The following is a 72,089-nucleotide window of genomic DNA, read 5'->3' as shown; positions in this document are numbered from 1 at the left end:
ATTGTTGATCCCCTTTTCCCCTGAAAAGTTTACTCTAAAATTAATGAAGTGGATGAAATTACCTTGTTGAGTTGTGAATTTCCCTTCTCTTTATAATCATTACTTTTTTTGTATTGAATTTCTTTTTTTTCTTTAAAATTTTAGATTTATGCTTTTAATTCTTTTGATTTCTGGGGGAAAAAAGACAGATATTGCATCCCAAGATCACTCTTTTATAATAGGTAGAAGGGCTCCAAGGGACTGGGTAAGCTGGACATTGGGAGGGGCTAGGAAGGAATGGATGACAAATGGCAGAATGCAGGGTGGGATGGTAGGGGGATAAGTTTAGAATAGTTTACACTTTTCCTCTAGCCAGTTTGTGTCAGCCAAGTGACATACCATTCCACTTAGGGAAGCTTCTACAACTATTGTTTCTTTTTCAAAGTATTAAGATTGTGTTTATTATGGTGGTAGTGATTTTAATGGAAAGCTGGAAATATTTGGAAAAAGGTTGATTTGTATCAGATTTTCTTTAAAAATACATATGTTTTTCAAATGCCTGTCAAGAAGAATATATAGAATTATAGTAAAATTTGAGTCTGTAAAATGTGATGATATTTTATTGTTTCAATTTAGAAATTATTATTTAATAGGCTTAAGTAAATTCTTGGAAATTCATTAATCTTTGTGAATGAAAGTTGACAAAATATGTAGTGAGGAAAGCACATTTTCACTTATGCAAAATTACAGAGTTTACAGAGCTTTTTTTGGATTGAGAATTTTGATTTGATTAACATTGAGACATGCCTTAGAATGGGGCAGGAGATAATATGACTATCATTAGAACAGCTTGCTTTGGGGTTAACTATAGCCTGTAACTGTGATTTTTAATCTTTCAGTCCTGCCAAAGTCAAGGGATATGATACCATTGAAAATGGTAGCTAAAGATGCTTTTTATGCTTTATATCATGTATTCCTCACTACCATTCTCCATAATAGGTTTTATTATCTTCATTTTGCAATGAGGCAACAGAGTAAGAAAGGGTAAGTGCCTCTTCCAAGGTTATGTAACTAGATTGTGCAGAGCTAAATTAAGATTTTATGAGTAGGTAGCTAATGAACTCCCCCATTAGGTTCAAAATCTGGTCACATTAAAGTCCAACATTTTTTTTCCTCTACCGTTTTAGTCTGTATTTGTGAAATACCAAATTGTATTCTTTAATTAAAAAATTCAAGATGTCTTGCTTTGCTGGTATCCTGAAGACATACATAGTCTGCCTTTTGACGAATCCATTTTCACATATTGCCAAAGAACTTAACAGAGCAAGGTACATGGTAGGTTAACAGGACATATTTCCTATTTCCAATGACTATTAGAAATTATTTTCTTAAAATTATTCATAAAACCACAACTTGGATCATTCCTCCCTGACTTCCATTCTCCTTTAGGGATTTCATCAGATTCAGGACATTTAATTAACTGATGGGTAATAGAATTTCTAATCAAAATATCTGCTTCCTATAGTTATCTTTCAATGTTTGTAATTCCATTTGGTAATATGTTTCCAAATATGACTCCGCATGGCCAGCTTTCTGCTGTCACAGTTTCTAAGTGTAACTTTGTGCATAGGTCCAATGTGTAGGCAAAGGTTTTAAGCCTGTAGCCTGCTGTGTTTGTTGATCTATTTCTTAATAATTCTATATCAGTCAAACACATGATTCAAGAATGGCCTGTGAGGGAAGAAAACACACATTACATCAGCAGGAGATTGAAGTAGCCATGCATTTAAAGGCTCTGCTAAGAATTTTAGCCTTATCTGTGTTACGTAGAATGATTGTGAAGCACCGCAGTGAGACTTTTAAGCAAACAAAATTACTGCTTTCTTGTTCTAAAATATAAATGTTTTCTTTAAGGAATCATTTTGGTATTTGCCTAAGGTTGTTTTTCCCTTCAGTTTGAATAGGATGTGAAATTTTCTAAGTCCAAATTAGGTGATTAGCCAAACAGTATATTCAGCAATGTTCAGTCTTTGCTCTCAAACGTGCTTTTTCCATTTCATGGCTCTCCCAAGTGTCTGGACTTCTGGTATGTCTTCTGGGCCAGGCAATATTCAGCTATTCTGATGTCACCTCTGTTCCATCTACTGGAATAATGATTTTTCCTGTGTACACTCTTAAGCAAAATCATTATTTTTATAATGGCTTTTAAAGAAAGTTTGTCAAAAGCATGGTGTCAGGGAACATTAAAGTTATTTAGTTAAATTGAGAAAACTCAGAGCAGAATTAAAATGAAACAATTAAATTAAACCTATTCAATTGTACACAAATATATGCAGCCAGCACAGTCTTCTGGAGAAAGAGAGAGAACTGCTTTACACTGAGGGAGATACTGGTGTGTGAGGGCAGAAAAATAGGTGAATTTTTAAATAAAGCTTTTGGTAGATAGAGCTGAAGTATTCTATTTTCTATGATTCCTGATCTGACAACCCGAGTGAGCTACTTATTTTCATGTATGTGCTGACCTCTCAAGTCTCCTTACTGTTGCACCTTGCTTCTCTGGAAAATTCCTGTCTAGTCAAGATTCCTGACATTTCCTTGCATGAGTTTTCTGTCACACCTAGGCAGAAAAAAAGAGTTCCTTTCTCAGTGACTCTAGAATAGAATACCTTCTACCTACTTCTGTTTCAGCATTCAGCACAAAGTGATTGTCTGATTTCTTACAAGGTGTGAAAGGACTAGATTTCTTCTTGATCATTACTTTACTTCTGAATTAAGTTAACCATCATTTCTCCATGCATCCTGGTTCAATAAGATTTTTCTGTTTAAACCCAAGGCTCTAGTTTGTTAAAAATTTAAACTTAACCTAATAAAAATAGTGATTGTGTGCATGTGTGTCTTTCTGCATTAGACTCTGAATTCCTTGAAGGCAACAAAATTTTGTGGTTGAAATTGTTATTGTTACTTAAGATCAACTACTTTTGCCAAGGTGAGGAAGTCCCAGTACTTGGATATCCCTTTGAGTGCAAAGTGCTTGAATTTAAGTATTCATGTTCACAGAAGTTAAAGCAAAGCACCTTTGTTCTTCATAAAAGTAGGTGAAAGATTTGGAGGTGGTGGTGGCTGTAAGACCAAGTGAAGGATGTTATGGCTGAAACAGCCAACGAGCAAGGCTGCAGCAGAATTAAGAAGAGGTCATGGTAAAGATGTACACTGGTTAGATGCTTAGCTAGTGAGACCTTGGCAAATAGACATGACTCAGGAGCATTTTGGAGGTGGGAGATTATGGCATGTGAGATGTTCACTTTCTCTTCTGACTTTTCTACAAAATGTTGAGCTTGTATTGTTCATCAATGGTTTGTCTGCCAGTGGATATTTTATGGGGGACACAAAGGGATGCCATGATCTTCATTAAGGTTGGTCTGGAGCAAAAGAAGATATACAATGTCTGGGGATATCCAGATTTCTAGCTTAGAATGAAAATCTTGGGATTAGCAGAATACCTGGGACATGATGGTACTCAATGAATGAGTGAATAAAGGAATGAATGATGGATTCTTAGCAAAATGCTGGAGGGGCCAGTGAAGCCAATTCAATTGATTTTAAGTTGTTTTTTTTTTTTTAGGAGTTTAAAGTTCTTTAAAATTAGGAGGGAGGGGGCAGGACACCTAGGAGACCGAAGAGTTATTACCAATATTGCTTATAGCTGCAGGGAGTAGAGTCTCCAGGTCCTGGGGGGCAACCTCTTGTGTCAGATTCCTGAACAATACACAGCAGTAACCAGCAAGGAGACCCATCTTGGCTCCTTTCAGTCCTCTTAACAGAGACAACCACATTGTTTCAGTTCCACATTTTAGAATCTTTTATTTTTCTCTTGATGAAACACAAATCTCTCTGGAATATAATGTATTTTGTCTTTTCAAGGAGGCAGCAAGATTTAGTGAAAGGCACTGGAGGTCATATGTTTGCATTCCTGTACTGACACTTTCTAATCTTCATTAATTACCTTCCGAGTAATTAATGGAATAATAACATATGAAACTAGAATAGAACAAGGGACATAGTGGATGTTTAATGACCTCTTTTTTCTCCTGCCTACCTGTCATTCAGACAAAAAGTCATTAGCAGTATTCCAAAGAGTAAATTTTGAGAGGTTAGGTGAAGCATGTGTACCAAGAGCACTTGAGGGTAGCATCCTGAACACAGGATGGGTCCCTAAAAAAAGAGGAGCTCAGGTTGAGAAGACAGACATTACCCTCTCTCCCAGTTTTGCCTTAGGCTCACTGTAGGGCCAGCCTTTTGTTTTTTGTAAGCAGCTGGTTGGCACCAGGAGGAAGCCCACCCAGGAAGGGAGCTTCATGCTTTCCCATTCCCTTCTTGAACTGAGGAGATCTTTCCAGATTGTTGAATGGATTAACAGTTTTGTAATATGGATAAATGTTCAGTCGCTGAAGGATGGGGCTAACAACTTATTTTCATTTGGATCATGAAAAAGCAGATAAATTTTGTTTTCTACTTCCATATCATTTAGTTTTGAAAAAAGTTAAACAACACTTTGCACTGAGATTAGTGCTTGTTTTCTACTGGGCTTTATCCAGACTGTTTTCTTTCATCTGTAAAATGCCTTTGTCTAATAAAAGATATAACAGTTTTGAGAAAAATATGTGTATACAAATAATTATGTCAGCAAACCTCCTCTAATGATTGAAGTATTTCATCCTCATATTTTTTTTCTTTTGCTAGTAGAGAACATAAGATTTGTTTCTCCAGAAATTTAGAATTAACTAGAAAACTGTTTTGCATTTATGCTACCAAAATTATTTGTGTATTTTGGTGGTTGGGATTAGTCTATTTGTAGTATGTAATAATGGCTGCACTTTTTGCCGTGTTGTTAATTTGCATTCAGACTGTTTATCTGAAATGATTCAGATGTTTTAAATGAATTTGCTTTTAGATCAGAAAAAAGATCATGTATCCTTTAGACAATGTACATGAAAGATTTCCAGATGCAAATTTATTTGCCTATGCAAACTCTTCCCATGCCTTTTAAGAGGAAAAATTCTCATTTCCCACCCAGATTGATTTGAGCATGGTGTGTTGCCTTGTTAATTGGTAAAGTGCAGTTTTAAAGATGCTCATGTTTCCCTCTTAAAGTGTATTTTTTTCTTAGTTATTGGAAGAGCATACAAAAGGTAGAAGCCAGGATTATGTGTATTTTACAGTTTGATGGCTTAGAGTTCAAAGATTAGTTTTCAATTAAAATATTGTTATTGTCACTAAATCGATCTGGCAGTGCCGGAAGTGATGACAGACCACATCTTGTAAGATGTTTCTTCTCCTATGCTTTAAAAGACAATGATAATAACTTTTCTTTGACCAATACTTTGCTATCAACAAAACATTTCTTGTGCATTTTATTTAAACCTCTCGTCCTCCTGTAAAGTAGATGGAGCAGGCAGTAATTTTCTTCCCATTTTACATGCAAGGAAGCTGAGTCTCTAGTGGAGAACTAGTGGAGAATAAGTGGAAGAGTTGCAATCATTACTCACTGGCCTTCTCATTCTGATATCTCATGTGCTTCTCCAAGTTAGAAAAGTCTATGAGTGGCATCATGCTGCTGGTTGTTTTTCTTCTTCATTGTAAAGTAGCCTTCCCACCCAAGAATTGCAAAGTGATTCTGTAGTGAAATGTGAAAAGACAGTTGAACTTTCCAACCTAATGGTAAATTTCCCAGGGCCACCAATATCAATATCAAGTGTATTGGCTGGACTCATTCATACAGAGAAATTATTCATTCATTGAATAAAACACTGTGCTGGGGTCTGTGGAAAATACAGATAATTGAGCCCCAGATTTAGTGTGATTCTTTGATTTATTTTTTGATTTATTTGTTGTGGAGCATTTAATTAATCATTGGAATGTAGCATTGCTAAGAAGAGTCAGCATGACTGTCCCTGAGGCAGCTACATGGCTAACTTGTGGATGGGCACTGGATCACCTCTTCCAGGCTCTTCCTGTCATTGTTGCTGCGTTCTAAGTGTATAGGTTAAGTTTATAATGCAGGTATTTATTATGGATTTTATGCTTCTACTTGGCATTGGGAATGTTATGAACATTAGCACTCATTCCTATTTGAGAATAAATTTTCCCTTGTCCTAACCAGTTAAACCATGTGTTCTGGTTTGCTAAAGCTGCTGCTATGCAAAGGACCAGGAATGGATTGGCTTTTACAAAGGGGATTTATTAGGTTAGAAATTTACAGCTCTAAAGCCATAAAAGTGTCCAAATGAAGGCATCATCAAGAGGATATCTTCACTGAAGAAAGTCCGATGGCATCTAGAACACCTCTGTCAGCTGGGAAGGCACGTGGCTGGAGTCTGCTTGTCCTTTGCTTCTGAGATGTGTTTCAAAATGGCTTTCTCCAAAATGTCTCTGGGTTTCTGTCTTGCTTACTTCTCTCAGCTCCCTGCTTGGTTCTCCTGGTGCATTTCTCTCTAAGTGTCTGGGAGTTCTCTCAACTTCTCCAGGGCGAACTCTGGGTTTTATCTCTTAGCTTAGCATCTCCAAATATCTCTCTGACTGCATCTTCAAGTGTCTAGGTCTGTGTCAGCTCTTGGCTTCTCCCAAGGTCAAACTCTGGATTATGTATCTTAGCTTCTCTCCAAACTGTCTCTCAGCTTCTCTTGGGGTGTTTTGTCTTCTCTGCTCTCCGTGTGAACTCTCTTTAAAGGACTCCAGTGATCTAATTAAGACCCACCCAGAATGGGCAGGGTCACACCTCCATGGAAATGATCTAATCAAATGCTTTCACCTACGTTGGGTGGGTCACATCTCCATGGAAACAACCTAATCAAATATCCTACCCTAATCAAAAGACTAATAAGTCTGCCCCCACAAGATTGCATAATAGATTCAAGCCATCATACCAGGCTTACATGTTTTGAATTCTGTTCAATTGTCTTTTTTTTTTTTTTAACTTAATCCAAACTTTTTTTCTTTGTTCTAGTCTAGTTAATGGAAGGCAAAGAGGAAAAGAGGAAAGTTTTTTGTTTTTTGGACAAACCTAGTATATGATCTTTTAATTCTTAATGATCCCGATAAAGCTAATGCAATACCCAAGGGTTTTTCATATAAAAGTTTTTAAATATAACTTTTCCTTTCCGATCTCAGATCCTAAATCCTTTCCACAGTAGTGCATGCTGCAGTCTATCACCTTGTTTCCATGTCATATTGTCTTATATCTCTCGCTACTTCTAAAGAAAATAATTGTTCCAGGGAATGATGCTATACCGGAATCCATTTTCAAGGGTCAGCAGTATTCACCTTATAACAATAATTGGCTTTGATTATTCTGACTTGGAAATTTTCATGGGATCCCTTTTTGTGAGTTATCTTGAGCTTTTTTATATTTTCCACATTGATGATATTTAGTTGGAAAAACTAACAATTGTAAGTTTTAATAGTAACTAGATAACAGTAAGCTCTTATTTTAAGAGAAAGCCCCAAATATAAAATAAAAGATATTTTTAATGTTTAATAGTAAGAAAATAAGCAAATTAAAACTTAACTACATGACACGTAAAATGCAACATTCACAATGTACTAGAAGAACATTTCAGGAGCATCAGCTGCTTAGATTATTGTGTATACATGGTCATATTTATTATGGTTTGTCTGATGGAGAAAATATAAAGGATCATTTTACATTTTAATTCTCTGTTTAGTGTTGCTTTTTGCAATTAAATATTATGTTTACTATTTTAGGATGTTTCACATTCCTAAGCTTATATGTTCAATATTGTGTTTTCCAAATCTATAACATGTATCATAATTTTTCAGAACCCTATTGTATTTTTCTATTTTTAATGAAAGAAAATAATTTATCTGGGATAAATTACCTTTCTCTACAAATATCTTCTAATTTATTTGTGACCTCTTCATACATGCATGTTGAAAGTTTTAAAAGGACCTCATGGTCCCTTTTCACGTGAAAAGCATTTTGCATTGAATAGTCTCTTGACATTTAACATGTAGTAATTAAGAAACATATTCTGCAATGATATTGAGGAAGAAAAACTACTGGGGCATATTTCTGAAAAAAGAAATTATGAATGACTGTATTCTAAAAACACATCCCCATACTTTTCCCTAACCTCCTATTTTGTGAGAGGTGGTAAATGAAGGAGAGAGTGATAAATTGGCAAGAGAAAGGGAAAAAAGCCATATGGTTGAAACAGTTCTTAAGTTCACCATTGCAACTTTTTTGAAATGAATGTCCTGCTTGAAAAGATTAGGAATTAAGTCATCCTCCCACCCCTTTTTTGTTTTGTTTTTTCATTTAACCAGTATTTAAAGAGGCAGATCATTTTTATGTAACTAGTAATATTGCCAAGTTACAAAGTCATTTTTTCATTCAAATATTGAAATGAGTATTCAGGCTTCTGTAATTTCATGGAAAGATCACTGCCACTTCTCTTTGCTGGCTAGATGATGTGACAAAGTTCAGCTCAAGCTTTGGATATTTATGAAAATGTATAATTTGTTTTGTTTTTTTTTCACTAATGCCTAGAAAATGCTAAGAAGAAAGTAGACAACTTGAAGACATTTTGGGATCTTTATATTAGTGCAAACAAGTGCATCAATAAATAAATATTTTTTTAATAATAAAAATTATTTATTATTTATATATATATAAATAGAAAACTTGAAGACATTTTGGGATCTTTATATTAGTGCAAATAAGTGCATCAATAAATAATTTTTTTAATAATAAAAATTATTTATTATTTATATACTTATAAATTATGCTATATTTATTTATGGTTTTTAAACAAGACATCATATGACTTTGATTCAGTTTGTCTTCCTGAACTTTTCAGCCAAATTTCTAAAGCTTGCATGTGCAAATCAGGTAATTGCTCATACAGCTACCTACAAATTAGTCACTTACTGATGCAATTAACTGAATGTAAAGTTAATTTGGGGTGAAGAAAAAAAGTGTCAGTTTAAAATGAGGATAGCCTGAAATCTGACTTAGTGATTGGTAACATCTGGAATAAGGAAACCTCACCCTTAGGCACATTTAAGAGTTTGAAACGAACATAATTTGGGGTTCTGAGGATCGTACCTAAACATATAGTCTTTTGCTCTTGTTCCATCATAGTTTGGCATTGTTGAGTTGGACTGCGGAAGGAATGGTTGCTTGAGGAAATGTGGGTCCTTTATATTCTGCCTCTTAAGTGTTAAAAGATCACATAAACTTGCTCAACCTTAATTTTCTTGCCTTTTATCTGGAGGCAATGTGCCTTCCTTACAGGGTGATTGTTAGAATTAAATAACTTATTAAATAATTAAATAAGTTAAAGCACAAGTAATCACCTTAGCTGTCATTTATTAACTTATTGGGTGTTAAATATTCCTCTAAGTAATTCACACGTGCTATCTCATTTTTCATCCTCTCTACAACTCTATGAAGAGGTACTCTTTTGTTTCCATTTTCCAGAATAGAAGACTGAGGTTTGGATTTTACATATTGTAGCCAAGTTCACACAGTGGTAGACGTCACATTCTAAAGTTTGCCCAACTCCAGAGCCAGCGTCCTTAAAAAATGCTGCCTAAACTCGACACTGGATGATTATTCAGTTAAATTAGCTCCTGTCCCTTTCCTCTGGGCTAAAGCAGCTCAATCCTGGTTATTTGGGGAAAGAAAGGAATAGAAAGAAACTTATTAAAATACTTTGAATTTCAGAGTGTTCTAAGTTAGAATGGGGGATCCCAAGGTAGCTGAACATAATCCAGGGTGTTAATGTATAGCTTTAGAGTCATCTTGAGGCAATTTTGTAGCCTCAGTTCCTACCACACTGAAAACTCAATACTTAGAAAATTAGATTGATGAGTAGTGATCATTGGCTATTTTCATATTTGGAATAACATTTCCATTGATGGATAAAGTGCATCATACTGGAAGTTTTAAAATTTAAAGCCATCAAACAATTTTTAAAAGGTATTTTCAATACTATTTAGATATATCATTATAATGTGTCATTTAAACTATAATATATAACATTTACAACTGAAGCATAGTGATATGAGGGAGGTTCCAAATAATGACTGTGAATAAAGAAGACAGCCACAATTTCAGGAGGAATTAACCATTAGGCAGTTACTTTGTCTCTAGTTATGTTTTTAATTTTTAAAGTACCATGCTTGATCCTATTATGAACAAATTCACTAAAACACTGGTTTGACCTCATTTTTTTAAAAATTAAATGCTCAGCATTGACCTGTACCTTTAAGTATACCTTGAAAATATAAATGAATTTAAATTTCCAAATCTATTCAGAAGGATATATGAAGATAATAATTAATACAATGAAATCTTAGGACTTGATGCAATGAAGCAGATTATTAAGAGAGAAAAATGTTGAAGTAGCATTTATCACAAACTCATTCTTTGGCTACAGCAGAGAAAGTTCAATGAGTTTGCAATGTATCTAGTGTTAATGGGGTAGAAAATGAAAAATAACTATGAAAATGGTCAAGTAGATGAAAATTGTAGAGTGAAAATAATTTGAAGTTGGACTTTTTAATGGTCTATACATCACTTTTCTTGCTTTCCATTCTTGTTGGAAAATTCAAGAAGAAATTAAAAACTCAAACAGTTTTAGAGCCATAAGATTTTAGAGATGGTTGGGCCCCAAAGTTAACTCCCTATCTCATCCCCCGATTTTACATGAGGAAACTGTGGTTGAGAAAGAGAAATTTTTAACATTGGTGGAGAGGTCTTCTCAGGAACATAGGGGTAATTACCACCAGAGCCAGGACTTTTAGCCACATTCTTTCTACTGTCTGTTTTTATCCAGGTTAAGATACAGTATTATCCCCTCACTTGCCGGATCCTAAACAGAATTACTGAATGCTAATTACTGTATTCATATGTACCACAGATTGTTATCTTATTTTTTAATTCACATTTTTAATCTAGGCAACTTTGTGTACGATATGTACAATTTCCTTTCTTGAGACTTAGAAATGAAAAGCAAACAAACAAAAACACATATCATATCTGCCATTAGAAGATGAAAGTTGACACTTACTTAATTCATAACAATAAATTTCTGGAAACTTTGATCATTAATCATATCAGTCACCAGTTTGTAACTTTTGGGTTAGTTGAAGGTAAGGATCTGTATTCTGGTACTAGTTAGGGGAACAGCAAGTAGAGAAGAAATAAGATCAGTGATTACAAAGATGGAAGTTTGAGTCTTACAAATTGCTAACAACCAGAGGAAACTTATTTGTATGCTGAAAGGTAATGAGTAGCAAATGGAGACAAAATTTGTTAGGGAGAACTGGGAAGTTTGTACAGGTACAAATTACTTTCTATCCTGTCTTTGTTTCCTTTCATTTCTGTGACAGCAAGAAAATAACACCCAGAGGCATTGACTGGCCAGGAAAACAAAAGCCAACTGAGTGATTTAATTTGGACTGGAATAAAACACACACACGCGCACACACACACACACACACACACACACATGCACACACAGCTTGACCATTCACAAACTCATTACCGGAACCCACTTACAGATGTCAAATATTTTCTACATGGAAAAAGTTAATTAAATAGATGCAAAAAGAAATATGCATATTTTTTAAACACTTGGACTTATACTGTCATCTCAAGTCTATTAAGAACAAGTTTCTTACCAGCACATGTTAAAATGTTGAGATGTATCTTTCAGTGTTCTAAATAAGTAAAGAATAGTTCATTTTGCTTCCTATCCCATACTACTCTCATTTTATCCTCACTTTCCTGCACTTGGCCTTATATGAGAAGGTGCGCAATTTCCTGTGGTTTTGAAACATTGGGAAACTTGCCATCTTTTTTATATGAACTGAAGGGTAGGGTAAAAATGAACACCAGTTGTAAATGATTCTTTTCTAGGTGAGTTGACAATGATGTTGCTCAGATTCAAGATCCTTAAGGTAGAATCTTTGTTATTTATTTTTGAATACAGGATTTAGGGAAACTGCAGATTACACAAAGTTTTATTTTATGCAGTAGAATCCCATTTGTTGGCAAAATGTTAACATGAGAAATTGTTTGTATTATTTTCTATCACTTGAATTTTCACACCATGTAACACCTGCCTGCAAAAATGAATGTGATAGTCTCACCTTGCAGTGTGACTATGAAAGAAGTAATCAGAGGAGAGAGAAAGCCTCCCCCCCGCCCCACACCGGCACTGTGCATAAACTCTATGAGTAAATTCCTGTTGCCAGTTTGAATGATACTCATATGTAAAACTCTGGGAGAAATTAGAGCTTGGGTAAGTAAAGCAACCATATGCATACTGCTGAGTTTACCTCAAGACAGTTTCACGTAAGCATACCTCAACAATTTTAAAGGTTTGGGAATTTTGTCCATAAGTTTTTGTTCTATTAATGTGTTTCAGAGTCATCTTTAAAGGAGACACTTTTGCTTTCTCTGGGAAATGCCTGTTTAAATGACCCCCTTTTTTTCTTATCCTATTTGAATATCATTAAGCAATGTTTTGCTCTCGCTGTCATTACCATGTTACATCCCTGGGTCAGTTTTGCTTTTCAGAAGTCAGTTACCATCCATTCCTTTCATGGCTCTCGGCCCATGAAGGCAACCATTTTAACGTGTCCTCGCAACCACTGGTTTTTAAAGAAGAGTGCCACAGGCATTGCTGCTCCTCAGCTCATCTCTCACTGGATCTTTGAGAGTCATCGCTTTCTTCTATTTATCCCTTAGGCTCTCTTGAGGTGTGAGTCAGAAATGAAATAAAGGTAAGGGATGGGTGAATATATCTGGTGTACACATGGTATGTTAATAAAGAAAGCTATGAACTTAATGGTATATTTGCCAGGCCACATCAAAGGGCATGTTCTGCAAAAGAGCCCTAACAACTATCTGTATCACTTAGGCCACTATTATGGCTTCTTGGATTGTCATGCCTTCTTTTTAGCATTCTTACTTGCTCTCTGGATTTAGGATCATCCTTATGGCTAATTCATTCAATAAACATTTCTTGAGCATCTGCTTTACAGTAGACACTGTTCTAGTTACTTAGAATATATCTGGGAACCAAAAAGACAAAAATATATCATCCCTCTGGGAGGTTACATTCTAACAGGCATTAGATAACATAATATATTAAGCACTGACCAGGATGAAATTTCTCCACTACCTGTGGGTCTTGGGCAGGACCAAGCCTGTACATATGTCACACATATTGTTATCCATGTGAATGGTGCTGCCTGAAATTGGTAGTACACAACCTGGGCAGCCCTGGGTGGTAGCCCTGTTGTTGGGCCAAGTCGAGGTAGAGGCAAGAACTTTTGGTTGATTTCTGTATGGCCTTTTGAGAGGTGATAGGCCTGGATTTCCTGAAGACTGAATTAAAAGCTTGGTATTTTAGTTTCCTAGGCTGCCCAAGCAAATACCATGAAATGGGTTGGATTAAACAATGGGAATTTATTCACTCGTGGTTTGACACTGGGAAAAATTCCAAATCATGGCATCATCAAGGTGATGCTTTCTTCCTGAAGACCCTGGCATTCTGGAGCTGGCTGCCAGAGATTCTCGGCCTTTTGCTTTGTCGCATGCCAAGGCACGTGGTGGCATCTCCTTGCTGTCTCCCTTGTCTTCTGGGTTCTGTTGATATTCAGCTTCTTGCTTCCTGTGGCTTTTCCTCTCTGTCTGAAATTTTACTCCGCTTACATAGGACTCCAGAAATAGGATTAAGACCCATCCTGACTGGACTTGGCCACACCTTAAGTGAAGTAATCTCATCAAAAGGTTCTACTTACAATGGATTCACACCAACAGGAAAGAATTAGATTTAAGAAGATGTTTTTCTGCGATATATACAGCTTCAAACCACATACTTGGTGAAAATAAGCATGAATGAGCACCTTGATGGTTGCATCTTAAAGAAGCTAGAGTTGACAGCAATTAAGCGAAAAAAATTAATTTAATAGCAAATGATATCAGAGGACCTCAGACTTTTCAAATCTCCCTGTTTCCTTGTGGGAGAAATGGTTAAGTTGGTAGCAAGGTTAATTTTCTGTATCAGTGTGAGGTCCCTTACTAAACCCCCTTTACCACCAAACACATCACTTGAAAGTTTAGCAAAATTACCTTATAATTGCAAAAACTGCCTTTCCCAGGCCATGTCATCTGGATCTAGCTTTTATGTCCTGAGTAGAACTTCTTATTGCTCATCAAGCACCATCATGCTCCATTACCTGAAATTAAATGGTGTTGACTAAATAGACTCTTGCCAGCCACTGTACCTCTGTTATGATGCTCAGTGGAAGGCTGAACACACCTGGCATAAGGGGTGAGCAAACCTGGCCAGGGTTTACCCCATAATCCATAAGAGACATTTTCTGACTCTGGGACACAGCCACATGAATATGCAGGGATCAGCTTTCTCCTGGAACTTTTATTTTCTGATTGCCTTTCCTCAATCCTCCAAAAATAGATTATCAGGAGAATCTATGCTCATTTAAAATAATTCCCCTGAGGTGGGGCAAGATGGTGGAGTGGTGAGGAGCAGAATTTCGTCTCTCCCATAGAGCAGCTGGCAGTTACCCAAGAACTATATGAAACAGTGTTTTCGGGATCTCCAGTAACCAGTCACACATTGGACACAAGTCTGGAATTGGAGGAAAAGCGGAGATCGCAGCGAACATTGTAAGTTTCCTGGACCAGGGGTCTGGTGCCCCTCCCCACCCAGACCTCACAGACTGTCTTGCTGCCGGCTCCCTGAAAGGGGGGGAAAAAAAACCAAAAAACAGCAATCTGCTGAGGGCAAGAAGGGAGGCTCAACCCAGCCTCAACTGCAGAATTAATTAACAAATTAATTAACTAACTTTGGGAGCTGGGGTGCTAAAGAAGGGCTGGGCTTCAAGAAGTGGGGGCACGTAAAAGGGGGCACCCATTCCCAGACTCCAAAAAAGCCATTTTTTTCCCCTTACATTTTGTCCCTTCTGGCTTCTCACTGATCCCTTATCTTTTTGTATTTCAATAGCCCCCCCCCCCCCCCCCCCCCCCCGGCAGGGGTGGAACTGAAGCGGTTGGAGAGTAATTATCAGACAATAGCCCAAAGCATATCTTTAAATGCTCTATTCTGACACTGACAAAACTTCCAGGCTGGGGAAAAACATTTAAAAGAGACTCTTTTTTTTTTTTTTTTTCCTTTTTTCTTTTTCTTGATTTCTTTTCTACTTTTTTTTTTTTTTTTTTTTTTTTTAATGTAAAAGTAATATATGTGGTTATTTTCTATCGGAAAGCCCAGGTTGAGGGACTAGGCTGGGCTTGAGGGGAGACAGAGTACCTACAGTGTCTTTGAATTCCATATTCACTACTGAAGGCCTCCACCCCCGTCTTTAATTGGCAACTCAGGCTGACCAAGGAATCTACCTGGAGAGGCCCCAAAGAGGAGAGAGGAGAAGGGAATAGTGCCCCTGAGGGACAACTGGAATTCTGAGGATTGGGAGAGTGGAGGGAGGCCCAGCTCAACTGGCAGTCCTCCTTCTGGGAATTCAGACCACAGGGGCTGGAATTCTGATTCCAGCTTCAGTCAGCCATGCCCCTGACAGGATCAGAGTCACCAGGAGAACTAAAGGCTCCATACCTCCTTACACTGGTGTGGGAGCTGCGGGCTGGCCAGCGCCACCTGCTGGACAGGAGAGGAAAAGCACCAATTCTAAAGGCCTCATAGGAGGGTCTCATTCTCAGGAAAACTCCATACCCTCCCAATGAGACCTGGGCCTCACTAGACTGGGAAAATCTGACTAGGGTCGACCACATCTGAGGAGACCCACTCACAAAAAGGTTATATAGAGGCAGAGCAAGAAACAGAAAAAACAAGAGGGGAAAAATTCCGATCAACTAAATAGAACCTAAGTTAGAGGTCTAGAATAAGTTGAACTGAATAACAGAGGCCAGAAAACAAAGCCAACCAACAAGAAAACCACTAAGTAAAAGACAGAAAACAAGCTCCAAAATAAACTAATCAAGAGAATCAGATGCCTAGACAACTTAAGATAACAAGCCATACCAGGAAACACGAAAACATGGACCAGCCAAAGGAACAAACTAATAGCTCATCTGAGACACAGGAGTGGAGGCAACTAATGCTAAATAAATTTGATGAAATGAAGGAAGATATAGCAAAAGAGCTGAAGGATATAAAGAAGACACTGGCTGACCATAAAGAAGAATTCATAAACTTAAAAAAACAAATGGCAGAACTCATGGAAATGAAGGCCACAATGGAGGAGATGAAAAACACAATGGAGGGACACAACAGTAGATTTGAACAGGCAGAAGAAAGGATCAGTGAACTGGAAGACAGGTCATTCAAATTCATACACGCAAAAGAACAGATGGTGAAAAAAATGGAAAAATATGAGCAGGGTCTTAGGGAGCTGAGTGACAACATGAAACGCACAAATATACGTGTTATGGGTATCCCAGAAGGAGAAGAGAGGGGAAAGGGGCAGAAAGAGTAATAGAAGACATATTCACTGAAAATTTCCCAACTCTTATAAAAGACAGAAAATTAGAGATTCAAGAAGTACAACATACCCCAAATAGAATAGATCCCAGTAGACCTACTCCAAAACACTTACTGGTCAGATTGTCCAATGTCAAAGACAAAGAAAGGATTCTGAAAGCAGCAAGAGAAAAGCAATCCATCACATACAAGGGAAAGTCAATAAGACTATGTACAGATTTCTCTGCAGAAACCATGGAGGCAAGAAGACAGTGGCATGATATATTTAAGATACTGAAAGAGAAAAACTGCCAACCAAGAATTCTATATCCAGCAAAACTTTCCTTCAAAAATGAGGGAGAGATTAAAACATTTTCAGACAAACAGATACTGAGAGAGTTTGTGAATAAGAGACCGGCACTACAAGAAATACTAAAGGGAGCTCTACAGGCTGATAGGAAAAGACAGGAGAGAGAGAGTTGGAGAAGAGTGCAGAAATGAAGATTATCAGGAAAGGTAAAAGGAGAGGAAAAAATAAAATATGACATATAAATTCCAAAAAACAAAATGGTAGTAGAAAATACTGCCCTTACAGTAATAACACTAAGTGTAAATGGATTAAACTCCCCAATAAAAAGACACAGACTGGCAGAATGGATTAAAAAACAGGACCCATCTATATGCTGTCTACAAGAAACTCACTTTAGACACAAGGACAAACATAGACTGAAAGTGAAAGGTTGGAAAAAGATATTTCATGCAAACAACAACCAGAAAAAAGTGGGAGTAGCTATATTAATATCAGACAAGTTAGACTTCAAAAGTAAAATAATTCCCCTATTCTTTCTCATAGTTTGGTTTCCTTGTGAAGTTTCTGATACAGAGCTGAGTGGATGAGCCAAGAATGCAAAAATCATTGTTTCATTGGGAATGAAGTGCAAAGATTTTGCCTTTGATCAAAATGGAAAAGTCCATGGTTGCAGTCTGGGCCAGCAAATAAAGTAGCAGCCAATAGGCAGAAATATGGAAATAAAGAGACCTATTAGAAACTATGACCTCAATTCTGGTCTGGGATATTTTGAAATAAGTTAAGTAACAGTTCCAGAAGAAGCAAGTCACCCAAGCAAGTTGATGGATTGGGAGAAGAGATAAGTCTTCTCCCAGGACACATAGAACACACTTCTGGCAAGTTACTATTTATTTACTTTAGCTTTAGAAATTTCATTTTGGCTTCTTAGTCAGAAGACGATAAATTGGTTTAGAAGGACGGTGTTTTCCCTGGCTTTCTCTTCATTCAGTGAAGAAAGCATACCATGAATTCTTTTATAAGTGAGCATAATTAGGTAATATATTAAGTGTATTTTAGCCTGGAGGTAGTACAATTTAGTGATTGAGAAAATGAACTTTTGAGGGAGCATGAACTGGGTTTATGTTTTGGCTCTGCTAGTTATTGCTAATGACCTTGGAATGTAACAGTCACTCTTGTAAACACATAGCATTGTTGTGTGGATTAAGTTAGGTAATGGAAAACACCTACTCCTGTGCTTGACTCAAATCAAGTCTGTAATCAGTTGTTGCTATGGCCATTATTATTTATTTGGAGATATATTACATCATTTAAAAAATATATAAGCCTATTTTTCTCATAGAATAAATTAGGCCAATTACAACATTTTTTTTTCTGTAACATAAGCACATTATAGAATATGCCTGAAAGTCTGAAAAAATTGCTAATCAAAGCACCAGGTCTTGGTTTCTTTGATACAAAGAGTTATTTAATAACTCTCTCAATTATGGGATTCTGTTACTCTCAAAAATCGTACATTTGATTGAAATTTTCTAGTTTTTCATCATATAGTTAAACTTTTAAAAATCTTTGGCTATTTTATCCTGGTATTTTAATTTTTTTTGGTATTTTTTTAAAAAAATTTGTTTTCATAGATTAATGCTACTGTATTTTTAATAAATTAACATATTTTACCATTAATTTTATTGATTTATTCCCATGGGTTGTTTACATGTTTTTGTTTTTTTTTAATTGGCAGTTAATGACTAAAATTATTTTATTATAGTGTTTAAAATAAAAGTACCCAAAGCTATGAAGTAACTTCTAACAACTGCTTTGGCTCCTTGGATAAGTTTTGGACAATAGTGTTTTAATTTTCATTTTTGTCTAAATGTTATATATTATTTCCTTAATGATATTTTTATTTTCATTGTTTTGATGCTATTGGCATTGATGTTTGTTTCTTAAGTACATTATTAAATTGTAGTATTATACTGCTTTCAGAAAATGTGGCCTCTAACATTAGTGTTCTATTATAACTTTGTTTGTTTAATCATTTATATGTGGTGATAAAAGCTAAATATTCAAAATTTTTTATCATCTTGTTGAAAAATTTGCTACCACACATCCTGAATGAGGCCAAATTCAAGTACATAAATAACCTGCCTTTTATAAAATATGTATTTAAGTATATTGTTGATAAATCTATTAATCTATTTTCCTGAATGTTACTAATATTTTAAAGTGGGTGAAATTCTAGATGTATGAAGAACCAAAGGTAGAATGTTAGAATATTACATATTAATTATTTTCTTATTATTCTTATTATTTCTTCTTATCCTTATTTTATTTTATTATATCTCTCATTTTTATATTTTATAATATGATTTGCTCTCCACTGGGAATATAGAGAAAAAAATAAAAGACAGACAACATTTAGTTTTTCCTTCTAAGGATCCTTAATTTCACCTGTTTTAAACAATTATAATTTTCTTTTAATTTCTTATATCATTTCTTCTTTGATTTTTGTTTCATTTCTATCCTTTAAAAATGATTTGTAAAAATAGCTGATAGTCTTTATACCAGATCCAAACTCTGTTGTATATGGTCTCTTCTTATTGAAGTTAAAAATCTTTGTTTTTTCAATTAAAAAAAAATTAGGTGATCCTAGCCTCCATTTTTTATTTTTACTAAAAACAAATTATTTATGGTTTTCTATAAATGTTACTATATAAAATAATTTGTGTCCATGTTTAGAAATTATTTATTAATGATAAAATTTTCTGTGACTTCATATTTAAAAGAGATTAATCTGCATTATAGATAATCTATATCCACCTGAACACTCATTTAGCAAAATCAGAAATCACACACATGTGCAAATACATGCATTGATGTGCATGGAGAATGCACAAATAATACACAAGTTTGTCTCTGAGGAATGCTAACATGTGAGTTAAATAAAGGAATTAGAAACTTGATATTGGATTTCATCTATACTCACAGTGCCTGCCAATTTGAAATAGAGTCCAGTAGATGACAAAAGAGTGATGTGTACTCATTAATTCTGATAAGCGTCAACAAACACTAAGATGTTAAGTTTGGGAGAACAGCTCTTCATTAGAAGTCTGTAGGCCTGGAATTTAATTCTTTGTGAACTCAGGTGATTCCTTCTCTAATCTGTGTATAGGTAAGATTGATTATGTATTACAGGTAAGTCGCATGTATAAGTGAAAAAGTAATTTAAAATGCTAGGTAATAAAATTTAGTAGTTTATTTGTATTAAGGATAATATAAACTGTATTAAGGAATAAATAAGTTTCATTTCAATTGTTTATAGGTACTTAAGATAAGCTTAAGTAATTTTAATATCCCCTTTGCCATCTTTCTCCAAGGTACATTTTGTAATCACATCTTTTATTCTATAATAACAAACTTCATAAACTTCTGTCCAGGATTTGTCAAACCAGAATTAGTTTAGAAATCATATAGCTTGAATTATTGACTTTCTTTTGTTGTTCAACTATCTGGGTATCTATTTCTAACACTTTGATTATCCATTCATTGTGCTTTTTAAGATTCAATATGTTCTTCAAATTCAGCATTCTGCTGGGTGTCAGGGATATAGATGAGAGGCAACCCTAATCTAAGATGAGGTATAGGTGTAAGTAAATAATTGAAATACCCAAAAATTAGAGTTAAAATCAGAGTGTAATAAGAACACCTCTACCTCTGTTTGAGGAGATTGGGTAAGGCTTTAAGATGGAAGTGATGCCACAGGTGTGTACTGATATAAAATAAGGGTTTGCTGTTGAGTACAATATAAAGTTCTACCCAGCACCCAATGCAGGGCCAGGGACATGGTTGTTACTAAATGAAAAAAGATGGGGGAGGATCTTATGTGGAAATACAAATGCATACAAGAGCATGGATTGTTTAGAGGGTGGTGTGACACTAGATGTTTGTCATTTTGTAGGATGCTTAAGATTTGGAGAGTGAATGCCCAGAAATGAACATAAAGAAGTAGATTGGAGCCAGATTACAAGGCTTTCTGTATTTTACTAGGAGGTTTAGACTGCATCCTACACACAAACTGGAGCTAGTGGAGTTCTGGAAGTAGGAGAGTGACAACTTTGACCTGTTTTTTAGAGATCTGTAGTGATGGTACATTGTCTGTAATGATGGTACAAGGTGGAAAGCTGTTGGAAAGATCACTGCAAGAATGTGAGAGGACAAAGCTCTGATAGAAATTTAGAGGGATTTATAAGAGAAGTGGAAAATTCCAGAGACGTTTCTGAGGTAGAACAAAAACATTTAGTGACTGATGTAGAGGTAAAGATTTTTTCACTTCATGTACACATCCAGGCATTCATCTACACTCTTACTAAATACACATGGACAGACATTCCTCTAGATGTAGGAGACACAGAGAAAATAGTACATGATTGCTGAGATGCTACATTCTGTCTCTAATTAAATAACTTAGAGAAAGGTTTTTCAAGAATAATTTATTACTGCATTAGGGAGAAATATAAACATATTACCCACCAGATTTTCCTTGCAGTTTCCTTTTGAATATTGGTAAATTCAAATTGAGCAGAGAGGATGTTAATTAGTGTGCAGTTTTTTAAATTGTCTGTATTAGGAAACTAATTGGTGTTTTGCTTAAAGAATGAGTTTAAGGAAATGTGATTTGAAAAGTGTAGTGTTGTTTATCGTGCTGATCCAAATAGCAGACACTATTGATTGAGTAAAATAAGCAGTTTTGATTGTTTAACTACAGGCTCCATTCTGGGAAACCAGAATTAGTTGGTGGTAATAATTGCAAGACTTAATGCATGATAATTCTGACCCATCTTTGGGTGTACTGTTATAAATATTAACTCATTCATTTATGTGACCTGAGTTCTGCATTCAGGCATTGTTAGGTACTGTTAGTTACAAAATTGTATATTAGGTTACAGTTAAGGTGGTGTTCTGGTTTGCTAATGCTGCTGTTATGCAAAATACCAGAAATGAATTGGCTTTTATAAAGGGGATTTATTTGGTTACAAAATGACAGTCTGAAGGCCAAGAAAATGTCCAAATGAAGGCATCAACATGAGTATACCTTCACCGAAGGAAGGCCAATGGCATCGGAAAACCTCTGTTAGCTGGGAAGGCACGTGGCTGGTGTCTGCTGATCAAAGGTTGTGTTCCAGCTCCTCTCTCAGCTGCACTCCAAAGTGTCAGCAAAAGTCTGCTTTCAGTGACCATCTCCAAAATGTCTCTCTAAGCTGCTGCTGCTCTGAGGTCCTTGTGTTTGTGAGCTCTTTTATAGGACTCCATTGATTAACTCAAGACCCACCCTGAATGGGCAGGTCCATATTTCCATGGAAACAAACGAATCAAATATTCGCTCACAGTTGATTGTGTCACGTCTCCATGGAAACACTCAATGAAAGGATTCCAACCTAATCAACACTAATATATCTTCCCCCACAAGATTGCATTAAAGAACATGGCACTTGGGTGGACATAATACATGCAAACTGGCACAGGTGGGAACACAAGAGATAAATGCATAAAATATAATGAAAATACATTCTTTGTATCAGAATCATTGCTGGTATAAAGTGCTAAAGCGTGGTATGACAGAGGACTGGACCGAATCAAGAATTATGCTATTGTGCACTTCAAGGAATATCCTAAAAGGAGTAAAAGGAGTTTAAGAATAAGGGGATGGTATCAGCACAGATCTGAAGGGTGGCTAATATATGTATTACTGGGAAAATATGGAAGGTGGAACAGCCATAAAGGCTGGGAATAATGTAGCCCAGCATAAGGCAGAGGCACTGGTGGCGTGTGGCAGCCACATTTGTAAACTAATGTAACTACTGTGGTGCAGAAAGCTAGAGACGTGTAGGGGAGAGACACTGAATGGAAAAAGGATCTGCCCTTGGAGGTCTGTTGGGGATGAATACAGGCCCCTGGAGAGACCAAAAGTGACTCGGGCTAAAGTATAGAGTCAAAGAGGGAGAAGATAGTCTCAGTAAAGATGGTATCCTACAAAGTAAAGAAAGTTTCTCTCTTTTCTTTTGCTAGATAATTGTGATGTATGACGTATAAATTCAACATCACACTGGGAGCGGGAGCAAGATGCACAGCTGGGGCTGGAGACAGACAATGGAACCATCTCTCTATGAATTCTGAATGGGCAGGGTTTGAGTTTGCCATGTGAGGCCCTGGGGAAGATCCCCCAGAAGTCGGCCACCCACCTCTTTAGCTGAGGTGTGAGGTGGACTTCATGGCAGTGGTGAGACTTCCAAAGAACTGATAGTTGGAGCATAAATGTGAACATATCTATTCAACGTTTGTTATGCATTGCTTCCAAATATTACTTAAATTCCTATTTAGATAATTCTGTGGGAATATCTTAGTTATTCTCAGGAGTTTCAAGTGGGAGAAATTAGGTGTGGTGACAAAGCTATCTAGTTACACTTACGTAGATTTTTACAGTGTCAAATGTTTTAAATCATGCACAGTATTTTTAAAGTTCTTTTATTAGATAGCCTTACATTAGGTAAGAGTATTCATTTTGAATTATCCAACAATGACCATTTAATGTCAGAAAAAGAATTACCTAGGAATTGTTTGCAGACTATTTTGATGTGCATGTGTAGTGTGTGTGTGTGTGTGTGTGTGAGAGAGAGAGAGAGAGAGAGAGAGAGAGAGAGAGAGAGGGAGACCGACCAGAAAAGACAGAGACAAAGAATGAGGAAAAGAGCTCCCGGGTGTTGAAGAGTCTCCACTTGAAGGTATACAAATAAAATGGATTTATTTTTTACACTCATTGATCTATTTAGCTGTTCTACTTTCCAAACACTTAAAAACTTCTTGGGCAGATTACTTAACTTCCTTGTCCCTTTGATGACAGTCCATGCCAATTTTAAATTTCAACCTTGTTTTCTATTTAAAACTCTCCGATTCCCCCAGTGCAGGCTAGCATTGTGTAGCTTGTAGAGCTGGTTGATAGGGGAAGGGTGGGGGAACTAGAAGTCCAGGGCCTGTCTGCTCTTTTTATTTACTCATCCCTTTATTCCTTCCCCTCTCTAGGAATGATGGAGACTAAGAGGAGGGATGGAATGGGTAAAAGGCAAATGTCCCTTAATGGGGTGAATTTGACATTCTCTCTTCATTGGGTAGCTCTCGCTATGACTGACTTGCTATGATTCCTTTATGAGGCAGGTTTCTGAAGTCATACTTCTTTCATTGGGTGCAGTATGAGTTCTTCATGAGTCCCTCTGACATCACCTCACTCCATCCTTTCCACTGTCCATACCAATCTACCCTGCTCCCAATACTGTTCATCTAGCCCACAGCTTCTTGCTATTGGAATCCCTCTGCCCTATAAGTGCCCTTCTTATGTGGAATTACAACAAAAGTACAACCCTAGCTAGTTTCTTTGGCTTCCATGTGGTCCACCAAAAGCTCATCTGTCCTCACCATGCCAAATGGTGGGGATATATTTTGATCCACTATCATCCCCTGTTGTAGCTCTACCATCTCTCCAATCCTCTTCACCTACTACTAAGCAGGACCATAGGCATATCAGCTTCCCAAACAGACATAGGGAATGAAATACCTAAAATCCATTTTTTGAAGGCATCCTCCAATGAGTCTCTCAGTAATAGCTCCCCATCCAACTCTTTGCATCATGGAGAAACAAAATCTTCTCATCATGCACGTGGACTTCCCACAAGACAGAGGACTTGATGGCATCCCCTTTCCTTCTGCAGATTCTATGAGAGAAGTTGAGTGATGGTGGTAGTTTTGCCTCCTCTTCATAAGGCAGTTTTATCACCTCTAAGAGCACCTACTTTAGGTGGCTCATAAACATATCTCTTTTATTTCATCTTAGACGATTCTGCACCAAAAGGGGAGGTCTCACATAAAATTGTGTTGCAGGTCTGTACTTACATACACATCTACATAGACAACAGACTCTGAACACCCTGAACCATCCTTATCACAAAAGTAATGGGGAAATAAATTTCTAAGCAGAGAGAGAACAGTCTCTCAGAGAACCTTCTTGGCCTTTCACTTTGTTCAATCTCAGATTCAAACTTCATAATTTTATGTAAATTTACCTTCATGATTTTCCAAATTTGGGTGTTTGGTTTTCACTTCAGTTCTCCCAAATGGAAGAGTTAGGGTGCTCTGTGCTCATACACAGTAAAGGATGAGCGCATGCCTTCCCATAGCCCCCTAATGCCACTCTTATGAGAATAATCTATTTAAGAAAACAAGAATGTATATAAATAAATAAATGTCTTAATAGCTTTGTTGAGATAATTTACATTCCACAAAATTCACCCATTCAAAATGTTCAGTGTGGTAGTTTTTAATATATTCACAAAGTTGTACAACTATTGATAGCTGGATAAGTAGAAAATATTCAATATAATTCTTTAGCTGGAAAATGGTTATTATAGTCTTCAATAGCCAATAGAGGAAAAAACTGTTTATTAAGATCACCTCACTCAAGCAGCTTTAACTTATTCTGACCATGGAAAGCCCTTGTTAAAATAACTTGCTATTGCTCTAATCTCAACAACAAAAACTTATTCTCTGTTCCCAGGAACTTTCCCAGCATTGCCTGTAGTAAGATATGAGGGATGTAACCATATGGTCTCATAATCAGTACCTTGAAAAACAAGCCTGAGTGAAGGGAGGACCTAAAGATAACAAGGAGATGCTGACCAAACAGCTTTCTCTCTTGTATTTTTATTTATTTATTTATTTTCCTTTCTGCTTTCTTCTGGCTTCTGGCCATTTCTTTGTCTGTTTGGGGTTATAAAAGCCCGACCAATTCTTCTTACTTTGAACTGGGCTTGAAAGTCTCTTCTTTCCTCCAGTTCCTTGTTGATGCATCTTCAGTAAACTCACCTTCTCATCAAAGAAAGAAACTTGTTTCTCTGTTTGATGCGGGATCAGGTGGGCCTGACTACCTGGAACCAGGTTTTCTACTGGTAATACTATCACCACAAACTAATTTTAGAAGATTTTTCTCATCCTTCCAAAGAACCCAATACCCATTAGTAGTCACTCCCCATCCCCCATCCTCCCCTCACCCCAGCTCCTGAAAACCACTAAACAACTTTCTGTTTCTACAGATTTGCCTGTGTTGGGTATTTAATATAAATGGAATCATACAGTATGTAGTCTTTTGTGACTGGCTTCTTTCACTTAGCATAATGTTTTCAAGGTTCATCCATATTGTAGCATGTATCAGTATTTCATTCATATTTATTGTGAAATAATATTATAACATTTTAAAAGCTCTCTATTGCAAACTGGATTTTCCAAGGAGCAAACTTAGAAATGGAGTTAGGCATGCAAAAAATTTATTGGTGAATAACACCTGTGAAAGGAAAAGAGAGGAAGCAGGGTTGGAAAAGAGGAAGCTGTCAGACCTTCCAAGATGCAAATCTCCTGACAGGGACTCCAGAGCAAAGATTGCCCATTGAAAGAGTCCTCTATTGAGAGGAAATGGCCAGGCTCTTATATGTATCACTGTCTTGGTCAGTCATTAGCCAGGGATGGCCCTGAGAATAGCTGAGCTCAGGAAGGCTGAGGCAAAACCAGATAAAGCTAATAGCTGGAGGCAATCTTTACCTAACCATACTCCTTGCCCTTTCCTAAAGGGCAACCTGAGCATCACACCTCAGTTGCTAAAATGGCTAAAATAAGTATCTATTAAGAAGAAGAACTTCAGTTATCTGAAAGTGATCCAAGGATGTTGTATTAAAAATATTCCAGCATTGAATATTTGTTTGTTATTCGTTTGTTGAATTCTTTCCCTCAGTAGTTCTATGAGGGCAGAGGCTCTCACCTTCCCTTTTGAGTCAACTTTCTTCAAGTAAGATAATTTACACATACAGTGGGAGCTCAATAAATGCTGATGATGGACAGATCTAGCCAAGAAAAACAAATATTTCTTATTTCAACTTGAAGTCATCTTTGGCACTCAGTACAAGAGTCCCTTATCTCCCGCACTTGCAACTATACACAACGAAGTTCTGCAGGACAACAAAGAGCACATGAAAATGGGCCAGAGGTTGTTGGGTAAACTAAAGGGTATGCCATGAAGGTAATTATACCAGAAATAGAATTCATGCTTTCGTACAGTATCTACAGTTTACAGCACACTGACAGACCTTATTCAGCAGTGATGGCCATGTTTAGGTAATAAGCTTTAAAGATTTACACCTTTGTTTAGGCAGCAGCTCCATGGTTTCCAAATCCACTACTTATTGAAATCTTCTTATGAATAATATTGAGCCATATGCTCCATCCAGTCCCCAGGTGCCTCAAATCTTCCCAAATTCCACATACCTCATTGTGAACTGAGAAAATAGTCTGTACTCCCTCAGCCATGAAATTTGCTACTCAGAAAACTACATATTCATAATTTGAGAACGTGTAATGATGCATTGTAAGTGACAGATGATCTAATCTCCAGGCACATATTGCTTTGGGTTTTACTTATTGAAGATGGAAGAGATTTCTTTCATTTCTATGATGGATTTTTATATACTTTTTATCAATCGTGGTAGCAGGGTATTAAAATTAAGAAATTTTGTTGATTCAGTTTTGAATGACTTCATTGCTCACCATGCACAATAAACCAGCATCATTGTTTGCATATACTGTACATATTTAAAGACATAATTCATTTTCCACACAGTACACTTACTCTGTGATCATACAAAAATTCTTCTTTTCCCCTCCCCCTTAAATTCCTTTGGGGCAAAAGCAATGGAATCAGCTTTGGAAAATAGTGGAAGATTATACATAATGAGGAATAGAGATAAGATTATTGCTTCATACACTTTATTGTCAATCACAATAATAAACTAAATATTAAATAACAAAATAATACAAGTGATTATGTGCATTTGTCAACTGCAATAATCTTTCCAAGGAGCAGAATACATGGACACCAGCCCAGAAACCACTGTCCTACATGGTTGTAGGGGACCTCTTTGTCTGAAGTCTACATTAAATTAGCAAAATATTTTCCCAAAATATACACTTATTTCATAGTTTATTTTAATGAAAATTTAGCTAGGGTATTAAAAAAATCATGAGACAACCCTTTGCCACCATGCCCTCATTTCTCTCTATTCTGACATAAGGAAATGGTGGAAATTAATAAGTACAACTGGATTTCAATCTTCAAAAATGATACAATAGCTTGAAAATATGAAAAAACATATTTAGTTGGGACCTAATTGTAATTGGTTTTATTTAAAATACTTTTGAACTAGTTATAAATCATTAAGTTTTCTGGACTTTACAGGGGGTTGTGCTTCAATCTTTGATTAAAGGAAAATCAATTGTATGAGGTAGTGTTCTAGTTTGCTAATGCTGCAAGAATTCAAAACACCAGAAATGGATTGGCTTTTATAAAAGGGGGTTTATTTGGTTACAAAATTACAGTCTTAAGGCCATAAAGTGTCCATCAACAAAAGGTACCTTCACTGGAGGATGGCCAATGGTGTCCGGAAAACCTCTGTTAGCTGGGAAGTCACCTGGCTGGCTTCTGCTCCAAAGTTCTGATTTCAAAATGACTTTCTCCCAGGACATTCCTCTCTAGGCTGCAATTCCTCAAAACTGTCACTCTTCATAGCTCTTGGTGTTTGTCCTCTCTTAGCTTCTCTGGAGCAAGAGTCTGCTTTCAACAGCTGTCTTCAAAATGTCTCTATAAACTGCAGCAGTTCCTCCCTCAGCTCCTGTGCATTCTTCCAAGCGTCCCTCTTGGCTGTAGCAAGCTCACTTCTGTCTGAGCTTACATAATGCTCTAGTAAACTAATCAAGGCCCATGCTGAATGGGCGGGACCACACCTCCATGGAAACTAGTCAGTCAGAGTTATCACCCACAATTGGGTGGGGCACATTTCCATGGAAACAACCTAATTCAAACGTTCCAACTTAATTCACACTAATATGTCTGCCACCACAAGATTGCATCAAAGAACATGGCTTTTTCTGGGGGACATAGTATACACAAACTGGTACAGGTGATAAGACAAAAGTACATTTCATGAAGTGAGACAAATCAAACATATCTAATAATATCTAATGTAGACCTTAGCAATGCTATGTATCTCTATTGGGAAAATAATAATAATTCTTTCTGTCTTGATGATAGGTTTGATTTCTTAAATGACTGTAAGTTAAAGGAATGAAGAGTCTATCAAATGAAGTCTCAAATTTGAACCTGTTCTGTTCATCATAGAGCTTGGTCCATCTACTGTGTCTTCAATTTGAACCTCTTCTTTCCACATGTACTTGCATATGCATGCCATCCTCCATCTTCCCTTCGTGGTTCACTTTCGGTTTTTTTGTGATAAGTTGGCAGAGGACAATAAGGAAAATCAAGCTTGTTTTTTGAATGCCAGAAAATAGTCTCAAAATGCACATAATAATTGTAGTATTAGAATGATATGGTACTGACATTCCAATGCTATGCCAATCACACAGACACAATTTCAACTCCTATTGAGAGAATACTTCCTATATGCATATTGGTAATGTATTCCTATTATATTGTCCCCCAAAATGAGAGACATTCCATGCTGTCTAGTTCAAAGGAGTGTTAAACCCTGTTTTCAGTGACATAGTTTAGGGTGGACTCTGACAAATTTTAATAGTCACTGAAAAGAGAAGGCCCGGAAGTTATCTTAGATGACTAAACAAGATATCCAGCACGATCAAGATAAAATTCCTCATCATGAAAGCTGCCTTGAAGCATGTGATGTTTATCATATAGAAACAGGCTGATCCCTTGAGTAAATATTAAGAGCTAAAATGACAGACAGACACATTTCAACTACGGTTGAGGAAGAACAAGTACAGTGTAAGCATTATTCAGCTTTAAAATAAAGTACATTTTTTCAACAGATGTTCACTGGGGATTACTCTCTATACCAGTTTCTGTTCTTTATGCACAGATGTGCACTTCCCATTCTTGGAAGAGGAGGGAGGAGAGAGGGGTGATAAGCAAACCAAGATGAATATCTGTTAGTGGTGTGGAGAAATGCCTTCCTGCATTGGATAGACATTTGGATCAGATGTCCCCTGTGCTGTCTCACCATTTTGAATTCCAGTGGCCACGTGTTAGATACACACTGATTAGCAAGACAGTGCATGGTAAGTGCCATATATGAGGTCATAGTTTGCTAGGCTGTTATAACAAATACCAAACAATGAGTCAGCTTGAGCAACAGGAATTCATTGGCTCATTGCTTCTGAAGCTAGATTTTCCAAATCAATGCTTTCTTCTGGAGTCAATAGTGTTCTGGTGATGGCTTGCCGCAGTTCTTGGGGTTATTGGCTTGCATCTCTGCCTTTTGTCCTGTGGTGATCTCTCTCTTTCCTTGTGTCTGTTTTTCTGATTTCCACTGACTCTTGCCTGTGGCTTTGTCTTTATAAGGCTTCCAGTAATATGGATTAAGACCCATCCTGATTCATCTCCAAAAGGTTCTATTTATAATGGGTTCACACCCACAGGGATGTGGATTAAAATTAAGAGCATGTCTTTCCTTACAGTACGTAATTCAACCTACCACAGTGAAGTATAAGAATAAATTCTATAGATGTTGGCTGAGAGTAAATACTTCCTTTTTGGAGTGATCTTAGAAGTCTGTATAGAGAAAAGGAGCGTAATTGAAGTGGGCCTTAAAAGGTAGATAGGATTTAATTAGTATAGAAGGAAATAAACTGTCTGTGGAGGAGGAACAAAATGAGTGAGAGAGTTGAAGAGACTAGTGACAGATGTGTTCGGGAGGGGTAATACTAAACATCCTGGCTACAGTCAAGATCTATGTAGAGGAATAATGGGGACTTGGGCTGGGGAAATACTAGGGTCTGTGCTGTGGAGGGCTGTGAGTGACAGGCTGTGGCATCAATAACTTTGCAGTTCTTTGCGTAGTGGAGAGGGAAAACTTCTCTCCTTTACTGATGGAAGTACAAAGGAATACCCCTTGTGTTTGCTTATTACTTAAAAAAAGATTTGTTTGCCTTTGGAGACAGATCAGGGTCACTATTTCCTTTTTCCAGCATCATTAAAACATTCAATACCCTATTAAGATAGCCTATGCAAGGTACTAAGCACATGGTAATCATTCAATATAGGTTTTGTGGTTTTGTTTGTTTGCAGGGTTTTCTTTTCTTTTTTTTTTCTTTGAGAACTACTGTTAACAGTCTGAGCTTTGAACTAGTGTGCTGTTTCGTTAATACCTAGAGAGGCAAACTGCTTCTTTCATTCAGGGAAGTAGTATCGCAGTGGTTCTCAACCCTGCCTGCACATCAGGCACAGATACCCTGGAAACCCACCAAAGCTACTGAAATTAGAATTTTAGTATAAAAGGATATCCATTGTTTTTGACAGTCAGCTGTGTTTTTTGTTCACTGCTGAGATAAGACTTTACTCTTACTCAAGCTGTTAAAGAGATCAGAAACAGGGTTTAAGTAGCAAATAGATGATCCAGGGAATAACACTGTCCCTCACTGAGTACAAGGTCACCTTTCAATCAAGGGTGTTCTCTGAGTGAAACATGGTTCATACAGTTAGAAGGTAGAAAAGGGACTAGTGCAAAAGTAGTTGTTGTTTTTTAATAGACTAGTTCTCTTGATTTTCAGTGACACTTTTAGTCCCAGGCTGGCTTTTACACAGTTGTCTAATTTGCAAAAATAATTCCAATATTTTTGTTGACACAAATGACACAAGTGGATGAAAATTTTTATAGAAATCTGTGAGTATTTATATTTACATACATATGCATAATATAAATTTATATTTATATACTACATATTTAAATGCATATATGATAATTTTATGTGAAGTACTCACTAAATGGACTAATAATGAAGCTAAAATAGATAATGTAGTACCTGACGTCTCTTAGCTAGTTTTACCGTATTTCTTAGATTACATCCATATTGTGTTTTCATGTAAAGCCCACCTTAACATACAGTTGACCAAATATTTCTGTAATTCTATGATGGAGTCAACACATTTTTCCAATACATATTTAAAAATAATTTGTATTATTTTTAAACATTTACGACTTTTGAAAGTGCAACATTTAAGTTTAGAATGGAAAATGTAGTTTTTGTGATTTCTCACTTGAGGTCCTCAGCTGGGTTTTGGTATTGCTGGATTTTATTGAATTACTATAGACCTTGTTCACCTTCCTGACTTGTCCCCTTCTGGCTTGTCTGAATTTCTATTACAAGTGTATACCTGGCAAATCTGAGGATTATTTTTTGGCATAAATAGCCAAATGGATAATGTCCCAGAGTTGAGGCATATTACATGCTGCACATAAAAATTGTGATTAAATCCTAGCCAATCCTGATTCTTTGCAGAGTTTCACCACTGAGATTGAAGTCCTTTGTACTCAGCGCAGATAGTGTACGTTTAACAGCAGTGGCAAACTGCCAATCTCTAGAACAAATTTTACCCATAAACCTGTTTCTTGAGACCTCTTCAGGACTCTAAATGTATTTTACAGTTTTTGAATACCTTAGTGAGGGCGCAACTCTCCTGTTTACTTCTTAAGCTTCCTTGTTTGGAGGCATCTACTTATCTATCTGGCCCTGAAATCACTGGAGTGTGAGTCTAGAGGAGTCTGTTAGTCTGAAAGAGTGACAACACAGGTTCTCAATCACAGCCACAGAATTCTAATTTCAGTAGCTTTGGTGGGTTTCCAGGGTATCTGTGCGTGACATGCAGGCAGGGTTGGAACCACTGCGATATTACTTCCCTGAACAAAAAAAGCCGTTTGCCTCTCTAGATATCAACCAAATAGCACACTATTTCAAAGTTTAGACTATTACAGTAGTTCTCAAAGAAAGAAAAAAAAAAAAAGAAAGAAAACCCTGCAAACAAACAAAACCACAAAACCTATGCTGAATAGATTACCATGTGCTTAGTTCCTTGTATGGGTTATCTTATTTAGTCGACACATTGATGGAACATTTTCTTGTTCTCATCTTCTTGGTTTCTTGACCTTGATCCCTATATTCTATTCCTCTCTCACCCTTTGCACATGTCAATGCCCACATTCTTTGCCTCCTTATCCTGAGGTATTTTCTTCATAGAAATTTATTTTCAACTGTAATTAATTTTTTGTTGCTTTTCTCCTCCTCCGGAATGTGAGCCCAAGGAGGAAACTCTATGTTTTGATCATTTTTGTATCCCATGGACCTAGAATAGGGCTGTTCCATCATCTAGCTCAGTAGATATTTGTTGAATCAATAAGTATGTTCTTAATTGTCACTCTCCTTAACTTATTTTTGCCTCTTCTCTGTTTCTTTTCTATTTGATTAGAACAGTCTAAGATATAACTGAGGCCAAATTTTTGGTTGCTTTGATGAAGAAAATGAAACAGTACTCCACATCTTCATATTTCTGAAACAGTATCTCATTATTACTGTAGTTTTTATCACCTGGCCTGGATAATTCTGGTATATAGGGTGATTTTAAGATGAATAAAATCCATGATAAAATTCCTTTATTTTAAAATTTCCAATCATTATTAGATTGGTAGCTTTACATACCTCACAAAAGTATTATAATGATTAATACATGTTTAGTAATTTCAAAAGCACCCTGAATCCCTAAGGGAAACAGTTCTATAAATGTACATAATTAGAATTATAGTTTTCTCATTTATAGAACACACAGAAAACACATATTCACATTCACAAGGGTATTGTTGGGATTAATTAATTAATGTTTACAAAGCAGCTGGTATGTGGAAAAAATACATTTTCTTTCTATTTAATGTTCATTTCAAAAGTGAAGAGGCAAATTGTGTTTGCAGTTTACTTATTTATCTTGACTGTTCGGATAAATTACTGTTTTTCCACTAGTCTTCCTCATACAACATACCAGATCCTAATACCTTTGTCACTTACTTGGGCAGTCCCTATAGCCCTTTGTTAATTATTTCTATAAAGTGGAAGTAACTGGTCAATGCATAATGTATTTCTTCTTTCCAAAGTTAGCTTATTCTGAAAAATATATACATTGCTTTAGTCCTGTTTTGTTTTTTTTTTCTGAGAAGATAGATTTTTTTTTTGTCTTTTGAATATGATTTTATGTACAGTTACTGAATTTTGGTGTTTTCTATCCAGACAGATGTGGAGTTGATGCTATTTTGATCCTTTACTATGAACATCACACATAATTTTGTTTTACTGCATTTCAATTGAGTTGATATTTAAACGCAGGCTCCAAGAGAACATGTCGTGTTGCTTTCCTGCTGTATTTATTTTATCTTTTGCTGTTTGAAGCCTTTGAAATTAAAACTCAGTGTTTATGATTTTTGTAATGGATTCCCAATGTGAATTTTGGCTCTAAAACTTGTCAGAGTACTCTACTTCCCTATTCAAGATTGCCTCTTTCTTACCTCATTACCACTGTGTTTTCAGTGGATTACAGCAGGCCCTTCTCAGTTGATATTGATTCTTTTTTCCTAATTTAATGCACATTACACAGCCAGTGATTGTGTAAAGGCACAGGAATTACATGATTAGCTGTGGTATCTTTATATCAACTTCTAGTTAGTTAACTGATACCAAAGACCAAGGCACAGTCAGGAGTTTTAGTTAAATTAGCATCAAGCTGCCATCTGATTATTTTTGCAGGATCTGTTGCTTAGCAAAATGCTTTATGGAAAAAGTAAAATTATGCTTGTTATTCTTGTACAGAGAGGATTAATTCTGTTCTCTATTTCCCTCCTATCCTTGTGATTTAACCCTTCCCCAATGACTAGGAGCACTGAGATTTTTAAATTTTTCTCTTTTGTGGCTAATACTGGATAAGAAATTTAGGGAAAGAGAAGACACATTGATGAGATGAGGAAAGATCAGTTATGAAATTGAATTGTATAATTATATAAATGGCATAGCTTCTCAGTAAGTTGAAAAGAAAATACAAAGCTTGTTTGAAGGTTATGCCCTACTACAGTAATAATGACCAAGAGAAAATCACTCAGTTTCCTTCTTTCTACCCTCAAGATACAAAAATCAAAGTAGCTTCTTCTCTAGTGCCTTATCAAATAAGTATGTAATTTCTGATATGAAGTTAGAACATCTGGCTAACTGCCATTGTAATTATTATACATCGTATAAAAAAGAAATCTGCAAATCAGAAAAAAAGAAGCTCAATTTTAACTAACTGATTAAGATAATATATTTTTTTTATATTGTTTTAGAGACCCATGAAAACATGAGATGACAACGTCTTTGTGGGTTAGAATTATACTTAATCTAACCCAAAGACTGAGAGTGATTTGTGGGTTAGAATTAGATTTAAATTCTTTAGACATGGTGAAATTTTTAGATTTTTTAAAATTTCTCACTCCAAACTGACAAAATATTTCACGAGTTAAGGGAAACATTGAAAGTGTAATGAAAACACAATGTCCAAGACTGCATAAATGCATCTCATTTTATTTACATTTCTAGATTTTGCAAAGCTAAATTTTTGTATTTCTTCGTTGTTTTGACAGAGCCATGCTGAAAAGTAACCTAATATTTCTTTTATGGTACTCTAACTGGAGCTGGAACTTCAAAGACAAGGCTAGAAATACATCTCAGTTAATAAAAATTTTGCTGAGAATGTGTTTCGCTCTCTTTACTTCTGAATTTGTTAATGATTATTTAGTTATTTTTAAATTCTCAAAGGAGTCCAAAAGAAGATGAAGGTGTATCATTATATATATATATATATATAGTGATTTATATATATATAAATCTGTCTTTACAAATATGTAGATAGTCATGCAGTTAACTATTGTCTTGTTCTGTGGCACAAATTTTTTTGCTTGGTGAGTTTGTATGTATAGTCATGTAAAATAATATTAACTGAGATTGTCAAACTGCAACCCAGTAGTCTTGATTCTTGAAGACGATTGTATAACTATGTAGCTTACATGGTGTGACGGTGTGAGTATGTAGCTTACATGATTATGAAAACCTTGTGGATTACACTCCTTTTATCCAGTGTATGGATGGATGGGTGGGAAAATGGTTACAAAAACTAAATTAAAAATAGGTGGGATGGGGGGTGGAATGATTTGGGTGTCCTTTTTTTACTTTTATTTTTTATTCCTATTTTTATTCTTTTTGGTGTAAGGAAAATGTTCAAAAATTGATTGTGGTGATGAATGCACAACTATATGATGGTACTGTGAACAACTGATTGTATACCATGGATGACTTTATGGTATGCGAATATATCTCAATAAAACTGAATTGAAAAAACAATAATATCACCCATCTTTATGATAAAATATATCTGCTTTGAATCCAGATGTTGACTTTTTAAAAATTTAGGATAGAAAAAGTACACATATGAATATGCAGCTTTGATGTTGCAATCAGAGATGTATTGTCTAAAAATGCTAATCACCGTTTGTGAATATGAGTCTTTGAAGTACAGCTCAGTCTTTGGTTGAAGAATGTTTATCTGCTTTTACTGTTTTGTTTTATATGCCATAAGAAATATTTACTTAAGCAGACTCACCCATAATCTGATTTGATTACTATATACCCTGTATCCCAATGGCTAACACAGTGCTGGATGGGATGAAATAATCTCTTTTAGATAAATGGATTACAGATGTGATGGTAAATTTAGAAGTCACATTGGAAACTGGTTATGTGGGAGAGAAAGTATCAAAATCGAAGTTATCAAGAAATTTTAGCAAATGTTAGAGAGTTTAATGTACTGAAAGTCTTATAGTAGAGAATTAGGGTTTCACTGAACATCCTCTATCAATTGGACCAAACATGTAAATTCTTTATGCCTAGGCAGCAGTTTCTCTATTCAACTGGGGGGATAATTCTTTAACTCAGAATTGTTAAATGATTATCTTCTTGTTTGCCATGAACCGTATTGTCTATATTCCTTGTTTAAGCAATTAATCATACATTACCTTGAAGTGTTTTTTGTGGTATTGCCTTGAGTAGTTATTTAACTCCTCCATTGTTTATGTCCACATGTACAGCATATCTGCAAAGTAAATTATTGAGGCAGCTAAGAAGGGGTTCATAAATACAAATATATATATATGTGTGTGTGTGTGTGCATATGTGTCTGTGTGTGTGTGAGATATTTTTCTCTGAACTCAGTAAACATTCAGAAATATTGCAGGCTTGACAGTATTTTAAAGAATTCCAGAAGGCTCAGTACTAGAAAATAGGGCAGGCCTGCGTGATATCCACCAAAAGAGTTACTGTTGTCCAATTATGAGAAAGGACCAAGAAGATGAGAGTTGACCCTAATATAGAGTTGAAAATAGGAAGGAAAATTGTGGACTTGGGAAGAATTATGAATTAGTGAATACTGACCTGCTAAATGGGTATGGGGATTGAATGGCAAAACCACCTTTTTGAATCTCTCCTAATGAAATATAAAATTCACTCTGGGGAGGCGGGGCAAGATGGTAGACTGGTGAGCTGTATGTTTTAGTTACTCCTCCAGGAAAGTAGGTAAAAAGCCAGGAACTGCGTGGACTGGACACCACAGAGCAATCTGTCTTTGGGCATACTTCATACAACACTCATGAAAACGTGGAACTGCTGAGATCAGCGAAATCTGTAAGTTTTTGCGGCCAGGGGACCCGCGCCCCTCCCTGCCAGGCTCAGTCCCGGGGGAGGAGGGGCTGTCAGCTCCAGGAAGGAGAAGGGAGAATTGCAGTGGCTGCTCTTACCGGAAACTCATTCTACTGATTCAAACTCCAACCATAGATAGACTGAGGCCAGACACCAGAGACTCTGAGAGCAGCCAGCCCAGCAGAGAGGAGACAGGCATAGAAAAAAAACAACACGAAAAACTCCAAAATAAAAGCAGAGGATTTTTGGAGTTCTGGTGAACACAGAAAGGGGAAGGGCGGAGATCAGGCCTTGAGGCGCATATGCAAATCCCGAAGCAAGGCTGATCTCTCTGCCCTGGGCACTTTTCCTTAATGGCCCTGGTTGCTTTGTCTATTAGCATTTCAATAACCCATTAGATCTCTGAGGAGGGCCGTTTTTTTTTTTTTTTTTTTTTTTTTTTTTAAAATCCTTTTTGCTTTTTCTAAAACAATTACTCTAAGAAGCTCAATACAGAAAGCTTCAAAGAATTGAAATTTGGGCACGTCAAGTCAAGAGCAGAACTAAGAGAGCTCTGAGACAAAAGGCAATAATCCAGTGGCTGAGAAAATTCACTAAACAACACAACTTCCCAAGAAAAGGGGGGTGTCCGCTCACAGCCACCATCCTGGTGGACAGGAAACACTCCTGCCCATCGCCAGCCCCATAGCCCAGAGCTGCCCCAGACAACCCAGTGTGACGGAAGTGCTTCAAATAACAGGCACACACCACAAAACTGGGCGTGGACATTAGCCTTCCCTGCAACCTCAGCTGAATGTCCCAGAGCTGGGAAGGGGGAGCAGTGTGAATTAACAGAGCCCCATTCAGCCATCATTTGAGCAGACTGGGAGCCTCCCAACACAGCCCAGCAGCCCAGAACTGCCCTGGGGGGACGGCACTCACCTGCGACATAGCACAGTCATCCCTCAACAGAGGACCCGGGGTGCACAGCCTGGAAGAGGGGCCCACTTGCAAGTCTCAGGAGCCATACGCCAATACCAAAGACTTGTGGGTCAGTGGCAGAGACAAACTGTGGCAGGACTGAACTGAAGGATTAGACTATTGCAGTAGCTTTAAAACTCTAGGATCATCAGGGAGATTTGATTGTTAGGGCCACCCCCCCTCCCCGACTGCCCAGAAACACGCCCCACATACAGGGCAGGCAACACCAACTACACACGCAAGCTTGGGACACCAATTGGGCCCCACAAGACTCACTCCCCCACTCACCAAAAAGGCTAAGCAGGGGAGATCTGGCTTGTGGAGAACAGGTGGCTCGTGGACGCCACCTGCTGGTTAGTTAGAGAAAGTGTACTCCACGAAGCTGTAGATCTGATAAATTAGAGATAAGGACTTCAACTGGTCTACAAACCCTAAAAGAACCCTATCAAGGTCAGCAAATGCCACGAGGCCAAAAACAACAGAAAATTATAAAGCATATGAAAAAACCAGACGATATGGATAACCCAAGCCCAAACACCCAAATCAAAAGACCAGAAGAGACACACCTAGAGCAGCTACTCAAAGAACTAAAGATGAACAATGAGACCCTAGTACGGGATATGAAGGAAATCAAGAAGACCCTAGAAGAGCATAAAGAAGACATTGCAAGACTAAATAAAAAAATGGATGATCTTATGGAAATTAAAGAAACTGTTGACCAAATTAAAAAGATTCTGGACACTCATAGTACAAGACTAGAGGAAGTTGAACAACGAATCAGTGACCTGGAAGATGACAGAATGGAAAATGAAAACATAAAAGAAAGAATGGGGAAAAAAATTGAAAAACTCGAAATGGACCTCAGGGATATGATAGATAATATGAAACGTCCGAATATAAGACTCATTGGTGTCCCAGAAGGGGAAGAAAAGGGTAAAGGTCTAGGAAGAGTATTCAAAGAAATTGTTGGGGAAAACTTCCCAAATCTTCTAAACAACATAAATACACAAATCATAAATGCTCAGCGAACTCCAAATAGAATAAATCCAAAAAAAACCCACTCCGAGACATATACTGATCACACTGTCAAACATAGAAGAGAAGGAGCAAGTTCTGAAAGCAGCAAGAGAAAAGCAATTCACCACATACAAAGGAAACAGCATAAGACTAAGTAGTGACTACTCAGCAGCCACCATGGAGGCGAGAAGGCAGTGGCACGATATATTTAAAATTCTGAGTGAGAGGAATTTCCAGCCAAGAATACTTTATCCAGCAAAGCTCTCCTTCAAATTTGAGGGAGAGCTTAAATTTTTCACAGACAAAGAAATGCTGAGAGAATTTGCTAACAAGAGACCTGCCCTACTGGAGATACTAAAGGGAGCCCTACAGACAGAGAAACAAAGACAGGACAGAGAGACTTGGAGAAAGGTTCAGTACTAAAGAGATTCGGTATGGGTACAATAAAGGATATTAATAGAGAGAGGGAAAAATATGGCAAACATAATCCAAAGGATAAGATGGCCGATTCAAGAAATGCCTTCACGGTTTTAACGTTGAATGTAAATGGATTAAACTCCCCAATTAAAAGATATAGATTCGCAGAATGGATCAAAAAAAATGAACCATCAATATGTTGCATACAAGAGACTCATCTTAGACACAGGGACACAAAGAAACTGAAAGTGAAAGGATGGAAAAAAATATTTCATGCAAGCTACAGCCAAAAGAAAGCAGGTGTAGCAATATTAATCTCAGATAAAATAGACTTCAAATGCAGGGATGTTTTGAGAGACAAAGAAGGCCACTACATACTAATAAAAGGGGCAATTCAGCAAGAAGAAATAACAATCGTAAATGTCTATGCACCCAATCAAGGTGCCACAAAATACATGAGAGAAACATTGGCAAAACTAAAGGAAGCAATTGATGTTTCCACAATAATTGTGGGAGACTTCAACACATCACTCTCTCCTATAGATAGATCAACCAGACAGAAGACCAATAAGGAAATTGAAAACCTAAACAATCTGATAAAGGAATTAGATTTAACAGACATCTACAGGACATTACATCCCAAATCAACAGGATACACATACTTTTCTAGTGCTCACGGAACTTTCTCCAGAATAGATCATATGCTGGGACATAAAACAAGCCTCAATAAATTTAAAAAGATTGAAATTATTCAAAGCACATTCTCTGACCACAATGGAATACAATTAGAAGTCAATAACCATCAGAGACTTAGAAAATTCACAAATACCTGGAGGTTAAACAACACACTCCTAAACAATCAGTGGGTTAAAGAAGAAATAGCAAGAGAAATTGCTAAATATATAGAGACGAATGAAAATGAGAACACAACATACCAAAACCTATGGGATGCAGCAAAAGCAGTGCTAAGGGGGAAATTTATAGCACTAAACGCATATATTAAAAAGGAAGAAAGAGCCAAAATCAAAGAACTAATGGATCAACTGAAGAAGCTAGAAAATGAACAGCAAACCAATCCTAAACCAAGTACAAGAAAAGAAATAACAAGGATTAAAGCAGAAATAAATGACATAGAGAACAAAAAAACAATAGAAAGGATAAATATCACCAAAAGTTGGTTCTTTGAGAAGATCAACAAGATTGACAAGCCCCTAGCTAGACTGACAAAATCAAAAAGAGAGAAGACCCATATAAACAAAATAATGAATGAAAAAGGTGACATAACTGCAGATCCTGAAGAAATTAAAAAAATTATAAGAGGATATTATGAACAACTGTATGGCAACAAACTGGATAATGTAGAAGAAATGGACAATTTCCTGGAAACATATGAACAACCTAGACTGACCAGAGAAGAAATAGAAGACCTCAACCAACCCATCACAAGCAAAGAGATCCAATCAGTCATCAAAAATCTTCCCACAAATAAATGCCCAGGGCCAGATGGCTTCACAGGGGAATTCTACCAAACTTTCCAGAAAGAACTGACACCAATCTTACTCAAACTCTTTCAAAACAATGAAAAAAATGGAACACTACCTAATTCATTTTATGAAGCTAACATCAATCTAATACCAAAACCAGGCAAAGATGCTACAAAAAAGGAAAACTACCGGCCAATCTCCCTAATGAATATAGATGCAAAAATCCTCAACAAAATACTTGCAAATCGAATCCAAAGACACATTAAAAAAATCATACACCATGACCAAGTGGGGTTCATTCCAGGCATGCAAGGATGGTTCAACATAAGAAAAACAATCAATGTATTACAACACATTAAAAACTCGAAAGGGAAAAATCAATTGATCATCTCAATAGATGCTGAAAAAGCATTTGACAAAATCCAACATCCCTTTTTGATAAAAACACTTCAAAAGGTAGGAATTGAAGGAAACTTCCTCAACATGATAAAGAGCATATATGAAAAACCCACAGCCAGCATAGTACTCAATGGTGAGAGACTGAAAGCCTTCCCTCTAAGATCAGGAACAAGACAAGGATGCCCGCTGTCACCACTGTTATTCAACATTGTGCTGGAAGTGCTAGCCAGGGCAATCCGGCAAGACAAAGAAATAAAAGGCATCCAAATTGGAAAAGAAGAAGTAAAACTGTCATTGTTTGCAGATGATATGATCTTATATCTAGAAAACCCTGAGAAATCAACGATACACCTACTAGAGCTAATAAACAAATTTAGCAAAGTAGCGGGATACAAGATTAATGCACATAAGTCAGTAATGTTTCTATATGCTAGAAATGAACAAACGGAAGTGACACTCAAGAAAAAGATACCATTTTCAATAGCAACTAAAAAAATCAAGTACCTAGGAATAAACTTAACCAAAGATGTAAAAGACCTATACAAAGAAAACTACATAACTCTACTAAAAGAAATAGAAGGGGACCTTAAAAGATGGAAAAATATTCCATGTTCATGGATAGGAAGGCTAAATGTCATTAAGATGTTAATTCTACCCAAACTCATCTACAGATTCAATGCAATCCCAATCAAAATTCCAACAACCTACTTTGCAGACTTGGAAAAGCTAGTTATCAAATTTATTTGGAAAGGGAAGATGCCTCGAATTGCTAAAGACACTCTAAAAAAGAAAAACGAAGTGGGAGGACTTACACTCCCTGACTTTGAAGCTTATTATAAAGCCACAGTTGCCAAAACAGCATGGTACTGGCACAAAGATAGACATATAGATCAATGGAATCGAATTGAGAATTCAGAGATAGACCCTCAGATCTATGGCCGACTGATCTTTGATAAGGCCCCCAAAGTCACCGAACTGAGCCATAATGGTCTTTTCAACAAATGGGGCTGGGAGAGTTGGATATCCATATCCAAAAGAATGAAAGAGGACCCCTACCTCACCCCCTACACAAAAATTAACTGAAAATGGACCAAAGATCTCAATATAAAAGAAAGTACCATTAAACTCCTAGAAGATAATGTAGGAAAACATCTTCAAGACCTTGTATTAGGAGGCCACTTCCTAGACTTTACACCCAAAGCACAAGCAACAAAAGAGAAAATAGATAAATGGGAACTCCTCAAGCTTAGAAGTTTCTGCACCTCAAAGGAATTTCTCAAAAAGGTAAACAGGCAGCCAACTCAATGGGAAAAAATTTTTGGAAACCATGTATCTGACAAAAGACTGATATCTTGCATATGCAAAGAAATCCTACAACTCAATGACAATAGTACAGTCAGCCCAATTATAAAATGGGCAAAAGATATGAAAAGACAGTTCTCTGAAGAGGAAATACAAATGGCCAAGAAACACATGAAAAAATGTTCAGCTTCACTAGCTATTAGAGAGATGCAAATTAAGACCACAATGAGATACCATCTAACACCGGTTAGAATGGCTGCCATTAAACAACAGGAAACTACAAATGCTGGAGGGGATGTGGAGAAATTGGAACTCTTATTCATTGTTGGTGGGACTGTATAATGGTTCAGCCACTCTGGAAGTCAGTCTGGCAGTTCCTTAGAAAACTAGAGATAGAGCTACCATTCGATCCAGCGATTGCACTTCTCGGGATATACCCGGAAGATCGGAAAGCAGTGACACGAACAGATATCTGCACGCCAATGTTCATAGCAGCATTATTCACAATTGCCAAGAGATGGAAACAACCCAAATGTCCATCAACAGATGAGTGGATAAATAAAATGTGGTATATACACACGATGGAATACTACGCGGCAGTAAGAAGGAATGATCTGGTGAAACATATGACAACATGGATGAACCTTGAAGACATAATGCTGAGCGAAATAAGCCAGGCACAAAAAGAGAAATATTATATGCTACCACTAATGTGAACTTTGAAAAATGTAAAACAAATGGTTTATAATGTAGAATGTAGGGGAACTAGCAGTAGAGAGCAATTAAGGAAGGGGGAACAATAATCCAAGAAGAACAGATAAGCTATTTAACGTTCTGGGGATGCCCAGAAATGACTATGGTCTGTTAATTTCTGATGGATGTAGTAGGAACAAGTTCACTGAAATGTTGCTATAGTATGTAACTTTCTTGGGGTAAAGTAGGAACATGTTGGAAGTTAAGCAGTTATCTTAGGTTAGTTGTCTTTTTCTTACTCCCTTGCTATGGTCTCTTTGAAATGTTCTTTTATTGTATGTTTGTTTTTTTTTGTTTTCTTTTTAACTTTTTTTTTTCATACAGTTGATTTGAAAAAAGAAGGGAAAGTTAAAAAAAAAAAAAAAGAAAAAAGACAAACAAGGAAAAAAAAAACAAAAAAACAAAAAAACGATGTAGTGCCCCCTTGAGGAGCCTGTGGAGAATGCAGGGGTATTCGCCTACCCCACCTCCATGGTTGCTAACATGACCACAGACATAGGGGACTGGTGGCTTGATGGGTTGAGCCCTCTACCATAAGTTTTACCCTTGGGAAGACGGTTGCTGCAAAGGAGAGGCTAGGCCTCCCTGTATTTGTGCCTAAGAGTCTCCTCCTGAATGCCTCTTTGTTGCTCAGATGTGGCCCTCTCTCTCTGGCTAAGCCAACTTGAAAGGTGAAATCACTGCCCTCCCCCCTACGTGGGATCAGACACCCAGGGAAGTGAATCTCCCTGGCAACGTGGAATATGACTCCCGGGGAGGAATGTAGACCCGGCATCGTGGGATGGAGAACATCTTCTTGACCAAAAGGGGGATGTGAAAGGAAATGAAATAAGCTTCAGTGGCAGAGAGATTCCAAAACGAGCCGAGAGATCACTCTGGTGGGCACTCTTACGCACACTTTAGACAACCTTTTTTAGGTTCTAAAGAATTGGGGTAGCTGGTGGTGGATACCTGAAACTATTAAACTACAACCCAGAACCCATGAATCTCGAAGACAGTTGTATAAAAATGTAGCTTATGAGGGGTGACAGTGGGATTGGGAATGCCATAAGGACCAAACTCCACTTTGTCTAGTTTATGGATCGATGTGTAGAAAAGTAGGGGAAGCAAACAAACAGACAAAGGTACCTAGTGTTCTTTTTTACTTCAATTGCTCTTTTTCACTCTAATTATTATTCTTGTTATTTTTGTGTGTGTGCTAATGAAGGTGTCAGGGATTGATTTAGGTGATGAATGTACAACTATGTAATGGTACTGTAAACAATCGAAAGTACAATTTGTTTTGTATGACTGCGTGGTATGTGAATATATCTCAATAAAATGATGATTAAAAAAAAAAAAAAATTCACTCTGGGGCCAGTTGACTCTATCCTCTTGTCCATGAAGCTATCTCCATGATTTTTCAGGACCCTATCACAGCACATTGTACTCTGAAGTTTTCAAAACCTTGTAAGATATTATTATATTAAGGCACTTTTGTTATCTAGATGTTTGTGTGATCAATCTGAATTCCTTCAACTGCTAAATTGATTTTGAGAAATATGTATTATTTCTGGTGATAAATGAAGAATCAGTGAAATAAACAGCCTGGCAGAGGCATATTGCATTTGCAGATTTAAGAATTATTAAACATTAAGGTTTAAGCAATAACACAGAGAAAGATGAATTATTATATATTTTCATGAGCAAAAGTATCTGGAAGACAGCTTATAAAAAACAGGAAGACATCAATGTACACTTTAATAAAGAAAAGCATTGCTATGGCAACAGGTGTTGGCTTTAGAAGAAAATTCATACTGTGTATAAAAAAAGTGATCACTGGAAGTGAATAGATGAGTTATATTTGGAAATCAGCAAGGACTAAATACTTAATTTTTTTTATTTAGAGAAGTTGTAGGTTTGCAGAAAAATCATGTAAAAATTACAGCATTCCCATATACCCCCTATTGTTGACACTTTGCATTGGTGTGATATCTTTGTTACAATTGATGAAAGAATATGAAAATTTTACTATTAACAATAGTCCATGGTTTACATCAGGTGTATTTTCTCCATATACCACCCAGTTATAAACACCTTGTGTTAATGTGGTATATTTATTATAATTCATGAAGGAACACTTTTATACTTGTACTATTAGCTATAGTCCCTTGTTTACAATCATGTTCACTGGGTTATACAGTCCTATATTTTATCTTTTGTATTCTAATACCATATATATGACATAAAGTTTCTTCTTTTAACCGGAGTCACATATATAATTCAGTGTTGTTAATTACCCTCACAATAATGTGCCACCATCAACACCATCCATTTCCACACTTTACAATCAATCTATAGAAATTCTGTACAAATTAAGCATTAACTCCCCATTCTCTTCCCCCAACCCAGCTCCTGGTAGCCAATATTCTAGATTCTAACTCTATGAGTTTGCTTATTCAAATTATTTCATCCCAGTGAGATCATACTATGTCCTTTTGTGTCTGGCTTATTTCACCTAGCATAATGTCTTCAAGGTTCATCCATGTTGTTGCATGTATCAGAACTTCATTCCTTTTTACAGCTGATTAATATTCCATTGTATGTATATACAACCTTTTGTTTATCCATTCATCTGTTGATGGGCAGTTAGGTTGCTCCATCTTTTGGCAATTGTGAACAATGCTGCTATGAACATCGGTGTGCATATATCTGTTCAAGTTCCTGCTTTCAGTTCTTTGGGGTATATACCTAGTAGAAGGATTGCTGGGTTGTATGGTAATTATATACTTAGCTTCCTAAAGAACTACTGAACTGTCTTCCACAGCAGCTGCACAATTTTATATTCCCATCAGCAAAGAATTAGTGTTCCTGTTTCTCTACATCCTCTCCAACACTTGTAATTTTCTGAGTTTTTGATAGTAGCCATTCTAGTGGGTGTGAAATGATATATCTTTGTGGTTTTGATCTGCATTTCCCTAATAGCTATTGATATTCATTATCTTTTCATGTGCTTTTTGGCCATTTGTATATCCTCTTTGGAGAAATGTCTATTCAAGTATTTTGCCCATTTCTTTAATTGAGCTGTTTGTCTTTTTACTGCTGAGTTGTAGGATTTCTTAATATATTCTGGATATTAAGTCCTTACCAGATATGTGGTTTCCAAATATTTCTCCCATTGAGTAGATTGTCTTTTCTCTTTCATGTTAACGTCCTTTGATACACAAAAGGTTTTAATTGGATGATGTCCCATTTATCTATTTTTCTTTTGTTGCTTTTGTTTTGGATGTAAAGTCTAAGAAATCATTCCCTAACACAAAATCCTGAAGAGGCTTCTCTACATTTTCTTCAAGGAGTTTTATAGTCCTGGTTCTTATATTTATATTGTCTTTGATCCATTTTGCATTAATTTTTGTATATTATGTGAGAGAAGGGTCCTTTTTCATACTTTTGTGCATGGTTATCCAGTTCTCTCAGCACGATTGTTTAAGGAAACTCTTCTTTCCCAATTGAGTGCACTTAGCAGCCTTGTCAAAAATCAATTGACCTTAGATGTGTGTCTATTTCTGAACTCTCAATTTGATTCCGTTTGTTGATATAGCTGTTCTTGTGCCAATACCATGCTGTTTTGACTACTGTAGCTTTGTAATAAGCTTTAAAATCAGGAAGTGTGAGTCTGCCAACTTCATTCATCTCCTTGAGTTGATTTAGGAGATTTCTTTGAACTTCTTTGATTAGTTTTTCCAAATTCTGCATCTCTCTGGAGTTTTAATTTGTTCCCTTGACTGAGCCATATCTTCTTGTTTCTTAGTATGACTTGTAATTTTTTTGCTGATGTCTGGGCATTTAGTTAACTTGATGAGTTAACTCTGAAGGTCAGTTTCTCCCTCTTTTCTAATGTTTTATTGTTAATTGGCTTTGTATTAAGGCTCTTCTTTGACATGTGGGCCAACTTATTCTAGATGTTGAGTTATCCATGTTTAGCTGTACAGATTTTCTCAGCTCTTTTTCATCTGATTCTTGCCTTGAATATGTGGTAAAAATTTTAATATTGTACTTTTTGTGAAATTGTTTCACATACAGGAGAAAATTCCCTTCCTTCCATTCCTTCTCTGGGATCTTGATCTTCTGTTTGTTTTTGTACAGGATTTTCTCTGTGGTTCCTATGGTTTGTTTAAATTCTCCCCCTTACTCAGTGTCCCCTTTTCCTTACAATTTTCCATTCTAGGACCCTCCTGTCTTACAGCAGTTCAGTTTAACTGCCCTCCTTTTTTTTTTTTTTTTTTTTTTTTAATCATCATTTTATTGAGATACATTCACATACCACGCAGTCATACAAAACAAATTGTACTTTCGATTGTTTACAGTACCATTACATAGTTGTACATTCATCACCTAAATCAATCCCTGACACCTTCATTAGCACACACACAAAAATAACAAGAATAATAATTAGAGTGAAAAAGAGCAATTGAAGTAAAAAAGAACACTAGGTACCTTTGTCTGTTTGTTTGCTTCCCCTACTTTTCTACACATCGATCCATAATCTAGACAAAGTGGAGTTTGGTCCTTATGGCATTCCCAATCCCACTGTCACCCCTCATAAGCTACATTTTTATACAACTGTCTTCGAGATTCATGGGTTCTGGGTTGTAGTTTAATAGTTTCAGGTATCCACCACCAGCTGCCCCAATTCTTTAGAACCTAAAAAAGGTTGTCTAAAGTGTGCGTAAGAGTGCCCACCAGAGTGATCTCTCGGCTCGTTTTGGAATCTCTCTGCCACTGAAGCTTATTTCATTTCCTTTCACATCCCCCTTTTGGTCAAGAAGATGTTCTCCATCCCACGATGCCGGGTCTACATTCCTCCCCGGGAGTCATATTCCACGTTGCCAGGGAGATTCACTTCCCTGGGTGTCTGATCCCACGTAGGGGGGAGGGCAGTGATTTCACCTTTCAAGTTGGCTTAGCTAGAGAGAGAGGGCCACATCTGAGCAACAAAGAGGAATTCAGGAGGAGACTCTTAGGCACAAATACAGGGAGGCCTAGCCTCTCCTTTGCAGCAACCGTCTTCCCAAGGGTAAAACTTATGGTAGAGGTAACTGCCCTCCTTTTTATTACTGTGAGACTTTTCTGCCTCTGGTTTCTTCATCATCAGGGTATCCCTCCCCAGTGAGCCAGATGGCATCAATCCAGAAAAATAGGTCACTCCAGAAAAGTCCATTTTGTGTTTAGGTGGTACAACCAACAGAAACTGGTTAGTAAGTGTACCTCTTGCCAACAATTCTGCCATTATCTCACCCCCCTCCCTTTCCCCTGCCCAGGGGCCCTTTTGTAAGCAGCATGACTTAGCAGTTTGTGTTCCTTCTGTCTTGAGTATCTGAGAACTTGGTTCCCTGTGCCTGGGTATGCTTGGGGTTCTAATTTGCTACTTTGAGTGACTCTGTAGTCTGTGTCTGTGGTGGGAGGGACCTGGTGTCTTTGCACAACTCCCAAGCTGCACAGGACTAAGTGAGGGAGATGGGTTCCATCTGGTGGGCCTGGGAAAGAAATTTCCTACCTTCTCTTGTAAATTATTCTTCTTTTTCTTTGACTCAGCACTTGTGGAGTCCTCCAGTATCTATCATCCTCCAAAGTTCTAATCAAGTGAGATTTGTCTTTTATTAGTTCATTCTGAGAGGACACTTTTCCAGGTGATGTCTTACATTGATATGTTGATAACATCACCTCAGGACTAAAAAATTTAAAGTAAGTTTGCCCTTTATCAGCTTAAGTAATTCAGAAGTAGCTCACTGAACAAAATTACCAACCTATAATTGTCAAACAATGGTAGTTCTTAATCTTCATTTCTTCTATGAAACAGGGCTCAGATGTATTTTTTTAAACCTGATCTTTTGATATAAAGGGCAGATATATATATAATGATAAATAGGGAACAAATCTTTCTGAGATTTCATAAAATCAGTGTTCAACTTGAGTTTCACTTCATGTGCTTTCCAGTAATTTTTATATCTGTTACTTAAGTATTTGTCCCCACCTGGATTGGGAAGCAGTAGAGGTAGAGATATTTGGTTAAGAATGAAGCAAGTGACTCAGAATCACCATTAGAATGTTTTTGATATCAAGATTAGATAATAAGCAGTGAGCAGTTAGAAGGATGGATGATAGGTAATATTGATAAATGCCCTTGTTATCCTCTAGGAGTGGCAGGAAAAGATATATTGGGGCCTTTATTTAAATTCTTTGCATGTGAGCTCAGGACCTATCACAAGAGATTGATGGACTCTTTATTAAACCTGGGAGAAGGGCAATTAGCCTGAGAACTGGCCTTCAGCCAGAAGATCCTCAGCAGGACTTGGCATCATTTAGGTCTAGCAATATACAGCAAAGAGGCATCAGTGATTGGGATACTATTGTGTAGTATTGCTCAGAAGAGAAATGCATTATATTACAGAAAAAAACAAAGGGATGGGGGTAAGGAAACAGTGTCCTTACATTTTTAAGATCACCAATTGAGGTAAACTAAATAAAGAGCTCCTGGTTACCCACATTGCAGGGCCTTCTCCTCATGCCATGGCATTCTAATGGGAAAAGATGCAAGCCAATAAAGAAAACAATAATTAAGCTCACCTTGGGGAAGAGTTTAAGAGAAGTTTGTGATGTAGAAAACAGAAAATATTGCAAAATTATAAGCTCAGTCTTAAATAGAGGGATTGTATTAAGACTGTGAAATTGTGCTCTGCTTGGGTACTGCTGACCTACTGTATATTCTGCTGAGATATTGTAATTGTAAGAAAACTAAATATTTCCATTTGTGTATATTGCCTCCTTTGTTCTGCTTGTTGGCCAATAATACATAGAAAGAATCTCCAAGACTGAAAGAGAGCATGGCTTGCAATACTGGTGCAATGGCTTCTAGGAATGGCTAGAGTTGCTATCTATTGCGGCAGTTTGTACTGTTTCATTTGCTTTGCTGCGGCTGAAGGAAGTTAAGCCACCAGAAGGGGTTATGGTAGGTTTAAAGTAGAGTCAATAGACCCTCTAAAGTACCCTCAGTGTTGCTGCCTTATTGGGACTTGAAAAGTATTTCAAGTACATTCCTTTAAAAAGCAGTTATTTCCCAAAGCATTGATGCATACTAACTACATCTACAACTCTCAGCAGGAACCCTGGTGTGAAATGCCTTCAAGAGGTGATGCTGAAGATTAATAGGGAAATCTCTTCAATTGATTAAAAAACAAAACAAATGAACAAACAAAAACCTAAAACATGTTTCAAGGAGGTCAGCAGCACCTGAACTATAAAAGGTAGATGAGAGCCACAGAGAAGTCTTCAGGAAGCTGCTTTCCACCAGTAGCCAGTATTATAGCAACATCCACAGGGAACATCCACCTTAGCAATGAAGAGTAGAACACTATGAAACCTGTTGCTGAAAGCTGCCACTAAGAGGCAGCACAGATACTGATTCAAGATAGAGGCACAACCTCTCAGATTAGTTGTCACAGAGGCCCTGCTGTGATATGTGGCCACCATATTGGACTCTGGAAATATTAGATGGAATATCGAGGCCAACTGTATATTATGCTAAGCAAAGGCTCTGACATGTTACCTGCATAGCCTGAGTCACCCTTGGAGAAAAGGGGCTCCTTGGCATCCCTGAAAAATAGAGACTGCTCTCTTTCTCTATAATCAAGGGAGGAGGGTATATTACAATTTTACATGTTCCTGCAAGGAACAATGTTGAGTTTCCTGGCAGCCATAGAGACTTGGTTTGCAGTTCCCAGGTAGAAGATACAGTCAAGAAATCTCTCCAATTGTTCTGTTGCAAATATTGATAATAGCTTACTATGAAATTGATAATTTGGGTGGAGCTTATATAGCTGATTTGATTTCTTTGCTTCCCCTCCATTGTGTGGTTTATTAAAAACAATAATCAGTCAAAAATGTGCATAACTAAGAAATAGTCATTTTGTGTCTGGTTAAAATATTTTTTTTCAATAATTATATCAGATTAGGAAAAATAATATTTCATAAATCGTTAATACCACAATACAATAATGTTGCCCACTAGATACTCCAAAGAATGTTGATGATTAAAGATTGAAGATATGCTGTCTGTTTGCAGCACTTTTATGTTTATTTAACATATGCTCTCTGGTACACAGTGGTAAGATAGATAGAGCACATATAAAAACACAAAGACAATGTAGCAATAGATGAAGTATACTTAGTCTATGTTTTGAGTTTTGGAGTTTGTTTTTATGGCTTATCAGCTTTGGAGAAGTTACTGAAGGAAAGGGCCGCTTCCTATAGTAATGTTGAAACAAGAGTTTTTACACATACTCACATCCCAGAAAATTTCCCGCAGGAGATAAAATACTTCAGGAGTCTAGGGACTGTTACCAAATACAGGTTTTTATAATATTTTGGACCCTTTCCTTGAAAACTTCTCATGAAATATAGTTGGTACCCACCTTAGACCTAGGCAACCAGCACACTTTCATGGGCTCCATTCTTTCCAGCCACATCCCTCCCTACAGGACATGTCCAGCTACAGCCACTCCTTCCTACCACGCCCAATAACACCTGGGCTCCAGGGTGCTGGAAATCCCCTGAACCAGAGTCCTCCATCCTGTTTCCCGGCCCTGAGCAGGCCTTGCCCAGATTTGTCCTCCAGGGTGCAGTGAGACCAAGGAGGGGTGACAGGGATCAGATGGGACTGCTGACCCCCATACATGTGAGAGACTTCTGATTGGGGTGAGGGAGACAGGTGCAAGGAGAAGGCTATAGTGGGAGAGGCTGAGGACTGGGCCCTCTGTTTGTACTCTTGCCACCAGCCTTGCAAATAGTAGGTATGGGACTGAATAATGAAACTTTTTATTAAAAAACTGTCCTCATTATTTTTGGATTAAAAGTAAGATTAACCTGTGTTTTAGTTTCCTAGCTGCCCAAGAAAATACCATGCAATGGGCTGGCTTAAACAGTGGGAATTTAACAGATTATGGTTTTAGCTTAGGAAAAAGTCCAAATTAAAGCATCACCAAGGTGATGCTTTCTCCCCAAACACCGTGGCATTGTGGAACTGGCTGCCAGCTATCCTTGGTACTGGGATCCTCTGTCATGTGACAATTCACATGGCAGCCTCTCCTAGTCTATCTCGTCTCTTCCAGATTCTGTTGATGTTCAGCTTCTGACTGCTCCCTCTGTGTCATTCTCTCTCTGAATTTCATTCTGCTTATAAAGGACTTTAGTAATAGAATTAAAACCCATCCTGATTGAGGTGAGCCACACCTTAAATGAAATAATCTCATCAAAAGGTCACAACCTTAGGAATGGATTAAGTTTAATGACGTGTCTTTCTGGGATACATTTCAGCTCCAAATCACCACAACCCACCCTCTGTACCCCAAAAAGATATGTTCTTTCTACATGCAAAATGCATTCATTCATAACATCCCAAAAGTCTTAAGTCATTCCAGTAACAATGATGAGTACAAAGTCTCATCAAAACCTATTAAGGGTATGGTCTGTCCTGGGGTACAATTCCCCTCTGTTGGTGGACCTGTGAAATCTAGAAAAGGAGTTTTCTGCTTCTGATATACAATGGAGGTACAAGCATAGAATAAACATTCCCATTTCACTAGGGAGGAATTGGAAAGAAAACAGGAGTTACAGGGCCTGAGCAATTCTGATACCCAGCAGGGCAAACTCCATTAGATTTCAATGTCTGAGAGTCATCCGTGGAACAATGTTTTGTCCTCTGGGCCTGATGGAATAGCAGCTACACCCCATCCTAATTGTGTAAGCAATTTATTGAGGATTGTGATAAATCTTTGGAGTGATGGGAGATGGGAAAAAAATATATAAGAATCATGTTATGGAGCAGGAAATGATGAACCAGCAAACCATTGTTTGCTAGAGAGAAAATAAACATGAGTAGAGATATTTTCATTTTAAGTTGGTGTTGAAATTAAACAGTGGGATAGAGTGACCGTTAGAAAGTAGCAGCAAACAGTGAGGGACTTACCTGTTTTGTTTTTTTTTAAACTTTTATTGTAGCATTTTAGTTTCCTAGGTTGCTTAAAGCAAATACCACGAAATGGGTTGAGTTTAAACAATTGGAGTTTATTTGCTTACAGTTTTGAGGCTGAGAAAATGTCCAAATCTAGTTATAATCAAAGTGATGTTTTCTTCCAGAAGATCAGCTGCTGATGCTCCTTGGCTCTTCTGCTGGCGATCCTTGGCTTCTCTGCCACATGGCAAGGCACATGGTGGCATCTGTTGGTCTCTTCCTTCTCTTCCAGGTTCCACTGATTTCAGTTTCTTGCTTCCATGGCTTTCTCTCTTTTGTCTGAATTTCATTCTCTTATAGAGGATCCAATAAGAGGATTAAGACATAACCTGGATGATGCCTTAACAGAAGTAACCACATCAAAAGGTCCTACGTACAATAGGTTTACACCCATAGGAACGGATTAGCTTTAAGAGCACGATTTTCTGGGGTATATACAGTTCCAAACCACCACATGTTGTAACATATATATGTAACTCAAAATTTCTCATTTTAACCAGTTTCAAATGTATGTTTTAGCAGTGTGGTAGTTTGGAGTTGTATATATCCTGGAAAAACATGTTCTTAAAGTTAATTCATTCCTGTGGGTGTAAGTAGGAACTTTTAATGTGGCTACTTCAGCTAAGGTGTGATCCATCTCATTAAGGATTGGTCTTAATACTATTACTGGAGTCCTTTATAAATGGAAGCAAGACAACAAGAAAAAAACATGGAAGCAAGAAGCTGAAAGCAATGAAACCCTGAAGAGAAGGGAGAGAACAGCAGATGCTACCATGTGCCTTGCCATGTGGCAGAGGGGCCAAGGATCACCAGCAGCCAGTCTTCAGAAAGAAAACATCACCATGATGATGCCTTGATTTGGATATTTTCACAGCCTCACAATAGTGAGCAAATAAATCCCATTGTTTAAGCCAACTCATTTTGTGATATTTTCTTGGAGCAGCCTAGGAAACTAAAACATATTTTGGTACCAGAAGAGTAGGGTGCTGTTATTACAAATACCAAAAATTTGGAAATGACTTTGGAATTGGGTAACGAGTAGAGGCTGGAAAAATTGTGAGGTGCTTGATAGAAAAGGCTTAGATTGCTTTGAGGAGACTGATTCAATTCCTTTGTGCATTTTTGAATTGGGTTTTTGTCTTTTTGTTGTTGATCTGTAGCAGCTCTTTATATAGCCTGGATATGAAACCCTTATTGAATTTATGGTTAACAATTATTTTCTCCCAATCTATAGGTTGTCTTTTCACATTCTTGATAATGGCATTTGATATTTAAAACGTTTTTAGTTTTGATGAAGTCCACTTTATTATCTCCTTTGTTGCTCTTGTTTTTTATACCACATCTAAGAAATTTTTGCTAAAGCCAAGATTATCAAGATTTCCCTGTTTGTTTATTTGTTTGTTTTTTTTCTGTAAGAGTTTTATGATTTTAGCTTGTATTGCTTAGTTCCTTGATGCACTTAGAGTTAATTTTTGTACATGGCATGAGGTGGGGGTCCAATTTCATTCTTTTCCATGTGGATATGCAGTATCCCCAGCACCATTTGTTGAAGAGACCATTCTTTTCCCAACTAATGTACTTGGCATCCTTGTTGAAAATCAGTTGGCCATAGATGTATGGGTTTATTTTTTAACTCTCAATTCTATTCCATTGGTTTAGGTGTCTATCGCTATGTTAGAACTACACTGTTTTGATTATTGTGGTTTTGTGGTAAATTTTGAAATTCGAATGTGTGAAACCTCCAAATTTGTTCTTTTTTGTTATTTATTTGGTTATTTATAGCCCCTTGTAATTCCACATGAATTTGAGAATTGCTCTTCCATTTCTATGAAAAAGGCTGCTGGGATTTTGATAAGTATTGCACTGAATCTTGTAGATACACTTTGGTAATATTGACATCTTATCAATATTAAGACTTCCTATCTATAAACATGGGATGTCTTGTCATTTATTTTAGGCCACCATTAATATCTTTCAACAGTGTATTATAGTTTGTGGTGTGCAACTCTTTCAATTACCTTCTTTTTAAAATTTATTCTTAGGTATTTAACTCTTGTAGATGCTATTGTGAGTGGAATTGTTTTTTAATTCCTGTTTTGGAATCTTCTTTACTAATGTATAGAAATACAGCAGATATTTTGTGTTAATCTTTTAGCCCTCATTTTGTTTTAAAGCAGTGTCTGAATCAAAAAGAAAACAACAGAATTAGTGTGTAATGCCACAAAAATGTAGACAGCAAAATAGTCCCCAAGTAGAATTCATTCATCAAATGTTATTGAACACCTCCTATTTTCCAGGCACTGAGCTAGGGGAAAGATACTTCAGTAACTAGAACAATGAGTTCTGCCATTTATGGAGCTTTTAAAACCAAGCTTACAGTTCGCTTATTTCCAAAGATGCATATTTAATGTTACATTTTCCATAAAACCATAAAAGACATGTTTTATACATTGAAAATGACATTGAGATGTCAATAATTTAAAAAAAAATACTCTTTCAATAGCACAAGATTTTGATGTACAAATAAATGAAATATTGGTGGGACTTGAGAAAGAGTTATTCTAGAAATAAGCAATCATCAGAGGAAAATATTGAAGAAATTATTAATAACCGTATTGTCACATAAAATTAAGCTGACAATTCTAGGATTAACTGAAAACATGTTCTTCTTAGTGTAATTTTTGTCTCTCACTTTTATACACCCAATTGATATGGAAAGAGTAATATATTCTTGAAGTCCATACTTCTATCCCTCAGTCCACTATATGGTTCTGTTTCCACTGCTCAAATTCTAGCTCTCACTGATTTCTAATACACTGCTGCATGTCCTTGTCTATTTAGTCCTGGGGAGTGGTAACAGTTTCCTACCATTGCCAGACCTGGATACATCACAATCCCTTGTTGGTTCCCCTAACCCTGCCCATACTTCTGTAGATTATCTGTTAATTAAATATCAACTAACCCCTCTGAGTTTGCTGAATGATACAAAGTTAAATACCAGTGATGAAGAGGGCTCAGGTACTAATTCCCACCATGCAGGTTCAGATTTTCTTCTCAGCCTTTTCCTCCATTGAAGGAATGGAAGACTGTGTTCTCTCATAAGATTTTGACATTGAAAAGTCTTAGAGACCATCCATGAAGAACCTACATGACAAAACAGGGACAATCCGCATACTTGAACTGCATGTCTTTAAAATCCGCCAAACCCATAGGCATTGTTACAGCCATTTCTTCCAAAATCCACTCCTTTGTTATATTCGAAAGTATTCTTCCCAGAATTCTTTTGAATTAACTTAGTAGTCCCTGGGCCACATACTATATCAAAGTCTAGTCATAGAAATTATGTTTCTGCACTTGTTGCTTAGATTGTTGGCAAATGACCCATTTTGTGACAGTTCTCTTGACACTTACATAATGTCTAATCTTTTTTTATTGTCCCTTTTTATCTTGTTTAAAAGGAAAATTATCCTCATCCCTTCTATGATTTTAGGTGTCCCCCAAATTTTAGAATCTTTAATGATGTTGGCATTGGATGACATTATAGCCCTATTTGATGTCTCAAATCAGGTGTCTTTTTGTTGTGCAGCAAGTTGCTGCATGATGTATCATGAAACACAGGTTCAGGGCAGAACAGAAATTTACAGCAAATGACTTACACAGCACAAAGGGTCCAAAAGAGCAAAGGAAGACATCCCACCATGGCCAGTCTCCCAGGGTGGCTAAAACTGCTCAGTCAGGGTCGGTAGATGGCAGTGCCACACACCCCACTTCATGTTGGAGAAGAGAGACAAGTCTATATTGTTTGAGTGTGATATTTATCCAATCTGGGGGAAAGGGGCTCTGCCACTGAGAATTCCTGTCTTGATAAGCATCTGGAGCTGCTTGTTCACTGTTTCTGGGTTTAAGGTCTAATAGGACCTTTTCATTAGTCTTAACATCTCTCCCATGTTGTGGAATGGAAGCAGCGCACAATAGGAGAGAGAATTTGGGCAGGTAGGTGACGTCTGGGTGGTGGCCATGGAGTGTTTTGAAAGCAAAATATGACAGTATTAAGAATAAGATGCTATGAACTCTGGGTTCGTAACTACTAAGATATAATAGCAAGCACAAATGGAACATTCATTTTGAGTTGTCCTTCTTAGAATATAGTCTTCTCCATCTAGAGTATAAATGTGCCTCATTGCAAGATTTAAAGGATTTGCCAATGTATATATTTTTTAATGCACCCAAGTTTTGGACTGATCTCTGTATAATAAAAATAGTCACTTTATCTTTCTCCAAAATGTGTCATAAGCATTGAAATATTAAGGTTGTTCATTTTGAGTCATTGGAAGCACCACATGTATAAATTGTTTGCAAGAATAGCAATGTCCTTAAGTGCGTAAGTACTTAGTGTACTGTGAAGGTATGTAAGTTTTTAGAGAAATAAGCAGTATCACAATTTGTTTTGTTTTGCTACTCTTTCTTTTCTTTTATGAGATAATAATGTATTTGTAATCTGATAAGATGATTTATCAGAATATTCAGTATATAGGGCAATTTATGTTTCTCTTTGGCTAAGTTCTCTCTATTGGTCTTCATATATAAAAACTGAATTTAAATGGGTTTAGTTTTTTAACAATACAAGTCAGCTAAAGATAGGTCGTTGTGGGTAACCTCTATCCAGCAATGGGTTACTAGAGGTTATTTTTTTTTGATAATTTTTTTCATGTTGCTTCAGAAAGCAGTTATTTTCTAAGCAATAGTATATAGTGGATACCATGACAGGTGCTTGGAAAATCCTGTAAATAAGACACAAATCATCACCAAGATGGTGATCAAATTGTTTACTCATTGGTAATTCTGAGTTGTAAGTAACATGGTGTGCCTAGATGAAGTCATTCAGAATCTTTGGTTCTTTCATATCTCTTACAATAACTGTAGATATTCCTCCCCCCAATGATAAAGCAGAGCAAAACAAAATATCTAAGTGTTATTGAAAATTGGTTGTCTTATAATGAACTTATTCCTTTGACTAGCCTTAATATAATGGGTGCATAATTTAAGTAATTATAACAACTAAGTACTGTTTAGTTGTTTTTAAAAAGGATTTTTATTATCCTTGTATTTTATAGATCTTATCATAAAGATGAGAAATATATAATCTAACTGGATACTTTCATTGATTCATAGAAGTGATTTGAATTGTGCAGGTTGGAAGAGACATTTGAGACCAGATAGATCGAAAATGATGTTTGTTATTCTCAAAGAAATTACTTGCTTTAACAATGCCTTTTCTTTTTGGAGAAAAAAGAATAAAGCTTGGAAGTGTCTAATGTCTGATACAAATGATTCTAATATGATTACAGTTGCCGAGCAACTGGGGAGAATGTGAGAAGTCCAAGCTCCAGAGAAGTGAGAAGCCCAGTTTTTAATAGTAGTGGATTTGTTTTCTTCTGTTTGAAAGTAAAGTAGATGGATATACTTGATTTCATCAGACTTTTACATGTATTTAATGTTTGGTGTCAAACAGTGACAGCCATCTGCCCACTGTGATTGCTCTAGTATTTACTCAAGAAATCATGTCAAATTAAATTTTTTTTATTCTTTCCTTGGTTATAGACATACTAGACAAACTTACGGCTCTAAAAATAATAGAACTATTTGTTATATAAATCCAAACTGATATATATGATTATAATCTTCTGTCCTATTTATCCCTCCCATTCTAGCCGTATTAATGAAGGTGGGAGATTGAGAAAGAACAGAGAAAAATTAAGAATGAAAAATAAGCAAATAAATAGTCATTTATATCCATTGATATTTGGTAGTTGGAAGTTGGTAACAATTTTCTTCCCAAATCATTGTTGGGTTGCCAATCCAGGATATCTTTTTCTATACTTAAGGCTGACCATCACAGAAAAATACGCTCTGTATAGAGGTTAATAAATGTTAGAAGCTATGTGGAGCTTACCATCCAATTTAAAATTTTACTTTAAAAATATTTTTATTTAAAATTATTTTTATAAATACTAAAAATTTTTGCATTATTAAGAACTAAGATAGTGTGAACATCTGATATTCTTAAAATTGTAATTTAAATATTGCTGATCATTTCTTATTCTATTCTCTCTCCACTTGGTTATTTTATTACTTGTTAGAAAACCAAGATTATGATCTTTTTAGAAAATCAATGTTCTCATGTGAAAATTTGCGTCTTAGAAAATTTAAACAATGCACTTGCAAAAGAATAAATAATAGACTTTTTCTAACATCGAGGGAAGAGCTTTGTTTTAAAATGTAAAAGTTGAAATTTCTGGCCCAACATTCTTTCAATATGATTTTTTAAATGAACTGTAATGTTGTGGCTAATTTGTTTGAGTATATGCATATAATTTACTGAAATATTTTTAAATGCTTAGAATAGTGTAATGCCAGAAATCATGGAGAAAAAAACAGATATACATGGAATCTAGCCATGAGATGATTTCAGCACTCTCTCTGTCTTTCTTTTTTACTTTTTTGGGGGGTTGTCTCACAAAAGAAATGGTGGAAATGGTTATGAAATATGCAATTAAGTTTAAGTGTTAGGCAGCTATCTAGAGTTGGGATTTTTAGACCTAGACTCTTCCCCAGTCATAGTGCTTTAAGCAATTATTATATTAATTAAATACTGTGCACTCAATCAGGAAAGCCAGTGATGACTTGTAAGGATCCATTCAATTTTTAGAATTCGTGAAGTATTATTGAACTAAGTTTTTCTTTTTTCTTTTTCTTTTTCTTTTTCTTTTTTTTCTTTTCTTTTCTTTTTTTTTTTTTTTTTTTTTTTTTGTAAAAAGGAAACTAAAACTTAGTGTTCTTTGTGCCATGGATACAATTTATAGTTAATCTTAATTCTTAGAACCCAAAAATAGAGGATACTGAGGAAAAATTAAAATTTGGGAATGAAATAAGAACATATGATTTTGTAATGTCAATTTGAAAATAGACTAACAAACCTATAATAATTGAAAAAGAAACTAAGTGATTAAACCCTCAGATAGATTGTAAATATCTTAGAGATAGCATTAAATGGGAGATGTGTGCTTAACATTTTAAAAGAAACTAAATTGCGTGAGATAAAGAAATGTTATTTTTCTTTCACTGCTTTTCCATGCAACTTTTAATATGTGATGTTTCTTCACAAGTAGACTATCTCATCCTCTCTGCCCTCCCCCCCACCAAAAAAAAAAACCACATGCCTAGTAACAGTCTCTTCTCATTCTCCCCCATACTGCTCCTCCCTCACCCACCTCCAGGCAACCACTGATCTACTTTCTATCCCATATATTTTCCAATTATGAACATTTCATGTAAAAGTAATCATATAATATGTGGTCTTTTGTGCCAGGCTTCTTTGTAATTTTTTCAAGATTCATTTGTGTTGTAGCATGTATGTAATTCACTATTTCTTATTCAAGAAAAATATTCCATTGTATAGACATTCCTCCTTTTAGTTATCCATTAATTGGTAGGTGGGCATTTGATTTGAGTTGTTTGCCACCTTAGGCAAACAGGAATAATGCTGTGTTCATTTCTTTTCTTTCATCCTTTTTTTTTTTTTTTTGTGGACATATGTTTTTACTTCTCTTGATTGGGATTGCTGGGTCATATTGTAACTCGATAGCTAACATTCTCAAGTACTGTCAAACTCTCTTCCAAAGCATTTGCACCATTTTACAACACCCCCGCAATGTATGAGGGTTCCCATTCCTTCACATCCTCACCAACACTAGTGGGATGATGATAGAGATTGCTTTCAATCTGAATTCAATTTGGGGAGCATTGCTTTTGTTCTTCCCTAGTAGCTCTGTCTTAAACCCCCATTAAAATGTTGAACAAAAGTGGCAAGAGTGGACAAATCAATATACAAAAACCAATTGTATTTCTTTATACTAAAAATCAGCAGTCAAAAAGTGAAATTAAGAGAACAATTCCGTCTAAAATAGCATCAAAATAATAAAATAGGAATAAATTTAACAGTAGAAGTGAAAAAGACTTATATACTGAAAACTAAAAAGCATTGTTGAAAGAAATTTAAAAAGATCTAAATAAATGAAAAGACATTACATATCAATTGATTGAAGTCTTAGTATTGATCCTGTATCCTGCCACTCTGCTGACCTCATTTATAAGTTCTAATAATTTTTAGTGGATCACTTAGGCTTTTCTATACGCAAGATCATGCTTTACTTCCTCCGTTCTGATCTGGGTGCCTTGTTTAAAAACTTTGTGTAATTGCCCTGGCTATAACCTCCAGTATAGTGTTGAAAACAGGTGACAGGAGTCAGAAATTAAAGTTGAAATGAATTCAGTAATCTCATATTTCTTATAGCAATGAATAATTTAGTATGAGATTAGTTTTACCCAACTTTAAAAAATTTCAATTGGCATTTTCAAACATGAGATGATACTTTTCTTATGTTTTTTTCTTGTACATTTTCAAAATCAAAGTCTATAACTATACCTAGGTTATAATATATTCTTTTAAAATATATTGTGGGGGGCGGGGCAAGATGGCAGACTGGTGAGCTGTATGTTTTAGTTACTCCTCCAGGAAAGTAGGTAGAAAGCCAGGAGCTGCGTGGACTGGACACCACAGAGCAATCTGTCTTTGGGCATACTTCATACAACACTCATGAAAATGTCGAACTGCTGAGATCAGTGAAATCTGTAAGTTTTTGCGGCCAGGGGACCCGCGCCCCTCCCTGCCAGGCTCAGTCCCTTGGGAGGAGGGGCTGTCAGCTCCAGGAAGGAGAAGGGAGAACTGCAGTGGCAGCCCTTATCGGCAACTCATTCTACTGATCCAAACTCCAACCATAGATAGACTGAGACCAGACACCAGAGAATCTCAGAGCAGCCAGCCCAGCAGAGAGGAGACAGGCATAGAAAAAAAAAAAAACACGAAAAGCTCCAAAATAAAAGCACAGGATTTTTGGAGTTCTGGTGAACACAGAAAGGGGAAGGGCGGAGCTCAGGCCTTGAGGCGCATATGCAAATCCCGAAGAAAAGCTGATCTCTCTGCCCTGTGGACCTTTCCTTAATGACCCTGGTTGCTTTGTCTCTTAGCATTTCAATAACCCATTAGATCTCTGAGGAGGGCCCTTTTTTTTTTTTTTTTAATCCTTTTTTCTTTTTCTAAAACAATTACACTAAGAAGCCAAATACAGAAAGCTTCAAAGAATTGCAATTTGGGCACATCAAGTCAAGAGCAGAACTAAGAGAGCTCTGAGACAAAAGGCAATAATCCAGTGGCTGAGAAAATTCACTAAACACCACAACTTCCCAAGAAAAGGGGGGTGTCCGCTCACAGCCATCATCCTGGTGGACAGGAAACACTCCTGCCCATCGCCAGCCCCATAGCCCAGAGCTGCCCCAGACAACCCAGTGTGACGGAAGTGCTTCAAATAACAGGCACACACCACAAAACTGGGCGTGGACATTAGCCTTCCCTGCAACCTCAGCTGATTGTCCCAGAGTTGGGAAGGTGGAGCAGTGTGAATTAACAAAGCCCCATTCAGCCATCATTTGAGCAGACTGGGAGCCTCCCTACACAGCCCAGCAGCCCAGAACCGCCCTGGGGGGACGGCACTCACCTGTGACATAGCACAGTCATCCCTCAACAGAGGACCCGGGGTGCACAGCCTGGAAGAGGGGCCCACTTGCAAGTCTCAGGAGCCATACGCCAATACCAAGGACTTGTGGGTCAGTGGCAGAGACAAACTGTGGCAGGACTGAACTGAAGGATTAGACTATTGCAGCAGCTTTAAAACTCTAGGATCACCAGGGAGATTTGATTGTTAGGGCCACCCCCCCTCCCCAACTGCCCAGAAACACGCCCCACATACAGGGCAGGCAACACCAACTACACACGCAAGGTTGGTACACCAATTGGGCCCCACAAGACTCACTCCCCCACTCACCAAAAAGGCTAAGCAGGGGAGAACTGGCTTGTGGAGAACAGGTGGCTCGTGGACGCCACCTGCTGGTTAGTTAGAGAAAGTGTACTCCACGAAGCTGTAGATCTGATAAATTAGAGATAAGGACTTCAATAGGTCTACAAACCCTAAAAGAACCCGATCAAGTTCAGCAAAGCCACGAGCCCAAAAACAACAGAAAATTATAAAGCATATGAAAAAACCAGACGATATGGATAACCCAAGCCCAAGCACCCAAATCAAAAGACCAGAAGAGACACAGCACCTAGAGCAGCTACTCAAAGAACTAAAGATGAACAATGAGACCATAGTACGGGATATAAAGGAAATCAAGAAGACTCTAGAAGAGCATAAAGAAGACATTGCAAGTCTAAATAAAAAAATGGATGATCTTATGGAAATTAAAGAAACTGTTGACCAATTTAAAAAGACTCTGGACACTCATAGTACAAGACTAGAGGAAGTTGAACAACGAATCAGTGACCTGGAAGATGACAGAATGGAAAATGAAAGCATAAAAGAAAGAATGGGGAAAAAAATTGAAAAAATCGAAATGGACCTCAGGGATATGATAGATAATATGAAACGTCCGAATATAAGACTCATTGGTGTCCCAGAAGGGGAAGAAAAGGGTAAAGGTCTAGGAAGAGTATTCAAAGAAATTGTTGGGGAAAACTTCCCAAATCTTATAAACAACATAAATACACAAATCATAAATGCTCAGCGAACTCCAAATAGAATAAATCCAAATAAACCCACTCCGAGACATATACTGATCACACTGTCAAACACAGAAGAGAAGGAGCAAGTTCTGAAAGCAGCAAGAGAAAAGCAATTCACCACATACAAAGGAAACAGCATAAGACTAAGTAGTGACTACTCAGCAGCCACCATGGAGGCGAGAAGGCAGTGGCACGGTATATTTAAAATTCTGAGTGAGAAAAATTTCCAGCCAAGAATACTTTATCCAGCAAAGCTCTCCTTCAAATTTGAGGGAGAGCTTAAATTTTTCACAGACAAACAAATGCTGAGAGAATTTGCTAACAAGAGACCTGCCCTACTGGAGATAATAAAGGGAGCCCTACAGACAGAGAAACAAAGACAGGACAGAGAGACTTGGAGAAAGGTTCAGTACTAAAGAGATTCGGTATGGGTACAATAAAGGATATTAATAGAGAGAGGGGAAAAATATGACAAACATAAACCAAAGGATAAGATGGTTGATTCAAGAAATGCCTTCACGGTTATAACGTTGAATGTAAATTGATTAACCTCCCCAATCAAAAGATATAGATTCGCATAATGGATCAAAAAAAATGAACCATCAATATGTTGCATACAAGAGACTCATCTTAGACACAGGGACACAAAGAAACTGAAAGTGAAAGGTTGGAAAAAAATATTTCATGCAAGCTACAGCCAAAAGAAAGCAGGTGTAGCAATATTAATCTCAGATAAAATAGACTTCAAATGCAGGGATGTTTTGAGAGACAAAGAAGGTCACTACATACTAATAAAAGGGGCAATTCAGCAAGAAGAAATAACAATCGTAAATGTCTATGCACCCAATCAAGGTGCCACAAAATACATGAGAGAAACACTGGCAAAACTAAAGGAAGCAATTGATGTTTCCACAATAATTGTGGGAGACTTCAACACATCACTCTCTCCTATAGATAGATCAACCAGACAGAAGACCAATAAGGAAATTGAAAACCTAAACAATCTGATAAATGAATTAGATTTAACAGACATATACAGGACATTACATCCCAAATCACCAGGATACACATACTTTTCTAGTGCTCACGGAACTTTCTCCAGAATAGATCATATGCTGGGACATAAAACAAGCCTCAATAAATTTAAAAAGATTGAAATTATTCAAAGCACATTCTCTGACCACAATGGAATACAATTAGAAGTCAATAACCATCAGAGACTTAGAAAATTCACAAACACCTGGAGGTTAAACAACACACTCCTAAACAATCAGTGGGTTAAAGAAGAAATAGCAAGAGAAATTACTAAATATATAGAGACGAATGAAAATGAGAACACAACATACCAAAACCTATGGGATGCAGCAAAAGCAGTGCTAAGGGGGAAATTTATAGCACTAAACGCATATATTAAAAAGGAAGAAAGAGCCAAAATCAAAGAACTAATGGATCAACTGAAGAAGCTAGAAAATGAACAGCAAACCAATCCTAAACCAAGTACAAGAAAAGAAATAACAAGGATTAAAGCAGAAATAAATGACATAGAGGACAAAAAAACAATAGAGAGGATAAATATCACCAAAACTTGGTTCTTTGAGAAGATCAATAAGATTGACAAGCCCCTAGCTAGACTGACAAAATCAAAAAGACAGAAGACCCATATAAACAAAATAATGAATGAAAAAGGTGACATAACTGCAGATCCTGAAGAAATTAAAAAAATTATAAGAGGATATTATGAACAACTGTATGGCAACAAACTGGACAATGTAGAAGAAATGGACAATTTCCTGGAAACATATGAACAACCTAGACTGACAAGAGAAGAAATAGAAGACCTCAACCAACCCATCACAAGCAAAGAGATCCAATCAGTCATCAAAAATCTTCCCACAAATAAATGCCCAGGGCCAGATGGCTTCACAGGGGAATTCTACCAAACTTTCCAGAAAGAACTGACACCAATCTTACTCAAACTCTTTCAAAACATTGAAGAAAAGGGAACACTACCTAACTCATTTTATGAAGCTAACATCAATCTAATACCAAAACCAGGCAAAGATGCTACAACAAAGGAAAACTACCGGCCAATCTCCCTAATGAATATAGATGCAAAAAATCCTCAACAAAATACTTGCAAATCGAATCCAAAGACACATTAAAAAAATCATACACCATGACCAAGTGGGGTTCATTCCAGGCATGCAAGGATGGTTCAACATAAGAAAAACAATCAATGTATTACAACACATTAAAAACTCGAAAGGGAAAAATCAATTGATCATCTCAATAGATGCTGAAAAAGCATTTGACAAAATCCAACATCCGTTTTTGATAAAAACACTTCAAAAGGTAGGAATTGAAGGAAACTTCCTCAACATGATAAAGAGCATATATGAAAAACCCACAGCCAGCATAGTACTCAATGGTGAGAGACTGAAAGCCTTCCCTCTAAGATCAGGAACAAGACAAGGATGCCCACTGTCACCACTGTTATTCAACATTGTGCTGGAAGTGCTAGCCAGGGCAATCCGGCAAGACAAAGAAATAAAAGGCATCCAAATTGGAAAAGAAGAAGTAAAACTGTCATTGTTTGCAGATGATATGATCTTATATCTAGAAAACCCTGAGAAATCGACGATACAGCTACTAGAGCTAATAAACAAATTTAGCAAAGTAGTGGGATACAAGATTAATGCACATAAGTCAGTAATGTTTCTATATGCTAGAAATGAACAAACTGAAGAGACACTCAAGAAAAAGATACCATTTTCAATAGCAACTAAAAAAATCAAGTACCTAGGAATAAACTTAACCAAAGATGTAAAAGACCTATATAAAGAAAACTACTTAACTCTACTAAAAGAAATAGAAGGGGACCTTAAAAGATGGAAAAATATTCCATGTTCATGGATAGGAAGGCTAAACGTCATTAAGATGACAATTCTACCCAAACTCATCTACAGATTCAATGCAATCCCAATCAAAATTCCAACAACCTACTTTGCAGACTTGGAAAAGCTAGTTATCAAATTTATTTGGAAAGGGAAGATGCCTCGAATTGCTAAAGACACTCTAAAAAAGAAAAAGAAAGTGGGAGGACTTACACTCCCTGACTTTGAAGCTTATTATAAAGCCACAGTTGCCAAAACAGCATGGTACTGGCACAAAGATAGACATATAGATCAATGGAATCGAATTGAGAATTCAGAGACAGACCCTCAGATCTATGGCCGACTGATCTTTGATAAGGCCCCCAAAGTCACTGAACTGAGTCATAATGGTCTTTTCAACAAATGGGGCTGGGAGAGTTGGATATCCATATCCAAAAGAATGAAAGAGGACCCCTACCTCACCCCCTACACAAAAATTAACTGAAAATGGACCAAAGATCTCAATATAAAAGAAAGTACCATAAAACTCCTAGAAGATAATTTAGGAAAAAATCTTCAAGACCTTGTATTAGACGGCCACTTCCTAGACTTTATACCCAAAGCACAAGCAACAAAAGAGAAAATAGATAAATGGGAACTCCTCAAGCTTAGAAGTTTCTGCACCTCAAAGGAATTTCTCAAAAAGGTAAAGAGGCAGCCAACTCAATGGGAAAAAATTTTTGGAAACCATGTATCTGACAAAAGACTGATATCTTGCATATACAAAGAAATCCTACAACTCAATGACAATAGTACAGACAGCCCAATTATAAAATGGGCAAAAGATATGAAAAGACAGTTCTCTGAAGAGGAAATACAAATGGCCAAGAAACACATGAAAAAATGTTCAGCTTCACTAGCTATTAGAGAGATGCAAATTAAGACCACAATGAGATACCATCTAACACCGGTTAGAATGGCTGCCATTAAACAAACAGGAAACTACAAATGCTGGAGGGGATGTGGAGAAATTGGAACTCTTATTCATTGTTGGTGGGACTGTATAATGGTTCAGCCACTCTGGAAGTCAGTCTGGCATTTCCTTAGAAAACTAGATATAGAGCTACCATTCAATCCAGCGATTGCACTTCTCGGTATATACCCGGAAGATCGGAAAGCAGTGACATGAACAGATATCTGCACGCCAGTGTTCATAGCAGCATTATTCACAATTGCCAAGAGATGGAAACAACCCAAATGTCCTTCAACAGATGAGTGGATAAATAAAATGTGGTATATACACACGATGGAATACTATGCGGCAGTAAGAACGATCTCGTGAAACATATGACAACATGGATGAACCTTGAAGACATAATGCTGAGCGAAATAAGCCAGGCACAAAAAGAGAAATATTATATGCTACCACTAATGTGAACTTTGAAAAATGTAAAAGAAATGGTTTATAATGTATAATGTAGGGGAACTAGCAGTAGAGAGCAATTAAGGAAGGGGGAACAATAATCCAAGAAGAACAGATAAGCTATTTAACGTTCTGGGGATGCCCCAGAAATGACTATGGTCTGTTAAATTCTGATGGATATAGTAGGAACAAGTTCACAGAAATGTTGCTATATTAGGTAACTTTCTTGGGGTAAAGTAGGAACATGTTGGAAGTTAACCAGTTATCTTAGGTTAGTTGTCTTTTTCTTACTCCCTTGTTATGGTCTCTTTGAAATGTTCTTTTATTGTATGTTTGTTTTCTTTTTAACTTTTTTTTTTTTTCATACAGTTGATTTAAATAAGAAGGGAAAGTTAAAAAAAAAAAAAAAAAAAGAAAGAAAAACAAGGAAAAAAAAAAAAGATGTAGTGCCCCCTTGAGGAGCCTGTGGAGAGTGCAGGGGTATTCGCCTAACCCACCTCCATGGTTGCTAACATGACCACAGACATAGGGGACTGGTGGTTTGATGGGTTGAGCCCTCTACCATAAGTTTTACCCTTGGGATGACGGTTGCTGCAAAGGAGAGGCTAGGCCTCCCTATATTTGTGCCTAAGAGTCTCCTCCTGAATGCCTCTTTGTTGCTCAGATGTGGCCCTCTCTCTCTGGCTAAGCCAACTTGAAAGGTGAAATCACTGCCCTCCCCCCTACGTGGGATCAGACACCCAGGGGAGTGAATCTCCCTGGCAACATAGAATATGACTCCTGGGGAGGAATGTAGACCCGGCATCGTGGGACGGAGAACATCTTCTTGACCAAAAGGGGGATGTGAAAGGAAATGAAATAAGCTTCAGTGGCAGAGAGATTCCAAAATGAGCCGAGAGGTCACTCTGGAGGGCACTCTTACGCACACTTTAGACAACCCTTTTTAGGTTCTAAAGAATTGGGGTAGCTGGTGTTGGATACCTGAAACTATCAAACTACAACCCAGAACCCATGAATCTCGAAGACAGTTGTATAAAAATGTAGCTTATGAGGGGTGACAATGGGATTGGGAAAGCCATAAGGACCACACTCCACTTTGTCTAGTTTATGGATGGATGAGTAGAAAAATAGGGGAAGGAAACAAACAGACAAAGGTACCCAGTGTTCTTTTTTACTTCAATTGCTCTTTTTTCACTCTAATTATTATTCTTGTTATTTTTGTGTGTGTGCTAATGAAGGTGTCAGGGATTGATTTAGGTGATGAATGTACAACTATGTAATGGTACTGTAAACAATCGAAAGTACGATTTGTTTTGTATGACTGCGTGGTATGTGAATATATCTCAATAAAATGATGATTAAAAAAAATCTAAAAAAAAAAAAGGTACTTAGGTTCAGTGTGTGTGTACATTCAAAACATAAAATAAAAAGCACAAGTTGTCACTAAAAAAAAATATATTGTGATATATTTGTAGATATGTAGATATTATTATGTGTAAAATGAATTCTCAGTTGTTCAGGAACTGATTTTTAACTAAGTTATAATGTGAAGGCTTCTTTCCTCTCTGACTTTCACTCAACATTCAAAAAATATTTTTTGTTGCTCTACTTGGTACTCAACTATGCCAAGTGTTGAGGATTCAGTGTGAAAGAAACCAACAAGATTTTTGCTTCTGTGAAGTTTACAGTATAGTGTAGAGACAAACATTAAACAAATTATCCAAAAATAAATGCGTAATTACTGATTGTGATAAGTGCATAAATAAAATATAGAATAGAAAGCAGTGGCATTAAATCTAAGGTTATATGGGTGAGGAAGCAAAAATTTCTTATCATTCATGATCACCCTTGAAAATCTCTTAAACGACGTAAAAAATGTGATATACATAGCATCTGCGTACAGTCCTGTACAGAATTTGTTTTTGCATGGATGCTGATTTAGACTAAAGAAAGAAAGAAAATGAAAATTTAAATGTGGAAATCAGGACATTTTTAAAGAATTAACTAAAACCCATAGGGTAAAAGGAGTATGAATGAAGAATTCTAAAATACCCCTGCCTTCCTGAAGGGTTTACTCTTTTTCACTCAACATTGGTCTTATTAATGTAAATGTATTTAATAGATTTATATGTGATCCAACTAAACTCATGTAATTTTGCTGAAGCCTAAACTTTCCAATTATATATGAGAGTTTCAAATCCTGCCTGTGCCATTTGAGCAAGTAATTAATCTTTCTATTGTTCACCTTTTCCATTGGTAAAATAAAATCCAATCTTATAATATATCTGTTAGGATTAAAATGAGAAAATCCAGTTAAAATATATAGTATAGGATCTGACATAATAAGACTCAATAAATGTTAGCTATTTCTACTAATGATTATTTGGGGGGATCTTTTTGGCTATCAAAGTGGGAAAATTTAGAAAATGTGAAACCAGAAGTTGTTAATTCCTACCCATTAATGAATTTGTAATATCAACATTTTTAAATTTGTTGAGACTTGCTTTGTGACCTAGCATGTGATCTATCCCAGAAAATGTTCCATAAGCACTTGAGAAAAATGTGTATCCTGCTGTTGTGGGGTGTAGTGTTGTATAAATGTCTGTCAAATCTAGTTCATTTATCATACAATTCAAAATCTCCATTTCCTTGTTGATCCTCTGTCTAGATGTTCTGTCCATTGATGAGAGCAGTGTATTGAAGTCTCCAACTATTATTGTTGAGTTATCTACTTCTCCTTTCAGTGTTCTCAGTGTTTGCCTCATGAATTTTGGGGCACTCTGGCTTGGTGCATAAATATTTATGATTGTTATGCTTTCTTGATGAATTGACCCTTTTATTAATATATAGTGTCCGTCTTTGTCTCTTTTAATTGTTTTGCTTTTGAAGTCTACTTTGTCTGATGTTAATATAGCTACTCCTGCTTTTTTCTGGTTTCTGTTTGCATGAAATATCTTTTTCCAACCTTTCACTTTGAGCCTATTTTTGTCCTTGTGTCTACGGTGAGTTTCTTGTACACAGCATATAGATGGGTCCCATTTTTTAATCCATTCTGCCAGTCTATGTCTTTTTATTGGAAAGTTTAATCTATTAACATTTTGTGTTATTAATGTAAGGGCAGTACTTTCTTCTATCATTTTGTCTTTTGGATTTTATATGCCATGTCTTATTTTTTCCTCTCTTTCTTTTTACCCTTCCTGATAATCTTCATTTCTACACTCTTCTCCGAACCTATTTCTTCTGTCTTTTCCTATCAGCCTGT

Source organism: Choloepus didactylus, chromosome 1 (assembly GCF_015220235.1).
Source record: "Choloepus didactylus isolate mChoDid1 chromosome 1, mChoDid1.pri, whole genome shotgun sequence".
NCBI lineage: Eukaryota > Metazoa > Chordata > Mammalia > Pilosa > Megalonychidae > Choloepus > Choloepus didactylus.
This window is presented reverse-complemented; position numbering follows the sequence as displayed.